Genomic DNA, 72,089 nt, shown 5'->3' on the forward strand with positions numbered 1-72,089 from the left:
TCAATTGAAAAAAAAAATGCCTCTTGCCTCTTAGTTATTAGAGGCAATTTGTCATTTGTGTATTTTTACAAATACTTATAAAATAATATTAATAATTACAATTTCAAATACCAAAGCATCATTTAATGCTAAATGTTTATATCTAATTACAAAATCAATTAACTAAATTGTGCATGGCAATGACAAATATTGTCAAATCATTTACTTCCTTCTGTTATGCTAATATTAAAGAAAAAGCAGTACATTGAAATCGCTGGAATCTATGTTGAAATGTATATTTGTAAGACAAAAATTCTATTTATTCTATGAGTCTTTGAAGAACTAAAATGAAAAACATTTTTAATTGTGATCAATTTTAAGCAGGGACTACAGAAACTATCAAAACTTGCCAAATATTTTGAAAATAGCACATTTGCCGAAACTGGTTTGGCTCAGTGGATAGAGCGTCGGCCTGCGGACTGAAAGGATCCCAGGTTCGATTCGGGTCAAGGGCATGTACCTTGGTTGCAGGTACATCCCCAGTAGGGGTTGTGCAAGAGGCAGCTGATCGATGTTTCTCTCTCATCGATGTTTCTAACTCTCTATCCCTCTCTCTTCCTCTGTAAAAAATCAATAAAATATATTAAAAAAAAAAGAAAATAGCACATTTACACAAAACAGAATAGAAATTGTCAGTCACCCAGCCTCCACTTGTCAGCAACTAGCTTACAACTTCCCTGGCTGCTCGAGTCTACAGAGTGAGGCTGGGGTATTAATGCCTTGCTATTTGGCTCAATATAAGACGTTCTGATGGGTAAGGCTAACGATAGCACTACTCTATGGTATATTTGAATATTGCTAAGAGAATAGATCTTACAAGTTCTCATTACAAGAAAAATATAACTATGTGAGGCGATGGTTGTTAACTAAACTTATAGTAGTGATCATTTCAAAATATGTACGTATATCAGATTATCACATAATACAGTGAAACGAATACAATGTTTTATGTCAATTACATATAAAAAAATTTTTAATGCTCATCTCACACTTATCTGCAGTGGTGGCTAAGGTTTGTCAGGTTGCAGTTTGAAATCTTCTACTGCAGTGATTACGAGTTTCCTATGTGTTGTAGGGTGTTTATTCCTCTTGATTGCTTGGCAGTCCTCTACTCCAGCAGTTTTCAACCTTTTTCATCTCATGGCAGACATAAATGAATTACTAAAATTCTGTGGCACACTCAAAAATATATTATATTTTTTGCTGATCTGACAAAAAATTGACATAATTTTGATTCATTCACACTGAAACAGCTATTGTTTTGTTGGCTATTGTCATTTTTAAATTTGACAATCTTAGGGAAAAGAGGTCAGGACCCCTAATTAAATAGTGAGGTATTGCATTTTTAAAAAATTCTTGCAGCACACGTGTATGCCTGATGTGGCATACCAGTTGAAAATCCCTGCTTTCAGCCCTGGCTGGTGTGGCTCAGTTGGTTGGAGTGTCCTCCTGTCACAGGTTTGATTCCTGGTCAGGGGACATACCTAGGTTGTGGGTTCAATCCCTAGTTGGGGCATGTATGGGAGGCAACTGATCAATGTATCTATCTCTCTCACATCAATGTTTTGTTTCTCTCTCTTTCCCTTTTGCCCTCTCTGGAACCAATAAAATAAAAATTTTAAAATGTATTAAAAACCAAATAAAATTTTAAAAAAATCACTGATCAATTCTATGAATAAACCAGAGTTTGGTTAACTGTTCATTTGTTGGTGGACATGTGAATGGTACCTAATTTTTAGCTATTACAAATAAAGCTTCTACGAATATTTGTGTACAAGTCTTTTTTTAAATTTTAAATTCTTTATTATTTAAAGTATTACACATAGTACTACATATTGTGTACAAGTCTTTAGACATATGCTTTCAAGTTGCAGCAAATTTGAAAATTTTTCAAATATCTGCTTATAAGGAAATACTATGTTCACTTTCAAGATTGGTAGCATTTAAAAATTGCAAGTTTTGATGAGGATGTGTAGGGGATGAAGAGTACTATTTCACACGAATGGAATGGAACTATGGGTTGGTAGAAATCTTTTTGAGGGCAATTTGATAGTAGCTATCAAAATAAAAATATATGCTTATTCTTTGTTCAAGAAATTCTCCATAATTTTCTCTAATATTAGAAAAATTACTTACTCTGAATGTGCCTATTTCTCATCTGTGGAAAGCAGACAATAACATGTAGCATGTACCTCATAGGTTTAATATGTAATTCATAGAAGCATTAAATAAATTAGTTCATGAAAAATGCTTGCATACCAAAATTTTTTCATTATTTTTACTATTTCCTATAGGAATCAATTCTTCAGAAATACTTTGTCAAATATGTAGAAAGTTATTTTAAGGGTGTTCACTACAACAATATTGTTATAATAAAACATTGGAGACAATCTCAATGACCTCTGATAAGGGATTAGTAAATAAATTGTGGTATATCTGTAGGAGGCAATATAAGGAAAGGATAGATGTGTGTACTGGGGAAGATATAGCCTCATTCTAAATTCTGCCTCAGTCTGTAGGAGTTGTGGAAATTGGTCATTTATTAATCTCTCTCTGTCCAGTTTCTTCAACTATAAAAATAATGACAACAATACCCACCTATGAGAGTCTTTGTGCGAGATCAAGGAGATATCACATGTAAGTTTCTTAGAAGAGAATCAAGGCATAGTGAGCATCCCATAAATCATAGCATTACTTCCGAGTATTTTGTACCCTGTATAGGTAAAGTTCCAGGCAGGTCTGAATGTGCTGCTGCAGAAGGACACTCTAAGAGAAAGGTTTTATTTCCCCCTGTAGGGACTGTATAGTGGAGACAAGTAAAAGATCCACTTACATATGCTTAGGCTTGGGTGTAAATGTTCAAATATTTGTCAATTATTACTTTACAAGTGCCCCGGTGCATGAAATTCATGCACGGGGGTGGGGGTTGTCCCTCAGCCTGGCCTGTACCCTCTCCAATCTGGGACCCTTTGGGGGATGTCTGACTGCCGTTTTAGGACTGATCCCTAAACCAGTAGTCGGACATCCCTCTCACAATCCAGGACTGCTGGCTCCTAAACACTCACCTGCCTGCCTGCCTGATTGCCCCTAACCACTCTGCCTGCCTGCCTGGTCACCCCTAACTGCTCCCGTGCCAGCCTGATTGACGCCTAACTGCTCCCCTGCCAGCCTGATCACCCCCAACTGCCCTCCCCTGCTGGCCTGGTCACCCCCAACTGCCCTCCCCTGCTGGCCTGGTCACCCCCAACTGCCCTCCCCTGCTGGCCTGATCTTGCCTCCAACTGTCCTCCCCTACTGGTCTGGTTGCCTCCAACTGCCCTCTCCTGCTGGCCTGTTCGCCCACAACTGCCCTCCCTTGCCAGCCATCTTGTGGTGGCCATCTTGTGATGAAATGAGGGTGGCCATCTTGTGATGGTGTTGCGTGTGACACCACCTAGGCTTTTATTATATAGGATACTCTAATTATAGAAAGAGATCATAGTTAAGCATATTTCAAGGGTCAAATTCAACTTGCTTAATTTTGATTATAAATGAAAATTTTAATATATAAGACTGATCGACTCAACAGTAAATAGTAAATATCAAAATTAAAAAGAAACACTTCTCAATCTTAGAGTAATTTATTTGAATTTATATATGCAGAGAATAACACAGTTAATGTTTTTGGGTTTTTATTTGGAAGACTACTGTGACAGACAATATTGAGTGATTACCATCTTATATTACTTGACATTGAAATGACTTCACATGAGAAAAAAAATAGTTATGCTAATACATGCACTTTATTTTCTGTTATACTAAATCTCTTTAGGAGCAAGAACCCCTTCATATTCAGGTTATCTAAAAAATATTCAAATAATTTTGTGAAATAAACTCCGTCTTACTCAGATTAAAAAAGAAGCTGATTTTCATGTTGAATGGAAGCACTAGGAACAGCAGATGTGTATGCAAAGGTAAATAAAAACACTGGATGCTTCTCAGTTAGGGGTGAGAGTCTGCCTTTCACGCTAATTTATGTACGGTATAACAAGTAACCACTAAATGTAGTAGCTGGAGGAAATTTGGCTGGAATTGTTCCTTTTACAAGTCGCAGCCACACTTCCTGCCCATAATTTAATTCCAACAAGGCATCCCCAGTCAAAACCCTATCACAATGTATTTCACTGTTAGTATTTTCAGATTCAAATGTAAGCTTGTCTCTCCCATCAACCACCAAAAATCCAGAGAGATGAGCACTAAATGACTCAATGGTATACTTAAAAACATATACCCCTAGATACGGAATTCTGAATTTTCCAGTTCTTGGAGTATATGAAGATCCGTAATTGACCTCCAAATTATTAAACAGAATAGGACCAGGTGTAGTCATTCCATATGTATGAGATGCAAAAAATGCCACCATCGGTGCGTATCTGTAAGAACCTTTGGAAAAATCTGTAAAAGGAAATAAATGGAAAGAGTTAATTTTTATGTTTTTACCTTGTTTTGCCTTTCCTCATATCTTTATCATTTGTCTCAGTTACACAAGGATTAGCAGAAGTAAAAGGTCATTCATTGTATTTAACAAGGGCAGGTGTGTCTGGATGCCTGCCTCTTCTCTTGGCTGAGTTACCAGAAAGCAGTTTCTCTGAGCCTCAGTTTCCCCGTTTAGATCAGGACAGAACTAGAACGATAATAACATTCTACCTCCCTCATAAAAATGCCTCAAAGATTAATTTGCATATTGCTTTGATCTCTCCAGGGATAAAGGAATTCAAAGCACTCTATGATTACTATGGTATGCCGGAATGTTTTAAGGCCCCTTGAAGGCACTGAAGCTGACATGATGCAGAAACAATTTTTCCAGCACCTTGTCAAACAGTTTCTAGAGGCTAAACGAAAACCAAATGAAGTCATTTCACTATAGAGAAGTAGACAAAAGGAATTTTCTATGTAATTAATGCCAAATGTACTAACAAAGGCTGAGATTTAAAAATAGACTAAAAAAAATGTACTCTTCACTATGCAGCATATTAAAAGCCTGCTTTGAAGTGTTTTTTTTTTTTTTGCTCTCATTAAAGAGAATGCATTTTCAATGTAAAAAGAAATCAGAAATGGCACACTCTTCAAGTAAATTTATAGCAACCAATAATTACAAAGGTAAATGGACAGAAAAGGCACCTTATTCTACTCAATACATTTGAGCATGTGCTATCAGTCCTTACCTAATCCAAAGGCCCTATTAGCTCGACCTTCATGGAAGATATGCTGTAGTGATAAGCACTTATGACGTTTCATTTAAATGGCCATGTCTGATAGGAATCAAAGGTGTACTGTTTAACAACTTGTTTAAGGAGATTTTCTTTTAGGATGCACAAGGGGAGGGGGGGGGGGAAGTTGCCTCTATTATGCCAATATCGAAAATTTCAACAAGTGGACATCAATAGGAATTTATCTGACAAAAAGAGACATTTCCACTTGTAAATCATGTGCAGTATTCAGTAAGTTCCCGAAGTAAAAGGAATGAATCCGCAAATGAGGCCAGATTAAGCAGGCTCAAGTGTCCCTTCGTAAACATTTCTAAAAGTGTTTTTGCGCGAGACACTGACTGAACCCAGCGGGGCGGGCACTGCCCTACCCGGAGCTAACGCGTTTTCCTCCAGCAGCTTCACGGTGCAGTTGCGACCAGCGAACGGGTGCCGGCAGGCGCAGACGAAGCTCGTCCTCCCGTCTATGCACGTGCCCCCGTTCTGGCATGGGGACCCACTGCACGCTGCTTCTGCGACTGGAAAAGAGTCCACATAAAAGAGGGTAACTGTAACCTACTTCCTGTTGGCTTCAAGTCATAATTTGCAGCAGAATCAGAAAAAAAGACATTGATGACAAAGAAATAAGAAAAATGGGTTCCCAGGTCCAGCCGCCACCAGTACAGTCACGGGACTTCATGCAAATCCCTTAACTCTTCGAGGAGCTCTCTTTCCTGCTTCTTGGAAGTGGGAGTAATTCTGTGATCCACTGAATTTACTGGTGTGGAAATACGAATATTTGGTCAGCTGTAGAACAGTATGGAATATCTGGTCACAGAATCACGTGTGTTTGGAATTGGTACATGATAAAGGTAACATTTCAAGTCATTGGAGAAGCAAAATGTCTGCTCAATACATTGTGTGCAGATATTTGGATATCCATAAAAACATGAATTCCACATGTACAAAAATACTACGTGTTAAAAAGAAAACCTCATATAAAGGCATTACTGTTAAATAGAAGAAATATCTATGTAGAGATTTAAAATTTTGGAAAACTCTTTCAAAGCCAAACAAAACAAAAACCAGAAGCTATACAGGAAAAAAATCTTTTAAGTTTGACCACAGAAGTATTAAAATTCATTTGCAATAAAAGCCACCATTATCAAAATTCAAAGATAAGTGACAGATTAAGAGAAAACAAAATAACAGACACAACAATCTAATGACTAATAGCCATAACATATGAAAAGTTCTGACCAATAAAAAAAAAAATGTAACCCCTTACAAAAAGGGAAAAAAATGGGCAAATGATATGAACAAATCACTGAACAAAAACATGAAAGCTCACGAAAAATTCTAAAAGCTATTCAACCTTACTATTAATGAAGGAATGATACCACCACCACCATTTTTATAACAGGTGGCAATATTTAAAAAGATAGAAAACATTCCATCGTGGTGAAATGAGAGAAATTGAGCATTTTTACAGAATGCTGGCTAGAGCTTAAATTGTTAGAACCTTTGAACAGGACAATTGGGGCCATATGTAGTAGAATTTAAAAGGTTAATTTGCTTTGAATCAGAAATTTCTTCTGGTAAAATATATACTCTAGACACACTTCTATACTTATACAAAGATAATGGCTCAAGAATGTTCTTTATGCCATCATTTACATTAGTGAACAATTGTAATACACCTAGATGACCAGTGATGTGGGACTTGTTAAATGTATTACAATATATTTTCACTAAGAAATATTAGACAGCAGTTAAAGAATGAGGCACAGTGGCTGCACCAGTCTGCATTCCCACCAGCAGTGCACGAGGGTTCCTTTTTCTCCGCATCCTCGCCAACACTTGTCGTTTGTTGATTTGGTGATGATAGCCATTCTGACAGGTGTGAGATGGTACCGCATTGTTGTTTTGATTTGCATCTCTCGGATAATTAGTGACGTTGAGCATGTTTTCATGTGTCTCAGCTTCCTCAAAAAACTGAAAATGGAACTCCCATTTGACCCAGTAATCCCACTCCTGGGAATATATCCGAAGAAACTAGAAACACCAATCAGAAAGGATATATGCACCCCTATGTTCATAGCAGCACAATTCACCATAGCTAAGATTTGGAAACAGCCTAGGTGCCCGTCAGCAGATGACTGGATCAGAAAACTGTGGTACATCTACACAATGGAATACTATGCTGCCATAAAAAAGAAGGAATTCTCATCATTTGCAGCAACCTGGATGGAATTGGAGAACATTATGTTAAGTGAAATAAGTCAGTCAATGAAAGAAAAATATCACATGATCTCACTCATTTATGGGTAATAAAGAACATTATAAACTTGAACAAAAAGATAGATACAGAGACAGTAAAGCATCAAACAGACTGTCAAATTACAGGGGGAAAGTTAGGGAGAGGTGGGGGAGATAAGAGATCAATCAAAGGACTTGTATGCATGCATATAAGCATAACCAATGGATGCAAAACTCTGGGGGGTCAGGGCATATATGGGAGTGGGGTGGGGGGTGGCAATGGTAAAATATGTACACATATAATACCTTAATAAAAAAATTGGAAAAAAAAAATAAAAATAAAAAAATAAATTTGCCTGAAAACTTGAAAAAAAAAAAAAAAAAGAATGAGGCAGATTCCTCAACACATTTGATTTACTGAAGACCATCAGTTCACTCTTAGAGTTTCACTTATTTAGAAAGCCTCGAATTCTGAATATGGTTATAAATATAATACATAATTATGTAAATGCAGAGAAAACGTGGGAAGAACACATATTACTGGCCACAGTTATCACTAGGGCACCACCTTGTGGCAATAGTGTAAACACTTTACAACCTACTCATTTCAACAATTTTTAAATTTAGGGTTATTTGTCTTGTTTAACATTTTTCTCAAGAAGTGTGATCTATAAATACTTTATATATAGATTCTGCTTCATATTTAAATAATTAAATTTCACATAAAATGTGGCTTGCATGATTAGAAGTTTTGGCAAAGAAAATATATATTACTTATGCAATTAGAAATTGATTTAAATTATTTTGGTATATTCTCTGAAATACCCTGTAAACTATTTTCCCAACAAAGATACATATAAAAAATATTACATGTGTAATGTGTTTTAACAAATGTTTTAAACCAGCCTACATTTCTGCAACCATGTGAATAGGTTATTAAACCCTTCCATTTGCTGTTAGTTATCATTCTAAAACCAAGCCCATTATTTGCTGGCTTTAAAAATCTTTAATGACTCTCCATTACCTAGAGAAATGTGAATTCTTTATGTCAAAGCACTGGCTTTGTCTGTTTTCACATTCTCTAAATCTAGCACAGTGATCAACTCACAGGATAGTATTCAATTAATGTATTTCACTGGAAATGAATCAACTGTGAGGTGGAGTTGATGGAATACTGAATTATTTATGTGACCTGATTAGCTCTGTAATTCTTATTTTCCCAAATGGGAAAATGCCACTGTCACCTGTAGACTTGACCCTGCCCATGAATCAGAGATCAATTACAGAAACCAAGAAATCTGCATTGCTATGAATTCTACTGTGATTCTCCAGGACCAGGGCCATTGCCTTTTCTTTAATGTTCAGGATGCACATTTCATTTTTCTTGCCCTTGTGTTCCATTACCCCTAAAAACAGGATCTTGCTTTGTTCTCCTTCCTTGAGTCATTTCAGAGGGTGCCATTTTGCCATTTATTTCAATTCCTTTGTAGGGTCGTACATCTAGAGTAAAAATCCACTTGATCCAATTGGGACCTGCACTTTCTCCTATTGCCGTGGTAGCTCAAACTTGCTGAGACCACACCTGGTTTGCCTTCTAGGATATCTGTCACTGTGTCTATAGATTATCTGCTGGGGTACCTCACCCACTGGTCTGCACCCTTCTGCTGCTTGTGTTTTAAGTTGCTTTTCTTGCCTTCCTTGATGTTTTAGGTACCTCTAGTCTCTGAGTCCAATATGATCCACATTACAACGCATAAAAGTATTCCTATGCTTCCCAGAACTGAACATACTGTGAATTGAGTCTAAATCAGAGCAAGCTATAGTAACAATTATCATAAAGAAATGACCTTACACTTCTGTTAATGTTCCATAAGAATTAAATGTTCATTATCTATTTTTGTACTTGAATCACATTGTATCATAACACAATGTCTATGTTCTGATGTCACAGATAGTCTTTCAAAAATTCCATATTTATTTAATTCATTTTAACAAGAATTCACAATTATTATTGATAATTAAATGTATCTTATTACATTTGACTCATCCTCTCTAGTCTTTGTTTTAATTCTATATGCAATGTTTTAACCACCCCTCCCAGCTTTTTTATATTTCCCAAAGTTATGTTTTATGTGTTCATCCAAGTCATCAATACAAATACTTTATGAATCAGTGTCAAGTGCACAGCTTTATAACACACAACTAAAGATTGGTTGGCACTGATTTGTCAATTGAAACTATTTGTACTTTGTTATACAAGCTACAAATCTACTTTTGTGAATCACCTGACTTTCATTTTTCTACTTGATTTCTAAGATACTTAAAAATGGTTAGGTACCTTTATAAATTTCTGTGCATATCTGTGCTCAACAGGCAGTTTGTCCTTGAGTTAACAACAAAAATAAGTCTTAAATACAGCATCATTTTCTTTTTGACAACTTCCCTATCCCAGTCAAAAGGCTTAATTATATATAATTCTCTTATCGTCTGACCTCGGCAATTTGGTTATTAAATTTGCCACACTATAGTGGAATTGCTCCCATGTCCTTCTTACTTCCAACTCGAGTGCAAGCATTTGTGAGGTCAGGGCTCAGGTCTTTTATTTCTTAAACTTTGTGTCCCTACTGAATAGCACAGCGCCTGACATACAAAAGTGTTAAATGTCTTCCTGAAGTTGAATAAACAAAGTAATGAAAGATTAACTAGATAATCACATCAGTCTTATCCAATACTTTATCCATTCTTCACAGTTTCTCAAAAATTACAGGTTTTTTTTAAAATCACCAATTGATATTTATTGTGCAATTTCAATAGTTATTTGTGGAATCTTGGTTTAGAATGAGTTTTCATAGCCATTTCAACTGCCTAGTTTAAGCAAAAAGTAACAATTTATTTAGCTATCTATAAAGTTCATGATGTTTCTTCAAACATCGAAACACTAAAAGTGTTGATGATTTATATTATAATTTTACAAGTATTCTAAAATTACACATATTTTATATGTTATGCATTTTATAAAATAATCAAAATTATTAGATTATCTGGAGGAAAATGATTGAAACAAAGGTCTTTCAATATACCTATGATAGGTATAAAACTAGAAACTAAAGGCAAAATAATGATAAAGGATTTCTCAGTCGCCAGGATTGTGTGAACTTTAAGAGGAGACATGAGTTAGTGTTTTTGACACTACCTGGGTTTTTGTAGCTTACAGGAGGCATGATGTCACTGGCATGGTTTTCTAGAAACCTGACTCATTTCAAGCACACTTTCCACAACTTCTCCACCTCGGGCTTCAACCCTCTTCAACTCTTCCCAGTCCATTTATTTTTCGTAATGCAGATCAGTGCAACTTGTAGAACAGTTCTGCCAACTCAACATTCTACTATCTTGTGCAAGTAGTGTAACTAATCCTTCAAAATGTATTCCCCTGATCTGAACATGACTAAAATTACATTGCCATTGTCTTGGAATGTTTCATAAGTCTCCATTTGTTCTGGCTTTTGCTTTCTGAACCCTGATATGTGCTCAAATTATACTTTTCTATTAATCCTACTTCCATATTTCATAAATGTTCATGTTAAATTTGAAATGATTGGAGAGCTCCCTACATTTTCAAATCACTCTGCCTTTGCTAACATTTGCCATTCTTATTATAATTACTTGCTTAATGTATGAGCTCCATTGAAAAGAGAGACCGTGTTGAATTTACCACTCTATCCACTCAGTATTACTCAGTACTCATTCAGAATTTCCTCATTAGGTTTCTGGTAAATAAAATGAAGGGGCACATTGTATTGATATCTTCTAGTTCAATCTTATTTTTATTTATATTGTACACAATATTAGAGGCCCAATGCACGAAGATTCATGCAAGAATGGGCCTTCCTTCCCCTGGCTGCCAGCACTGCCTTCGCTCTGGCTGGAGCCGCCTTTCCGCCTTCCCACACTGCCCAGGGGCCTGGAGCGGCTGGAGCGGCTGGGGTGGTGTATCCCGCCCCTCCTCCAGCAGCTTGGTGCCTGCTTATGCAAATTAACCCAACATATTTGTTGGGTTAATTTGCAAACTCACTCCTGATTGGTTCATGGGTGTCACAAAGGTACGGCCAATGTGCATCTTACTCTTTTATTAGTGTAGATGTCATATATAACATTTTTATATATTATTTTACTACTTTTATTTTATTATTTATTTTAATTAACACTTAATTTATATTTTATTGCTTAGTTCCACTTTAGCATCAAGATCATAATTCTTTAAAAATATTTTTATTGATTTTAGAGAGGAAGGGAGAGGGTGAGGGAGAGAGAGATAGATACATGAATGATGAGAGTGAATCATTGATTGGCTGCCTATTGCATGCCCTCCCCCACCAGAGATTGAGCCCACAACCTGGGCATGTGACCTTGACCAGAATCGAACCCATGACCCTTCAGTCCACAGACCGATGGCTATCCACTGAGTCAAACCGGCTAGGGCAAGATCATAATTTTTATTTCTTCAATTAAACAATAATTTTGCAGAAGGCAGATAACTGATCCCTACTTAGAGCAGAGCAGCGTTTCCAACAGATTAGTGAGGGAGGCTATCATTATTTATTACAAATAAATATGTTGCCAGGCAGGACTTGAACTTAGGTTTCCTGGTTCCAAAATCAGTGCTCTTTAGTCATCCCAACTGCCTTTATGCAGAGTCACAGAAATTAGAAATGGTTTCAAAGTCATATAAAACAGTTAAATATTCACTAGGCTCTTATTTTTCTCTCTCAAACTGCTTATATTCACAGCAATTATAATTTTAAAAGTTACATTTGGTATATGACCAAATCTTTTATCGAATGTAATCTTTCTTAGAAGAGAAGGGATTATTGTGAATAAAAGAGGTTTATTAAGGAGTGCCAAATACATTTGATATATCTTGGGGGAAATGGTTAAAATAAAAAGTCAATGGTCTCCCAGCAGGAGCCTGGTATCCTCAGCAATGACGCTGCTGACTTTATATTACAGCAGGATTCAGCTCCTCTTGGAAGGCAAGCAGCCAAACTCTCTGCAGGGACAGGTCTGCCAATTGCTATACAAACTAATCTTCAAAGATGAATTAAAACCCTCTTGATGTCTATTGGAATATTGTTTAGAAAAAAATCAAATATTTAGAGAACCAACCAGGAACAGCTTATCATCATTGGCCTAGGAAGATCATAATTAGCATATCTGAATGTAGGAATGGCTCAAATGGAAGTGGTAGGGATGAATACTTTAAATTTTGCCCTTCTGTGAATAATTGGTGGTGACTTGCAATGACAACTGCCTAATGATCAAACCATAGAAAAATCAAACTGAGAAGTAACACCTTTATTTCTGCCTGGTCAATGCAGAAACAAGGGGCCATATTTGGATCCTCTAGAGAAGAAATTCCCTGGGAATATCAACTCTCACTGTATGGAATATTCAGATATGGTCTGACTCTTTTTTTTTTTTTAATATATATTTTATTGATTTTTTACAGAGAGGAAGGGAGAGGGATAGAGAGCTAGAAACATAGATGAGAGAGAAACATCAACCAGCTGCCTCCTGCGCAACCAATGTACGTGCCCTTGACCGGAATCGAACCTGGAACCTTTCAGTTCGCAGACCGACGCTCTATCCACTGAGCCAAACCGGTTTTGGCCTGACTCTTGAACACATATGATGTGATGCGTCCAACAGAAGCAAAAGGAAGAGAAAGGCAGGTGAATATATTCCACAATCTCTTTGAGTACAGAGGTTGAGGACTGAGCCCTGAGTCCAACAGAACAGGAGTCAGGCTCAATCACTTATTAGCTGCATGACCTGAGATAACTTTAATTCATGCATTGGAGGGTTAGTTTACTCATCTTCAAATAAAAATAATGATAGTTAGCTCATAGGTATTATTAAATGAAGTAATGTGTAGAGTATAATTTATACAGTGCCTGGGATGTATTAAGTACTAAATAGTATAAAATATTATGTTATTATACTATTATTAGGCTTCAAAATAAATTAGGTATTAAAATTAAGTTTAAATATGTTTTATCTTTAAAAAAAAGTTTATATGATTTTTCTTCCTACAAATTGCACACAATCTACAAATGATAGTGGCTATACTATGAATAATATTATCATGAAATTTGTAAGATGATAATTATCTTGTGGTATTAGATATGTAGGGAATCAATGTGGTTGCATGGTATTTATAATATAACTAGAGGCCCGGTACACAAAATTCATGCATGGGGGGGGGGGGTCCCTCAGCCCAGCCTGCACCCTCTCCAATCTGGGACCACTCGAGGGAGGTCCAACTGCCTGTTTGGGTGATCCCAGTAGGATTGGGCCTAAACGGGCATTCGGACATCCCTCTCACAATACAGGACTGCTGGCTCCCAAATGCTTGCCTGCCTGCCTTCCTGATTGCCCCTAACCACTTCTGCCTGCCAGCCTGATCACCCCCTAACCACTCCCCTGCCAGCCTGATTGCCCCTAACTGCCCTCCCTTGCAGGCCTGGTCCCCCCCCCCCCAACTGCTCTCCCCTACAGGCCTGGTCCCCCCAAACTCCCCCCAACTGCCCTTCCCTGCAGGCCTGGTCACCCCAACTTCCCTCCCCTACAGGCCTGGTCACCCCTAACTGCCCTCCCCTGCAGGCCTGGTCCCCCACCAACTGCTCTCCCCTGCTGGCCTGATCCCTCCCAACAGCCCTCCCCTGTTGGCCATCTTGTGGTGGCCATCTTGTGTCCACATGGGGTCAGCCATCTTTGACCACATGGGGGCAGCCATCTTGTGTGTTAGAGTGACAGTTTGCATATTACTCTTATTAGATAGGATAGAGGCCTGGTGCACAGGTGGGGGCCAGCTGGTTTGCCCTGAAGGGTGTCCTGGATCAGTGTGGGGGTTCCCTTGGGGCATGGGCAGCCTGGGTGAGGGGCCTGTGGTGGTTTGCAGGCCGGTCACACCCCCCAGTGACCCAAGCAGAGGCCCTGGTATCTGGGATTTATTTATCTTCTATAATTGAAACTTTGTAGTCTTCAGCAGAGGCCAGGGCAGGCCAGGAACTTGGCTTCCTCCATCACCAGGGAAACCCAAGCCTCCTGCTTGCTCTGTGTCTGCCACCATTTTTGTTGGGATTTATTTATCTTCTATAATTGGAACTTTGTAGCCTTCAGTGGAGGCCTGGGCCAGCCAGGGTGTGCAGGAAGCTTGGCTTCCTCTATCGCCGGGGAAACCCAAGCCTCCTGCTTGCTCCATGGCCACAGCCACCTTGGTTGGGTTAATTTGCATACTTACTCCTGATTGGCTGATGGGCGTAGCTTGTGGGTGTAGCAGAGGTATGGTCAATTTGCATATTATTCTTTTATTAGATAGGATAGCAAAAGTCAAAGAAAATACAGCCAAATTTATCCAGAGTATCAGTGTTCCACCCTGGTATTAAATAGGGTATCAAAGGAAGTAGTTGGTTTTGCAATTTATTTATTATTGTAGAAGAACTTAGCCTGAGTTCACTGGTTTAATCACTGTGAATAGACTTTACCTGCTCAGCTGCCTAATGAATGCCACCAGGGTTGTAGCCCATAGAAACATGGCTGGCTTAATGAGCATGAATATCTATGAACCCACTTAAAATTATGTTGCTGATCCTACATAAAGTGAATAGCTATCCAAAACATTGAAGTAGGTCAACATATCTTTATTGCCCTAACATTGTTTTTTGTTATCTTTACTGAAATAAAAATAAAGAACTGTTAATTAATTATAAGCCAAGATCAGGAAGTAATTTTATCAGGGCATCATTGCAACAAAGAATCAGAGCTAGGCTAATTATTAGCCCATTAAGCCCCAAAATTATAAGCTCCTAAGATGTATTCTTTACACTATAAAAGTCTACAGGTTCTTATGCTCTATTAAACTTTTTAACTCCATTAATTTTGAATTAATATTCAAAATTTTATACATACTGCATAGATCCAGGTATTTTTTAGTTTAGGGGGGGAAATGACGCAGTTTGACTGGTATATGATTGCATATCCTATAGAGCTTAAATGAAACTCATTTGCAGTAATCACAGGAAGAGCAAGGATTAAAGTAGTATAGAAAAAGAACAACTCATTACTTTTCCTAAAAGCATTATTATAGAACACCTGAATATTGAAGCACTACCTTTCTCCTAGAAGCATATGCATCTAAATCATTTGTTCTGATTCCACTGCACAAGGTTAGTTCTCCTGGGTCAGATTAATTTAAAGGGAACATAAATAAATACAATAATTTAAATAGTCAAGAGACAATTCAACTTTGTATATTTTGTGATTTTAAGTATTATTATAAAAGCTTTCAGAGATTAAATGAGTCATGTTAGGATAAAGATCACCCTTTGTAATTAAAAGGCAACAAAATTTACCCAACTGAGTATATAATTTAACAACAGATATACACGGTGGAGGCAAAAGTTGTTCATATGGGAAATAATACAATAATAAATAGTAATACAAGAATGAATTCTGCATTTTCGCATACTCACAACTATAAGCCTACTTTTGCCCCACCCTGTTTATGAGGGGAACACTGCCATTTTTTTAGTAGGAATCAGTAGCTCTACTTTTCACTGTGGAAAGATTATTTAATATTACTCACATGCCAAACATATTCCTAAAACACTTCTTTCATCAGCAAGACTATTAGTTTATAGGCATTGCACTGAATTTCTCTTTCTTACCAAAATTATGCCCCCTCTTCAGTGTTTATAAACATCTGTTAATGGTACTGCTACTCTCTCATTTCCCAAGTTCAAAACCTTAAAATATTCTAGATCTCTCCTTCCCCAAGTGCCCAGCATTCAAGCTGTGAACAGTTCACACATTTTTGCAATGATGCAGTCTGCAACATATTTCTACCGATAAGCTCAATAAAACATCTTCTGCACTCTCATCACTTGAAAGGAAGAAACACAGTTTCTTCGGAGAGATGAACTGACTTAAGGATCTATAGAAACTTACAGAAACAACGAGGACCAGAATCATAATTGGTTGAGCCTCAGAACATTAATGTTTCTACTGTGCCTCTTCTGTTTCTGTTGATTTTACTTTCACAACATTCCTCACCACTGTTCAACTACCTCTTCCTTTGATCTGTCTCTTATTGCTCTTGCCAGTAATGTGCTAGCTGGTATTTCTAACTTCCTGTTTTGCAGTCAGGCTACACACTACTACTGCTAGCTTCATGCTTCTGAGACCGTTCTTATCGCACCCAAGCCTCTGCGCCACATTTTCAAAGACCACTTTGTACAAAATTATGTCTAAATGCCTTGTGAGTGCTATGATCTGAGTGTCCCCCCCCCAAAAAAAAATTTAATATGTTGAAATCTTAAACCTCGAAGTTGATATTTGGAGCTGAGGCCTTTGGAGATGCTCATGTATCCATGCCTCTGTTAGGTCATTAGGGTGAAGCCCTCATGAATGGGATTAAATTTTTGTTTTTGTTTTGTTTTAATAGCCCTTTTTACTATTTACTATTGTTGCTTATTTTTATTTATTTACTTATTTTTAATAAGGACACTATTATATATGTCCCATTTCCCCCTCTTTGTAAACCTCTACCCAGCTCCTGCCCCTTATTCCCTCTGGCCATCACTATACTATTGTCTGTGTCTATGGGTTTTGCATATATGTTCTTTGATTAATCCCTTCTTTCTTCTTTCATCCAGTCCTCCCACCCTCCTCCCCTCTGGCAGCTGTCAGTCTGCTTCATGTATCCGTGCCTCTGTTTCTATTTTGCTCATCAGTTTGTTCTGTTCATTAGATTCCACATGTAAGTGAGATTATATGGCATTTGTCTTTCTCTGACTGGCTTATTTCACTTAGCGTAATAATCTCCTACTACAGGTCCATCCATGCTGTTGCAAAAGGGAAGATTTCCTTCTTTTTTAATGCTGTGTAGTATTCCATTGTATAAATGTACCACAGCTTTTACCCCACTCCTCTACTGATGGGCACTTGGGCTGTTTCCAGATCTTGGCTATTGTAAATAATGCTGCTATGAACACAGGGGTGCATATTCTTTTGAATTGGTGTTTTTGGATTAGAGTTCTTATAAAAGAGACCCCACAGACATCCCTCATTGCTTTTACCATGTAAGAACACAGTGAGAAGTCACGAGCTTTGAACCAAAAAGAAGGCCCTCTCTAGAATGCAACCAGGCTGGCATTTTGGTCTTGGACTTCATAGGCTCCAAAACTGTCAGAAATAAATATATTTTGTTTATAAACCACTCAGTCTATGGTATTTTCTCATGGCAGCCTGAATAAAATAAAGATACTTACTGGGACATTCATGGCTTTCTGTGATCTACAGAAATGGAATTCCTGCTTACTTATACATTCATTCATTCATTCATTCAATCAATCAACAAAATTCCTATTGTATAACAGACATTTTGCCAGGTAATGCCAAAATGAATAAGACATATTCTTATCTTACTCATCAAGGAGCATATACTGTGAGCACTTATTTTGAAATGATGCCTAATTTACATAGGATAGGATCGGATTCAAATAATACTTCAATGATCTTAGAATTACATAATTATTTACCCAAGTTCTAGCAACTTCCTTTTTTTTAATTCTTTTGCAACCACCTTTTCTATCTTATGGTGTTGCTAAACCATACAGATCTACTAAGTAACATTTGAATAGAAAGAGAGATTGAAAGTGATTTTTCAATGATAACTTACCAGGAGATAGAACGTTGTCTGTGTTTCTTTGGGTGCGGCCGATCAGGACAGTGCTAACATTCACTGCTGGTTTCTTAAGCGCATTGTTTTTTTTCAGCAATGATTTTACTTGCTTCTGAGACTTGAAAACATTTGCAAGACTACTAGACAATGATTGGTTTATATGCCAAGTTAAATTTGATAGAGCAATTTGAATTTTTATTTCAATTATTGACTCTACAAATTCTGTAAGACCTTTCTGAAGAAGTTGAATATCTGGTAGGGAATCATTTATCCAGTGAGGTATGGTAGCATTCAGTTTTGATATACGTGTAGAAGCATTATGACACATTGTTAAAGCTTCATAGAGAGTTTTGTTAAGTAAAGAGAAGTTAATTGAAAGATGAATGGATTTTGCTTCCAGTGCCTTAAATCTAGAATTTAGTACCTGCAGTTGAAGTGCCTGGTCTCTCTCATTTGTGGCCACATTGCCTTTTTTTTGTAAAACATAATAAGGTATGAGCAACTTGGTTACTTTAGACTCAATGTCTTGCAACCGAGTTTCAAAATTTATGGAAATCTTTGTGGCTGAGAGTACTTTTTCCTCCAAATGATTCATATTTTCCTGGTATTTTATCAGTTGGGAAGTGGTTTTATTGACCATTTGATAAATCTTTTGGAAGTTGAACTGACTTAATTTTTCATCTTTAGGAATATCTGCAAGGGCCTTGGCAACTTGCAAAACAAAGTTATATCTCTCATTGTCATTGACCAAAATCTGAATAGAATCATTCAAATGTTGGAATTGAGGAATGAATGCCAAAATAGTTTCTATATTTTGGCTACATTTATCATGGAACTTGGGATTGCACTTTATTGTACTCATGGTCTCTTTTAACATATAGTTATCTTGAATGAAATCAATGGCATTATTTATAATAGTCATTGTCTTATTTAGGCCATCTTCCATTTCTAAGGCATGTTCATTGATACGTCTGTCTAAGGTATCACTACGACTCTGTACTTCATTTCTGAGTAAGTTGTGTCGTTTTGTAAGTTCTTTGATTAGAATATTTAAACTATTGACAGCACTAATCAGATTTTCCACTTTCTTCCGTGTAGCTTTTGCTTCTTTTGGTTGTTCAAATGTTAGTGTCTCTCCAAGTGATGGTCCCTGCTCAAGCAATGGCTGAAGGATCTGCATATCAAAAGTCAAATCATTTAGCTGCTCATTCATTTTATCCATTTTATTGTCCATGGGAAAGATTACCTCAGCCAATGTTTGGTTTAAAACTTGTAAATTCTCTTCTGCATCCTTAATTTGAAATTTAAAATCATTTCTGCACTTGGATAACACGTCTTCCCATTCACTCTTGACAAATTTTTTCTCCATTTCCAAAGTGATGGTGAGATTGTTAATCTTGCTGTCTTGGGTGTGCAAATCATCAAACATTTGCAGCATCATCAAACCTTGCTTCTTTATATTCTCATGTAGAGTGGACAGGTACTCAGTGGCATTATTGCTAACTGATTCTGCAGCTGGAACATTCTTCTCATGTGATACGTGTTCCATTGACAGAAGATGTTCGTGTACTTCCTTCATTTTAGAAAGGGTCTTATTGAAGGATTCATAATACAGAATGTTCCTTGAGTGTTCCTGTTCTAGAGCACCTTCTAAATGAGTCTGCCTTGCTTCTAGTTCTTTAATAGGCTTCTCATATGTAAAAGTAATTTCTTGCCTCATATTCACAATGTGATTTTTCAGATCTAGTATATCAGTCAAAGTGGGTCTATTTTCCTGCATTAGAACAGACTTTTGCTGGACTTCTATTGAAACCATGGATTCATTAACTTGTTGAATTATGTGTTTGGTGTCTACAAGGTCCTTTGAGAGTTTTGATACAGTCTTGAAGAGCTGTGCTATAGTCTCTTCCATGTCATTTTGGAAAATTTTAAATTGTTCTTTAACTATATCCTTTACCAGATCGTTAATGCTTTTAGATTTTAGACCTAGAGAAAAAAAGCAACAAACAATAATAAATGATACATGATTTTAACAATGTAAACTTTAGATATCTCTAAAAAAGATAAAAAGTTTGAGGCCAAACACTAATAACATGTAGTAATAAAAATACCTCTTGACTACACTTATGTAATTTTAAAAATGTCTATAGTTTATAGATGGTGATCAATTCCTTAATTCCTAAGTTTGAAGGGAGAAATCAATTGTGGTGTAGAACACACCAGAACCATGAATCTAAGTTCCTCTGGACAAAACACATGAGGGAACTACTAGTGTTTTCAGTTAACAGACTCTTGTATGCAATGATGCTAGGTCTAGTTTTAATCTTGTATGAAAATAAATGACTTGGGGCTTTCTGCCTTAGTAAATAATACCTAATCTTAGGTCATGATTATTACTAGGTTTCTAGTAATTAATCTTCAGAGTCTGTGTTTTGAGCTTATAAAAACTAATAAATAGACTACAGAGAAATAATTTTATGAGATTCTTAAATGAGGAACAATATGAAATAATAGCTACAACATTCAACAATAGTTTATAATAACAATAAAATAATAATGAGAGGTTTGGAGCTCACTAAGGCAAATGAAAATAGGAATTCAAGATATACCTTAATTATTATACTATGACACTAATTTTCAACAAAAAGAGAAGAGGTCACTTCCCACTAATGAAGCACATAATAATATATCCTGTATTAGAAAGCATGGGCTGATCATAAACCAAGAATTGTAAACAGTTCTAAAAATAGCATTAAAAAAAGGAAGGAAAGAAAAAGGGCCCTGCACACTATTCAGAATTGTTTAGAATATAAAGTGAATATTTTAAAATTTAAAAATTCACAACAAAATGAAACAAAAACTTTGTTATAAAAACAAAAAATGAGGAAAAACAAAACATATTTTTAAGGCATATTTATAATACATATGAAGCACTTAAAATGGAAGGTATGTCCATTCCAAAACATAAGCAATGATGACAATGTAAAATACAGGTAACACAATACAAAGAATTTTAAACAACAAGTTTGAACAATGGTATATTAAGAAATGAGTAATAGCTACTATGAAGCCTATACAAGAAAGATGATTATAGGGCTAAAATGTAGAGTCTCTACATGTATATATTTTGTTAGCAAGTTTCTAAAAGTATTTATGATGCATGAAAGACTTACAGAAAAAAAATATTATGAAAGAGCAATTATACTAAATAGAATGATGGATTGCTTGAGCACCTTGATATTATTTAATCTGGTTCTAATACAAAGCTGTAAATGTTGTTTACATGGATAAATATTTTCCTGGAAATCCTAGACCCTAAAGATCAATGAGCAATATTGATATTTAGGTTCTAGAATTTCCAAAACACATACAAAAGTTATTGTAAGTTTCTAAACCTACTGAACACTGAAATAAATTTAAAAGGCAAAAAAAAAAATATGTGAAAATCAATTTGTATGTAACAGAAAAACACACATATGAAGTATGGAAGTAATCAATTACACATAGCAGCAAAGTACTAAGGAAAGGCTAAATTAATTAGAAAATATTACATAACCACAATTAAGAGAAATTATATTGAAATAGTCCTAGCTTTTGTATTTAATAACATAAATAATTACACCAGAAAAGTTTCAAAGTATTTTTATTGTCCAAATTTTACACATTTTACCAGTCACCAATTTATAAAATAAATCTTCATTGAGTACATCCTATAAGCTACACAGAAAATAAAATTTGAAAAATTAAATTTCTGATATTAAAAATGTTAGCTTTCCTGTGTGTAGGTGCTTCTCAATAGCAGTTATTTTCATTGAACTTTCTATAGGATTATTTAGTTATTTCCTGTTTGTTAAAATTGTCTTTAGCCCTGGCTGGGTGGCTCAGTTGGTTGGAGCTTTGTCCCATGCATCAAAAGGTGGTGGGTTCAATTCCCAGTCAGGTCACAAACCTATATTCTGGGTTGGATCACTGGTTGAGGTGTGTATGGGAGGCAACCAATCAAAGTTTCTCTCTCACATCAATGTTTCTCTTTCTCTGCCTTCCTCTCTGTCTAAAATCAATAAAACATTTTAAAAATTGTCTTTAATTCTCATGACAACAACTTGATGAAATACAATAATATATAAGGTTAGAAATAAGACTTTCCTGAAAATTATAATCTTATAATTTTGGCTTTAAAATGTTTTTTCAAGAAATGTTTTTCAAGATTGCACAAATAAAACTTAAGTGTGCTTGAATTAATGAATGAATTATGGACAATAAAAACAGGTGTTTAATTTTAGGAAGTGAAAAACAACATGATCTGAAAGTCCAAATAAGAATAATAGTCAGTAAAAACATTGTAAATAGGTAAAGTTCAGTGTAGAATCTTGATCAAAGTAAGTTTTAAAAAAGTAAACTATGGCCAAAACCAGTTTGGCTCAGTGGATAGAGCGTCGGACTGCGGATTGAAGGGTCCCAGGTTCGATTCCGGTCAAGGGCATGTACCTTGGTTGTGGGCACATCTGTGCAGGAGGCAGCTGATCGATGTTTCTCTCACATCGATGTTTCTGACTCTCTATCTCTCTCCCTTCCTCTCTGTAAAAAAATCAATAAAATATATTTTTAAAAAAAGTAAACAATGGAAATGAAAATTTAGAAGGTCCTGTAGCTGTTACTTATTGAAAAAAATGTATTGCAGTGACAGAAAAGAAGTCAGATTATTAGCTCAAAAACTTGTTTTAAGATCAGAAGCTTTTCAGGTATTCTATATAAAAAACCCTAATATGCAAATCGACCGAATGGCAGAATGACCGGTCACTATGATGCGCGATGACCACCAGGGGGCAGACACTCAACACAGGAGCTGTCCCCTAGTGGTCAGTGCGCTGTCACAGAGGGAGTGCCACTCAGCCAGAAGCTGGACTTACGGCTGGCGAGTGCAACAGCGGTGGCGGGAGCCTCTCTCATCTCCGTGGCAGCACTAAGAACCAACTCCTTGGAGGATGTCTGACTGCCACCTTAGGCCTGCTCCCCAGCAGTCAGACTTCCCCTAAGGGATCCCAGACTGCAAGAGGGAGCAGGCCGGGCTAAGGGACCCCCTCCCTTAGTACATGAATGTCATGCACTGGGCCTCTAGTATTTCTTTAATTTCTTACCAAAGAAATATCTATACAAGAATCTGATTTTGCAAAAATACATAAAAGCGCTTTATGTTAACATCTGAGTAGGCACATCATTTTAACCCTATTTGATTCTGTTTCATATGATTCATGTGCTTCTACTTTCTAAAAAAGATGATATTGTACTTGGTGACTTGACGGATATAGTTAATATTGGACACCTTGACATGTTCTTCCCATGGTTGTGAATGTATGCCCTATTCATAACGTTCAAATACCTCTTAAGGAGTTGGGGCATTTGATTTTGAACATTTTCTATGGCTGTTAGCAGTTAAGCAGTGTTTCTCACCAGAGAACTGGAGTAAACAAGAGAAGAGGTTGTGGTTTTGCTAGGCAAGCACAGTACCTGAGAGAGTGAGTTTAGTTTTTGTTGCCTGTAGCAACATTCATTAACTATAAGCCTTTGATTTTCATAAATGATTGTGCTTAGTTCACAGTTAATGCCTCTCAATGAGGAGGGAATTGTGTTGTTGTTATTTTTGTTGTTATGAGTATATGTTTCCTGTGTCGCTGCCCGAATTTTTGTTAGTAGCTTTACAAGAAGCAGGTGACAAGCTTAATTCTCTCAGGTTATGATAACCATATTTTGCTAAACAAATTGTATTATGGTGTGATAGTCAATTATATACGGTTTCTATTTGACTTTTTGTTCCTGCTATTACTTTGGGGAAAATGTATTCCTCGAAGTAATAGCAGGAGACATGCCAGAAATGTAGAACAGGGTCTTTCTTTCAGTGACTTACTAGCATAAATTATTTACTGGCAGATGATATGGCATTAGAAACTTCCACTTTCTAAAAAAGATCTTTTACCTGAAAACCACCGGTGAAAATTAGGGAAAAAAAAACAACAATGTGCAAGTGATAGAAATGGACTTGTACAGTGAGTATTCTTTTATATGAACAAAATGAAAGGGACCAATAATCCTGAAACTTGGAAACAAATAATAAATCCAGTGAATTGAGATGTGCCTAGTAACCAAAATACTTTCCTAGAATATCCATGCCCTACCAGGGGCCTACCTGAAAACCCTTTGGCTAATTAACTCCTCCTGATCCATCATTTTATTAGTTGAGATGGATGCTCTTCATAGAAGCCTTCCCAGGTCTCCTTCTACTGGATTTGTTGAAACTATCAATCAGACCCATTGTACCACGTGCTTAACACTACCATAGCAATTACTTGCTATTGATAAATCTCTGTGGAAGGCAGAATAATCCTGCCCTGTCCAAGATGTCCACACCCTAATTCACTGAACCTGCAAATATGTTTTCTTACGTGGCAAAGGGCCTTACCAGATGTGATTAAGGTTAAGAACCTGCAGATGAGATTAGTCTGTGTTATCCAGGTGAGCCCAATGCAATCATATGGGTCCTTAAAAGAGGCAGAGAAAGGCAGAAGAGTGGGTCTGAGAGATGTCAGGAGGATTCAGCAGTTGTTTTGAGATTTCAAAGATGGAAAAAAGACATGAGGCAAGAAATGCAGGGGACTCTATAAGCTGGGAACAAGCCTCAGTTTATAGCCACCAAGACAATGAGACCTCAGTCTTACAACTGCAAGAAAATGAATTCTGACAACTTGAATGAGCAGGAAATAGATTATCCTATAGAACCTCCAGGGAGGAACACAGCCTGCTATTTTAAAAGCACAAAATTCAGACAAAGCTGATTCACATTTGTAAAAAAATTATTCCTCTGACCTGAGATGTTTTAGGATATAATTTATTGATTATACTCCAGAAGCTAGATAATTTCTGGGATAATAATGCACTTCAGATTTATCCTCAATACCTTCAGCAATATTATCGAGACAACCATGTATCTAGCTACGTTGTTAATCATTCCTTAACCTCATCTTTATCCTGAACTAAAAATCAGAAAGAAAATAAATATGACTCATAGTTAAATTTCTTTTAACTATAAAGAAATACCAGTTAGGCCATAACTAAGCACATATCAATAAATCAGATGAAACATTCAAAGATTTGACTACATGGTGAAAAATATTTAGATATTCCAAATTATTTCAGAAATTAAGTGACTTAAAAACAGCTTATTAAAAATATGTATTAGACTAATAGACCACCCAATCTAAAGCAAAGATACCAAAGTGATATGAGAAAAGATAAATGAGTGATTTGCCTTTTGTCTTAACTGAAAGAATAATTTATTTTGTTTTACTTTTACCTTTTAGAAAAGATTGGAATTCCCTGCCTTTATCTTCATTGATTTTCTCTTCTAGGGAGGAGAACGTGCTCCTTACGTCAGTCACAGCCAGAGAAATGTTGTCAATCTTCCTCTGCAGAAGGGTCAGTTTCATTGCCTGCTGGTTCAGCTGGTCCGTCATTTTTTGTGTCACTGCTATATAGAGAAGAGAGAACATTGGAAACATTAAAAAATACATATTTAAAACCTTTCCAATTTTATGATAGGTCTAAAGATAATTCAAACAAATCATGTTTGCACTGTATATTTAAAAGGTATAGGCTACCTGCATTTAGCAAATGGCAAGCTGTATTTTACACTATTTAGGGGTAAAATTTGTCGAAGTATTATATCAGCTTAGATTTCTAAAATCTTTTCACTATGCTCAGAATTTTTAGTCTTTTTTTTTTTTTTTAACAAAGAGTTTTTGCTACAGTCTCAATAGATGAAGTAACTTGGTTAAGGTTACAGAGATAATGCCTCATCTTCTACTTTCAAATCCAAGGCTCCAGCATGAAATATGTGTAGCTGTATACATATATGTATGTAGATGCATTTATATTCTGAGAAGGATTCTCTACTGAGGTATTTTTTAATGAGAGATAGATTTTAGCTTAAATCACTTTATATAGCAGTGCTACTTTTCATGCCTTTCAAAGGCACTTCAATAATTCAAGAAGGATTTTATGATATTTTATGAAGATACTGAATTCCAATGCCTTAAAAAATTAGAGTACAGTTTCTAAGATGTATTCACCTGCATTCTTAAAGAGATCACCTTAATCTGAGTGCCCGATTTTGTATGACTACGCCAGATACAGCGAAGAGATGTTTTTATCAGTAATCAACCTATGTTTCTAACAGATAAAGTTGAGCCTAAAATAAATGGTCAAGTATTTATGATTAGGAAGATGAGAAAACATGTAATAGGACAACTTTGGATTAACAGGAGATTCTTGTTAGCTCTTAGTCACAATACTTTTCCCTAGTCAGTGATCAACACCCCTTCTTGATCTCTATCCCCAATGGAAGGAGGCCTTCTTAGCTCCCTCAAAGGAATCAAGCCATTCCCTCCATGTCAAGATTCTTCCATGATTGCACTCTTTGGAGGACAAAAGTTTGACTTTATTTTGGAAACATGTGGCAGCATTTTTGTTCTCCTTCTGTGTTTGCACACGGAGTAATTATACGTGGTCCCTTCAGGCAGGGAACCTGCACGTCCGCTAAAGATTCGCCCAACATACAGCACCAATAGAAAAGGGTTCCGAGGTATGTTAACGTGTCATCAACAGACATTTGACAGCCAAGTGATGTCTCGTTTGGAAGTTGTCCTAAATAGCATTGACAATAATTGGGTTAGGGATGATAGTTATTACAATCTGTGACCTGGATCCTGCTGCTGCTGTTGCCGCTGCTGCTCGGCTGTTTCTCCTCCAATAGCTGCGTGACTCTCAGCCTGGTTGGTGTGTATCAACTGCTGCTGTTCCTGGGCTAGACGGAAGCAGAAAAGGAGAGGAGAGAGAGTTAAACATTGGGGCCGCCTCATTTCCTTTTTCCAGTCCCGAGCAATAATGTGGCTGACATTCATTTTCCTGTCTACTGAAGCATGCCCGGACGATTGCAGAGTAAGCTGCTCCGCCCCCATCCACAGGGCAGGGTGCGACCTCGCTGATCTTGGAAGTGCAGGGCCCTAATTGTGCTCTGAAAAAGCATTCCAGTCTCCTTTCAGACGAACGTGGTTGGTAGTCTGGAGAAGCTGTAAGCTGGCAGGCATAAACTGCCTACATAATTGAGGAGACTTTAAAATCAGCTGTGCTAAAAGCCACAGCAGTTTTATAATTTTCTGCCACAGGCTGCATGTTCAACAATGCGATTTCCAACTGGTGTCTACTTGGAAATAAGGGAGAGCTACGATTCCTTACTGAAAGAATATCTGCTTCAAGTAGCAGGCCACTTAACTGCGTTTCCCCAGATTTTTAAGAAATACATAGGCTCAGAACATAAGAACTGCAAGTAAAAGTAAACTATTACAGAACACGTCTCAAGGGTGTCAACCTGCAAAATCAGTACAATTTCAGAAAATTGAAAGTCTTATAACATAAATCTCTCTGTTAAAAAATCACTTATATTTCCCATAAAGCAAATAATATTTTGAATGACAATATAAATTTTTTCATTGGGGAAAACAATTTAAAGGAAGACATTAAAATATTGACCATGTTAAGTAATGCCTGTCTGTAATTTTGAGACTTCTAATGAACTGATTTATTCATTGAAGTCTGCATATCAGACACGAGAAAACAAGTGTTTGGTGTCTGTACTTCTTCCCATGTGGAATTATGTACTAATGAAACCACCTCTGACACATGGTAATTATGCTCTCTAGGCCTACAACAATAATACTAAAGCATCTTCACTCCATAGAAAGTATAATATATTTGGTGTTAATTTTAACTAGTCTCTTATGTTAGATGGAATTTTGCATTGTTTTTTTCTCTTCAGAGCATTGAGCATTTCTCTTCTTGCACTGTAAATCAATGAATTTCCATTCATGTCCAAGGTTTATGTTTTTATTCTGTCCACCCCCTCACCCTGCTGTGTTATAGAAAGTCCTATATAATCGTTGATATATTTGGTTGAAGAAGGCAATCTACAGCTTGGGGAAAAGTGGACTTACTTGAGGGCTGTGGTATGTGGTGGAAAGTATTAATTTTCACCCAGCTGGAGTGGCTCAGTTGGTTGAGTGTTGTCCTGTGCATGGAAAGGTTGCTGGTTCAATTCCTGGTCAGGCAGGGCACCTACCTGGGTTGTGGGTTCTATCCCCTGTCGGGGCATGTACAGAAGGCAACCGATTGATGCTTCTCTCTCACACAGAAGTTTCTCTCTCTCTCTCTCTCTCTCTCTCTCTCTCTCTCTCTCAGCATGTCTTGTAGAACACATGATGAATGGAATTCCTATTGTAACAACATCTGAGAAATATTCCCAGAGCTAACAGCTTGCTGGTCCATGTTGTGCACCTTCAGTGTTTTAGCAGAATCAGCAAGCTGTTTGATTCTTACCTTAGTTTACTTATTAGTACATAATATTTTCCATAAATATTATTCAAGAATTTATAATAAATTATTAATATTTGTTAGTCTGGAACATCTTTTAATATACAAAATAACAACTGGATTGGTTATTAAGTGTTTGAATATGGCCCCTGACCCCTCCCACCCTATCCTCATAATCAAGAGGCAGATTGGTTTAGGTGTTAGTGACCCTTACTGAAGTGGAGTGACCTCAACAAAATCACAAGAATTTTACATAGGGTTTATTTCTACAGCCTCAAAATACTTTGCTAAAGCTTTATTACAAATAGTCAGGTATTGTTTTATATTGCATTGCTTTCTAATGAAATCAGGTCTCTTTATCTCACTCTTTACAAAGTATTGCATGTTGTCCTCTGATTGTGGAGATTACAACACTGCATATCATGTAGTTTCCTTCTGCATTAGAGGACTGGCAAAGCAGGGAATCACACACACACACACACACACACACACACACACACAAGACCATGTGAGCATTTTAAGTCTTCTAGAGTCATAGTTGAGTGGGGACAGTTTGTCCTCATAATTCTCTCTATGCCATGCAGTCCAGACAAGATCCTGAATATGCAAGACGTGGAAACAAACCTGGGTATAAGGTCAAGTGTCAAGAATAGAAAGGAGGTAAAAAAAGAGTTAAAGTCTAATTTTCTATTGACCTTAGGGTCAAAAGAATTTCAAATAATTTTACTTCATGTGATCTGGAAAAATGCTATTGCATTGCAAACAAGACAATAGAATGTGACAAACTGGAGTGAATCAGCAGATTAGAAATAACAGCTAAAAAGATTAGAAAAAATAAATCAATGACAAGTAACTTTCTTTAGAAAGAAATTGAAAGGGATAAAGAATAATATATAGAAGTATCAAGTGGAAGTCTTTAGTTTTTCTTGAACACTGATCTTTGGTGATTTACTCCATAATGTGGAAACATAATATACATGAAATAAGAAAAATTTTCTCCATAATTTTGTGAAATTTTAAAAAGATGAATTTAAAAGAAAATGTAATTGGAAAAATACTTTAAATATTGCATGACTAAAAAAACTAGTGTGATTGTGTGTGTGCACTAAATTTTCCATTTACTCTTAGCTATAGTGATTTTTAAATTTATTGTGATAGGAGGAAATAGCTGAGAAAATTGTACCGTATTTTCCGGCGTATAAGATGACTTTTTAACCCAGGAAAATCTTCTATACTCCCAGTTGTCTTATATGCCGGAAAATACGATACTCCTCAGGTAAAAAACAACAACAAACAATTAGTAAGCACCACACAAAGATCTTTGGATACAATTGTCATATGAACCTCTTTTCTCTGGAATTCATCGGATGGGGTCCCTGCCAACGCTGTTAAAAACTTTAAATGCCTGTTTAACAAATTCAATCCTTTACGTTATCTTTTTCTAGCTCTGTTTGTTGACTGGAGTTCAATACTTGCATTCATCCCAACTTATTGCATGGGATTTAGCTGGTGGAGATGTGCTGATAGAATCTCTGGCAGTGGAGTCAGTTACTGTCCTGTGATAAAGTTCCCATTTGATCGATGCACTTTATTTTTTTCATTTAGCAATCTTTCTGTCTTCCCATATGTATTCTCGACCACAAGAACTGCCACAGATTCTAGGTTTTCCAGGCAATCTATCTTATCTTGCACTTAAGCACAGACCTTTGTTTTGTCCCATAGGGCATCGATTTTTGTCTTTTTTTCTTGATCTTTTCTAAGAGATAGAAACTGAGACAAAAAAAGCATTTATTTATGCACTTTAGATTTTTTAAAAATTCAATATATTTTTTAAAAGGTTTCCTTTTTTTTTCCCTCTTCTCCCAATACAATTACTCTTTTTTTCCTTGCACTGTAAACTCTGACCTTGGTGGATTAATGACTTAGAGAAGCGAGCAAGGTCAGCAAGTGTCAAGAACAACAGCTTCCTTATTAGATCAATTTTATTTTCTTTCTTTTTAAAATTACACAAGTGTTATTTGTGGATGTTTTTCCCCAGGCCTTTGAGACATATGGAGGAAATTATGCCAACTTAGTAATGAGAAAGCTTGTTCTCTCTTCCTTAGGAACCTTCCTGTGTGGCTTGACAAGACCAGTGTCCAGCTGATCCTGCAATATGAAGTGAATGCTTGCATGGTAGAGTTCAGTGCATATATAAAGATTTACTGAGATTTAGTAGTTAAATTGATTAAGGCAGTTTGGAGGAACAAAGACTTTTTTGACAAAGTGCATCATAATTTTATTGAGCAATATGTTTGTAGGAGGCAATCTTCTTCCTCAAAGAGGAAAGTATTAGTCACTACTTGCAAGAATTAGATATGCAAAAATATAAGCATATGAGGTTTTTTCTGTTTTAAATATTATAACTCATTTCATATTAATTGAAGTGATATCCTACCTAATAATAGATAAGTATGCAAATTCACCGTACCTTCGCTATGCCCATGATTGGCCAGGAGGCACGGGGGGGCGGGACTCGGGGTGGCCGGGGTAGCTGATTGGGCCGGCAGGACGCTGAGCTGCGTTGCCAGCAGTGGCACGAGCTCAGCATCTGCGCCATGGCTGTGCTGCAGCACAGAAGGGGCCTCTGGGGCAGCGAGCTGACGTCCCACCACGCGGACCATCAAAAGTGGGGGAGCTGAGTACCTGTCTGCTCAGGCAGCAGGAGGCTTCTGAAAGGCCTGGTGCACCAGCAATTGAAAGGAAAGTGTGGGAGCTGGGTGCCTGTCCACTCAGGCACCAGCGAACAGGGACCCATCTCCCCGCGATCAAAAGCAAAAGCGTGGGAGCTGCGTGCCTGTCCACTCAGGCACCAGGCCTTTCAGAAGCCTCCGGCACCTGGTGCACCAGCGGACAGTCACCCAGCTCCCCGTGATCGAAAGGGAAAGTGTGTAGGGGACCCTACACGTGCATGATTCCATCATGCACTGGGCCTCTAATTTTAAAATAATCTTGTTGGAGAAGCCCCATTTAAAAAATGTTAATTACAATAGCTCTTACATAATTTATTGAATTATTTCACAGCATTTGTGAAATAAAACATTTTCATATATTCATAACATGTGGTAGGGATCAGTTTATTCCAATAACTGCATGACATATTTTAGAATATCTGTGATAGATTTTACCTATCCTATATAATAATAGATAAATATGCAAATTGACCATACCTCCGACACACCCACAAGCCACGCCCACAAGCCACGCCCACCATCCAATCAGAGCGAGCATGCAAATTAACCCAAACCAAGATGGCTACAGCCATAGAGAGCAAGGTTTCCTAGGTAATAGAGGAAGCCAAGCTTTCTGCCAGCCGTTGCAGGCCTAAGCCTCCACTCAAGCTACAAAGTTTCAATTATAGAAGGTAAACAAATTCAAACAAATGGCGACAGAATGGAGCTTGAGAGAGCAGGCCAGGGTTGCCGCCGGCAACAGGGGAAGCAAAGCTTTCCACACACCCTGGCTGGGCTCACCCACTTAAGGCAACAAAGTTTCAATTATAACCCCAACACAAATGGCTTCGGGCCTTGGAGGGAGCCCCAGGCTTAGCTCTGCTCCAGGCTACAAAGTTTCAATTGTAGAAGGAAAATAAATTCCAGATACCAGGGCCTCTGCTTGCATTGCCAGGGGGCGTGGCCGGCCTGCAAACCACCACAGGCCCCTCGCTCAGGCCGCCCCATGCCCCAAGGGAACCCCACCCTGATCAGGGACACCCTTCAGGGCAAACCAGCTGGCCCCCACCCCTGTACCAGGCCACTATCCTATCTAATGAAAGAGTACTATGCAGATTGATCATCACTGCAACACACAATATAGCTGCCCCCATGTGGTCAAAGATCCTGCCCCCATGTGGACACAGAATTGCCACCACAGCAGCAGGAGAGGGCAGTTAGGAGGCACCTGGCCTGCAAGGGAGGGCAGTTGAGAGGGACCAAGCCTGCAAGGGAGGGCAGTTGGAGGTGATCAACCCTGCAGGAGAGGGCAGTTAGGGGTGACCAGGCCGGCAGAGGAGGGAAGTTGGGGGCAAACAGGCTGGCAGCAGAGTGGTTATGGGGTGATCAGGCTGGCAGGCAGAAGCGGTTAGGGGCAATCAGGAAGGCAGGCAGGCAAGCAGTTGGGAGCCAGCAGTCCTGGATTGTGAGAGGGATGTCCGACTGCCTGTTTAGGCCCGATCCCACTGGGCAGTCGGACATCCCTTGAGGGGTCCCAGATTGGAGAGGGTACAGGCTGGGCTGAAGGACAATCCCCCTCCGTGCACGAATTTCGTGCACCGGGCCTCTAGTATATATATAAAAGCCTAAGCAACTGTTACGACCAGACAGGACGACTGGCCAGTAGCTATGATGCACACTGACCACCAGGGGGAAGATGCTCAGTGCAGAGCTGCCCCCTGGTGGTCAGTGTGCTCCCACAGCCAACCTCCCACAGCCAATCTCCCATGGCTGACGAACCTCTCACACTCCCTCTCCCCAGCCAGCTGGCCCTGATCAGCCCTGATCAGCCTCATCAGGACTGGATGAGATGGCCACAATCAGCCCCGATAGCCGGCCAGGCCGAAGGACCCCACCCATGCACGAATTTGTGCACAGGGCCTCTAGTATAAGCATAATTTTATCAAAAAGCTAATATGCAAAGTGTCTCCTCAGGAGTTCAACTGGGAGACCCAGAGTTCAATCGCTTGCTATGACATTGCGCTGACCACCGGAGGAAGCACAGAACATGGCAGGCGACCAGTGGTAGTGGCGGCGGAGCACTGAGGGAGTGAGGGAAGGAGGAGGCGGGGATGCGGGAGGTGGGGAACATGATCAGCCCCGATCCCGGCCAGGCCTAGGGACCTTACCCATACACTAATTTCGTGCACCAGGCTGCTAGTAATTTTATAAAAGACCTTTTTCCCCTTTTTACCTTTTTCCTGTGTAGAGGATCTGACTAAAGCTGACTGGATTATTTTTAACAGATTTGCAATGAAGTTTTTCTTTTCTCCTCTCTAATCTAACATTATTTGAACTTAAGTTTCTGTTCTTTGTGTCATTAGAGAAAGCCACAATGTCCTTATTCCACTTCAGAACATTTTAGAGACATCTACTGGAAAAGTACATTATTGCAAATTTTATAAAACTGGTTTAAAAAGTATGTTGTTAATGACATCTCAAAAACACATCTCAGGTATCATATTATAAAATTAGGTCCCTTTCTGACAAACTATTTGACCCTCAAAAAGGTATAACAAATGTAAAATATATTAAAACTATTTCATTGCCATTGGATTTGTTGCTCCTTTTTAAAACAAAGTTCTATTCACTTAGACTTTTAAAAAAAATTGGTTTTCTCTTGAAAGTATGATTAATATTTTTAATAAGCTAATCTAGAATTTGTTACCAGAATTTTGACATCTGAGTTACTTCAAAAAGAGCATGTGTGGAGTTCAGTAATATTATAAACAGCATGTTGCAGGGTAAGACACAGTAAGAGTTGCTCCCTTATTTTGAATCCTGACATTCCTTCCTAACAGATGGATCTATAGGGATAGAGGGGAAAAGAAAAAGAGGGGAGGAGGAGAAGTAAAAGAGTATAGTTGCTAGCAGCTCTAATTTATTCCTGACCAATTAATCTCTTTTATATCATTTAAGAGATCTTCCTCCTAGGATATAAACTTAAAGTTTTTATTTTTGTTTTATAAAATTTATTTTGCTTGTGAGGAGGAAACTTGTTGGGGAAGCAGGGATTTGTATAATGTATGCAGTATTTCACACATTTTCTCTGAATATTGTTTCTAAAATAATCTCCTGATGTGAAGGACTAGCACTGAAGTAATTATCATGGTAGTTACACAACCAAGTTATTCCAAACACTTCAGGGCTCTGAAGAGGTTTAAAGAATGAATCAGTCACACTGGTTATTCTTGCCATATTGGGGCAGCTTGTCATATAGACAGCATGGAGAGTGTTGTCAAAGGAAACGTGACAATTGTTTCTCCCATATAAGAATACAAGACTGTTGGCACATATATAAAGTGTGATAAAAAGGGAAGGGGGGACTTGACATGTAATTGGGTAGGAATCAGAAGGGAGGCAAAAACACACCCCAGGATAGATGAGATAATAAAGAATGGTTGAAGGGACAAGGGGACACAGTAGTTCTTGATACTACCAGTGCATCAATTGCACTAATAAAAAATTCAATAGCTTGTACTGCAATAAAACTGAAGAGTAGGATGGTCAGAATATTGTAGGGAGCAACCGTAGGTTCTTTTAGAATTGCAGTGATATTAGAATTAATTGTATGACAATCTCACATAAGGGGCCTATCAGCCATCAGAAAATTATTCCTATTCTAGATTTCAATAGAAAGAAGACCTCTCCACAGCAGCTTATCAGCAGCAGATACCTGAATTGTAAGTAATTCTAATTATAGTATTGTGACAGAAGGTCACAGTCAAAATGGTTCTGGGATATTTTGGTTAATGGGGATTCAAGGCAACAATTTATAAATCTAGTATTAAAGAAATCTATAAGCTGCTTCCATTTAGAACACAAGGTGTCATTAAACATTTAAAACTAAACTATTTGAATTTAATTTAAATATTTTATATAATACTTTGAGAAAAGGGGAATAACAGTGCATAGTAGATATTCAAAATTGTCTAGTCTTATTTCTTGTGTGTACATTTATAATGACAAAATTCTATGTGTTTTTTTTCCTCTTGGGTGTATTATTAATCTATATAAGTTAACCCTTGCAAAAACATGGACTTGAACTGTGTAGGCCCACTCATAAGTGGATTTTTTTCAATAAATATACAGCCGGCCCTCCATATCTCAGGGTTTTGCATCAGCAGATTCAACCAACCCAGCTGGAAAACAGTTTTTTTATGGGGGATTTTTCAGTGTTGTTACGGAGGGCTGAGCCATGTCCCGAAGAGTGGAGCCCAGTCATCAGTGGTTTGGAATTCACAGATGCTGAGGGCCCACAGTATACATTGCAATACTTCATTTTATAAAAGGGAGTTGAGCATCTGTGGATTTGGGTATCTCTGTGTGAGTCCTGTGACCAATCCTCCATGGAACTCAAAAGTTACATGTGGATTTTTTACTGTACAAGGTGCTAGCACCCCTAACTCCTGCATTGTTCAAAGGTCAGCTATAGTAGGCATAGAAAAACAAAGCCTAAAGCAACAGCAGTCCTTATCAGCTTAGGGGAACAGACTTTGCTTCCTGCCATATATCTACATCCAGCCCCTCTGTACAATGGGATGTGTAATGACATTCTAAATTTCCAGGAATGTATACTGTGAACAAACACTTGAATCTTTAAGAAATAATAATGGAATTAATATTCCTAACAAATCCTTCTTTATATAAGAGAAATACAAAAATAATCTTAGACTTCAGAAATATAATTCTAAATACTGCCCAGAACTTTCAGCCATCTGCCAAATCTACCTAATAAAAGAGTAACATGCTAACTGGCAGTACCTTCACGACGCCCACCAGCCAATTAGGAGTAAGTATGCAAATTAACCCAACAAAGATGGTGGGTTAATTTGCATAAGTAGGCGCTGAGTGGCCAGGGTGGGGCGGGATGCTTGAGTCATTGCCATGGTGATGACGCAGGTGTTCTGAACAACCCTAGCAACTCTTGGCCTCTGGGCAGCGTGGGAAGGCAGAAAGGTGGCTCCAGGTGGGAGCGAAGGCAGTGCCCACAGCCAGGGGAAGGAAGGCCTATTCTTGCATGAATCTTCGTGCATCGGGCCTCTAGTATAGACTATAAACAAATACGTTTTACCACTGTGAGCACATCTATGCACTCATGAAGTCCAAAGTCCTTTGAAAGCAGTATCATGCTTCATGCTTGGATTTTTTAAAGAATATCCTAAATTATCTTGTTTCCAACTATTTTGGTGCAGATACTTTGTTTAAAAGTTTATTTTACCTGATTATAAATGAAATACATATACATGTTATACTCTGAAAATGTATTAAATTTTTTTAACATCTCTGAAAGTCAGTCTAGACCCAGAACAAATAGCATTACAATGAAATTTCTCTTTAGATTCTCATTGAATTGGGCTAGAAAAACCATATGTAAGTAATATCTCTAACTAAACTGCAGGCGTCCTATAGCTTCTGTATAACAATTTTCTTTTTTTTTTAATATGAATCATAATGGTTTTTCCACACTTACATTAATTTTTAATCACAGTCTCCTACATGGCTGATTGAATTCCCCACCACTGCTAATGGGTTTTCTTGTAATATTCATTCATTTAAAATATGTATGCTGATACCATATCTTCTTTTTCAAAGGAAACCTGTTTAAAGCCATAAGCAAAATAATAGTCGCATGGATGTTAGGCCACAGCAGGCTACCATGTGTTTGATCAGCCTTGCTACCAGAAAACCCTTATAATCTCAGTTGAAAAAAATGGCTCCATTAAGATTTTTAAAAAGCAGAATAATTCATGCCGTATTTGTATATATTCTTTAAAACTGATTTTCATTTATAAAGACAATATTATTTAAAATAAATAAACTGGAAAAATAGAGGGTAGTGTTTTTCTTTTATTTTACATAGGGTCATGTCTAATGATAATTTTTTTAAGAATTGGGATTTCTGGTATTTTAATAAGGCATGTTTTTACAGCATATAGCTAAGAAAAAAAGCAAGATATTTAATGAGATCTCCATTCACCCATTATGTAAACCCAACATAAAAGTGAGGGGAGAATTTAAAAGACAGATTATGAGATTTTAGGGTACTATAATAGCTACAAGTTAGGGGGCACTGAAAAGGTAAGTTCTTATCGTTTGGTGAGATGTTAATCCACTGATTCAAAAGGGAAAATGCAACTCTTTTCTTCACTAGAATCAGTTGCTTATTCTTCAGAAGTTTATGCTTCTAATTGTTACTACAAAACTAACATTAGATGATACCTTTTAGCTGACATTTTGCTCCACTGAATCCAGGACAGCACTTCCATTCCAATGAGGTAACAATTTTATGTTGCATCCTGTAGACAGGATTTGATATCCTCTGAGATCTAGAGAGGAGAGCAATTGCAGGAAATGGGTTATTTGCCTCACGTTAAATTATCAGTTGGAATAATTAATGTAAAGCATTTGGGATGATTTCTGAAATATAATAAGCATTCAGTAAGCATTATCTGTTGTTATTATTATCATTACTATTATTAGTATATTTATCATTAATGTCAAACTTAGATTTCTTTAAACACATTAAAAATGTATTAAAGGTCATACTATTTGATATTTTAAATTTATGCCTATCATTACATTTCTAAAGATACTATAGCTTTTCCTTTTATAATGTGTTTCACTAAACCAATGTTAAAAGTTATTTTAATTCCAAATTTTAAATAGTTTATAAGGGCAATTTAGTTTTATTTCAATTCTCATTATTCCTTATATTGTTATAGTTAAAAGGATCCTTTTTACTCCTGATCAATAGCAAACAACTTACAACAAATTGGATATTAGTAATCTAATTGAAATTATGATAACCACTATGATTTTCAGCCTGAAATTTATCATTTCTCACATTTTTAAATCACACTATATATTATTTTGTTCATATAGTATTTCTCTCTGCGAGGGGGTGGGGAGAGAGGAAAAGATCTAACATGATAAAATATTTCTGAGAAGGAAACATGAAAGGGAATTCTCGAAACTATAACATTTCTAGAATCAATATAAATAGTGAATAATACACAATTGTAGGCTCAATGTATGTAAATGCAAGTCATAAAAAAAATTTGGCCATATTATTTTTATCCCCATGACTTCAATATTTAGTTAATATTTATCAAATGGGTCTATGAAATGGACCTTATTATTTTATTTAATTCTCATATAAGTTCTATAAGGAAAGTATTATTTTCCCAATTTGCTAATGAAGAAGCTGAGGAACAGAGAGATGAAATAATTTGCTCAAATTCCCATATCTAAAAGTAATCAAACTAGGGTTTTCACCCATGCTGTGTGGGTTAGCCTCCCTGGTATGATCTAGTGTTTGTCATATACAACTCGTTGGAAAGACTGTAGTCACTTTCATAAATAAACCCTTTATTATGTGGAGGAAATAACAGACTGGGCTTTGCTTTGGGAGACATAGATTTTAGTTTCTGCTGCAACAATGGTAATTCAAAATGTGTAAGGTTATTCCTCAATTTTTAGATGACTTCTAAGACTCCTTTTATCTCCAAAAGCAGGCTAATCATTTATTTCTGCTTATTTCAGTAAATTATATTCAGTAAATAACTTTGTCCAGTGAAATATCATCTCCAGTCCAGAAGCTAAAGCTAAATAGGAAGTAAGGCAGGTGGGAAAAGGACTCCTTTGAGTTTATAAGGATGAACTCAAGCAGTTAGCTGCATTACTGTCAGAGTCAATGTTCCCTGCTTTGGCAAACTGGATTTCTGCTGAATGCTGCTCAGATGGAATGAACAAGAAAGTGACAGACATTGCATTGGTACAGAAATAGTGAATAAATGGAGAGATCCATTCAAAGGTAGAGAAAGGTAAGAGATGAAAATAAAGATACATATTTCTGGTTCATTTAAAGAGATTTAAAAAGCTCACCTTGAACTCAGAAGGGCAGTATGATACATGTTTCTGTGGTAATATTTTCATTACTAAAGAATTAACCAGGCATTCTTTGTATCTCATGTCGACAAGGAAAGTGTCACAAAGGGAGTAGATGCTGAAAGCAGAACTGCAGCTCAGCTCTCCCAAATCCCTAAGATGTGCTTAGCTCTCTGGACCATGAACTGTAGCTATTCCTCAGGGACTGAGAAACACCTTGATTTTATGTATTCTTATTGCACACTGTTCCAGATTGCCGATGTGTCAGATTCATTGCCTGAGTTATTCGTATAACAATTTGCATAACATTAGCCATCATGACCTGAATAACAATGTTAGTTTTTATTGCACATTCTTCTGAAATATCCCCAGCTAAGCTACTTGTGACTGTATGAATTCAGGAAATTTATCAGTTACTCAGCCCCAGATATTAGAACAATTACATGTGTTTTTTAAAAAAATGAAAACTAAATAACATGTGTCATTAAAATAGACACAAAAAGAAAAGCCCCACAGAGCTGCTTTACTATGCGTAATTGCAATTGGTGGCCTGCCACATTGTGGGCTTCTCTCTAACCTATAATGAAAGGGAAATCCTACATTATAATAGAGAAACATGCAAATTGACCGCACCTCCGCTATGCCCATGATTGGGCCTGCGAGAGGCTGGGGGCGGGACTCCGGGTGGCCTATCTGGCCCTTGAGAAAACCAAGATGGCGGCGCCAAATCCTCTTAGTTCCGGGGCCCTGGGGAGCGATCGCGACGGGGGGCGTGGCCGGCACGGCCAGCAGCCTCCGGGGGGCCCTGGGGAGCGATCGCGACGGGGGGGGCGTGGCCGGCACGGCCAGCAGCCTCCCGGGGGCCCTGGGGAGCGATCGCGACGGGGGGGGCGTGGCCGGCACGGCCAGCAGCCTCCCGGGGGTCCTGGGGAGCGATCGCGACCCCGGGGGGCATGCCTGAGCACGGCCAGCAGCCTCCCAGGGGTCCTGGGGAGCGATCGTGACCTGGGGGGGCGTGGCCGGGCACGGCCAGCAGCCTCCCGGGGGCCCTGGGGAGCGATCGCGACGGGGGGGCGTGGCCGGCACGGCCAGCAGCCTCCGGGGGTCCTGGGGAGCGATCGCGACGGGGGGCGTGGCCGGCACGGCCAGCAGCCTCCGGGGGTCCTGGGGAGCGATCGCGACGGGGGGCGTGGCCGGCACGGCCAGCAGCCTCCCGGGGGGTCCCCGGCGGATCGCGACCCGGGGGGGCGTGGCCGGGCCCGGCCCGCAGCCTCCCGGGGGGCCTGGGGAGCGATCGCGCCCCGGGGGGGCGTGGCCGGGCACGGCCAGCAGCCTCCCCGGGGTCCTGGGGAGCGATCGCGCCCCGGGGGGGGCGTGGCTTGGCACGGCCAGCAGCCTCCCAGGGGTCCTGGGGAGCGATCGTGCCCCGGGGGGGCGTGGCCGGGCACGGCCAGCAGCCTCCCGGGGGCCCTGGGGAGCGATCGCAACCGGGGGTGGCGTGGCCGGCAGGGCTAGCAGCCTCTCGGAGGTCCTGGGGAGTGATCGTGACCCGGGGGGGCGTGGCCGAGCACGGCCAGCAGCCTCCCGGGGGTCCTGGGGAGCGATCGCGACGGGGGGGGGGGGGGGGGGGGCGTGGCCGGCACGGCCAGCAGCCTCCGGGGGTCCTGGGGAGCGATCGCGACGGGGGCGTGGCCGGGCACGGCCAGCAGCCTCCCGGAGGTCCTGGGGAGCGATCGCGCCCCGGGGGGGCGTGGCTTGGCACGGCCAGCAGCCTCCCAGGGGTCCTGGGGAGCGATCGTGCCCCGGGGGGGCGTGGCCGGGCACGGCCAGCAGCCTCCCGGGGGCCCTGGGGAGCGATCGCAACCGGGGGTGGCGTGGCCGGCAGGGCTAGCAGCCTCTCGGAGGTCCTGGGGAGTGATCGTGACCCGGGGGGGCGTGGCCGAGCACGGCCAGCAGCCTCCCGGGGGCCCTGGGGAGCGATCGCGACGGGGGGGGGGGGGGCGTGGCCGGCACGGCCAGCAGCCTCCGGGGGTCCTGGGGAGCGATCGCGACGGGGGCGTGGCCGGGCACGGCCAGCAGCCTCCCGGAGGTCCTGGGGAGCGATCGCGCCCCGGGGGGGCGTGGCTTGGCACGGCCAGCAGCCTCCCGGGGGCCCTGGGGAGCGATCGCAACCGGGGGTGGCGTGGCCGGCAGGGCTAGCAGCCTCTCGGAGGTCCTGGGGAGTGATCGTGACCCGGGGGGGCGTGGCCGAGCACGGCCAGCAGCCTCCCGGGGGCCCTGGGGAGCGATCGCGACGGGGGGGGGGGGTGGGGGGGGGGGGGTGGGGGGGGGCGTGGCCGGCACGGCCAGCAGCCTCCGGGGGTCCTGGGGAGCGATCGCGACGGGGGCGTGGCCGGGCACGGCCAGCAGCCTCCCGGAGGTCCTGGGGAGTGATCGCGACGGGGGGCGTGGCCGGGCACGGCCAGCAGCCTCCCGGGGGTCCTGGGGAGCGATCGCGATGGGGGGGGGCGTGGCCGGCACGGCCAGCAGCCTCCCGGGGGTCCTGGGGAGCGATCGCGACGGGGGGCGTGGCCGGGCACAGCCAGAAGCCTCCTGGGGGTCCGGGGCCTGATCAGGGACCCGGGGGCGTGCCCGGGCCCAGCCAGCTGCTCCAGGGCCCGGGTTCCTGGGCGATTGCCACCCTGGCCTAAATGGCTGGTGCTGAGAGGGATCAATGGGGCCAGTGGAAGGAGCAGGTGGTAGTTGACCACCGAGGCCATCTGCAGCAGCCGGATGCAGAGCTGGGGTCCACGTTCTCCAGGTTGGCCTCCGTGGGGCCCGTGTCGCACCCATAGTAGCCGAGTGGGCATGCTGGCATAGTAGCCCCAGCATGAGGCCAGCTTCCCAAGCCAGGCTGCGGAGGGAGGGAGGGCCGCTGGGCTGGGAGCACTCCCCCACCCCAGTGGACAGGGCACAGAGAGCGAGCAGCAGAGAGCTACTAGCGGTGGTGGGTGTGGTGGCCTGGCTTCCAAGGGGCTGGCTTTAGCTGCTGTGGCCTGCGCTGAGGTGGCTGGTGGTGGGGGCAACTGCGTGGGCGCATCCGAGGCTGGGGCACTGGGAGACGTGGGACTGCAGCCCAGAAAGCGAGGCTCTGGAGGACCTGGTCACCGACCCCCGGCATTGAAGCCGCCTCCTACAAGATGTATCCTAGCCTAGGTGTGTGGGAAGCAGGTTCAGGAACCTCTCCCTTTGCGGCGCCAGAGCCCAGGCCTGCCAGCACCCCAGAGGAGACCCCTGCCAGGATCGGGGGCTTGACCAGTCTCTAAACCAGGACGGCCATTAGCCCAGGCCTGCCAGCACCCCAGAGGAGACCCCCACCAGGATCAGGGGCGTGACCAGCCTCTAAACCGCCCGCAGCCCTAGCCCAGGCCTGCCAGCACCCCAGAGGAGACCCCTACCAGGATTGGGGTCATGGCCAGCCTTCAAACTGTGGCGGCCCCTAGCCCAAGGAGGCCTCCTGGCCGAGGACGCCTGAGTCTGTTCTTGACCTAGGGCCGGGCTCTCCCCACAAGGGACTCAGAAGCCACCAGAGTCTAACTGCCAGTCTCTGGGAGTGCATCCACTGTCCACCAAAAAGTAGGGCCATCAAACCATTCAGTCTCAGTGCAGGCACAGGTCCGTGGCTGACGGGGTGGAGGCCAGACCAAAACAAAACAGCAGAAACACCCTGCCCACCTGGGCGGGTACTGCTGTAGTCCACGTGGCCTGGGCAGTGTAGAAAGCGCTACCTTCTCCCAGGTCCTGTGCTGGCACCGCCGCCTCGCTCACCCTCAAGCCCCCCTGAGTCCTGACAGCAAAGTGTGGGGGGCATTCTGCAGGAGTTGTGCCGTTCTGGGTGCTTTTGCCCAAAGACACACTTTGGGATGAATTCAGAGCCACATCTCATTTCCCATGAGACTGGAAGAACCATGTAAAAGGATTTTGACAAAAGCTTTCCACATCTCTGTTTATTCTTTTGAATCCATAAAACGACCTTAAAAAAAGCATCCGGGCCACCTAAGAAAGAATGCACTTTCTGGCCAGAACACGCAGGATTCTTTTGCCCAACAGGTTAAAGGGAGCAGAGCTGGCACAGTGGGAATGGCCCTGGTGCCCTATGAGGAGACCGGGGGAATGGGGTTGTCGAAATTCCATAAGCCTCTTGCCACCTTCTCTTTTGCAAACCACACCATCCAGATCCACCAGGACTGGAGGCAACTGGGAATCACAGCCGTGATTTGGGACATGGTGAGCAAATCTTGAGGGGCCTCTGAAAACATCTGCAACTGATTATAAGACTGGTCTTTATTTAAAAAGAAATAAAAGAACAGCTTTGTTGAGATATAACCCATATACTGTACATGTCACCTAAAGTGTACAATGAACTGGTTTTTTAAAGTAAATTCAGAGTGGTACAACCATCACCATGCTCAATTTTTAAATATCTTCATGACCCATCCCCTCCAAAAAAAACTTCTACCCATTGGAATCACTTTCCTGATCATCTTCCCCAAAATAGATTGCACTTTAAAGGTGGGTAAAGGAAAGTTGAGGGAAGTTAAAACACTGCACAAAGGATATTGTAAGATGACAAAGCCCAAAGTGAAGATCATGTGTTTTCTTTAAAAAATATATATTTTTAAAATTTCAGAAAGGGAGAGGGAGAGAGAGAGATAGAAACATCAATGATAAGAATCACTGATCAACCGAAACCGGTTTGGCTCAGTGGATAGAGCGTCGGTCTGCGGACTGGAAGGTCCCAGGTTCGATTCCGGTTAAGGGCATGTACATTGGTTGCTGGCACATATCCCGGTGGGGGGTGTGCAGGAAGCAGCTGGTCGATGTTTCTCTCTCATCGATGTTTCTAGCTCTCTATCCCTCTCCCTTCCTCTCTGTGAAAAATCAATAAAATATATTAAAAAAAAAAAAAAAGAATCACTGATCAGCTGCCGCTCACAGGCCCCCTACTGGGGATTGAGCCCGAAACCCAGTGCCCCTGATCAGAATCAAACCTGGACTCTTCAGTCCACAGGCCGATGCTCTCTCCATTAAGCCAAACTGACCAGGGCCATGTGTTTTCTTCAAGTTCTGCGTGGTTGTAATGGTCCCCAAATCTATACTAATAAAAGGGTAATATGCTAATTAGAGTGGTTGTCTTCCGGACATCTTTCCAGACAAAGCTGCAGTGGCTACAAAGGCCAAGGCTCAGGCAGCCATAACCAGCTGCAGTGGCAGCAGCATTGGGGTTATGGGGGTGGTGCCTCCAGAGGGAGGCCAGACGGGGGGCCAAGGCACAGGCAGTTTGGGGTGATCAGGCTGATAGGGGAGGGCAAGGTAGGGGCAATCAGGCTGGCAGGAGATCAAGGTAGGGGCAAGCAGGCAGGCAGACAGTGGGGTTAGGGACAATCAGGCAGGCAGGCAGATGAGTGGTTAGGAGCCAGCGGTTCCGGATTGTGAGAGGGATGTCCTACTGCTGGAAGTTGGACATCCCCTGAGGGGTCCCAGATTGAAGAGGGTGCAGATTGGGCTGAGGGGCACCCCCCCACCCCCCCAGTGCACGAATTTCGTGCACCGGGCCTCTAGTTATCAATAAACCTTTAAAGCTGTGTGTGAATTTCATAAGGAAATAAAGGCTAGGATTGTTGATAAGGTTACAGAATGAAGGTAATAGTAGTAAAAGTAGAAACAAGCATGAGAGTTAACATTTATTGAAGACTAGAGGCCCAGTGCACAAAATTCATGCACGGAGGGGGGGGTCCTCAGCCTGCCTGCACCCTCTCCAATCTGGGACCCCTTGGAGGATGTCTGACTGGCAGTCAGACATCCCGCTCGCAATCCAGGATGACTGGATCCTAAACCCTCACTTGCCTGCCTGCCTGATCACCCCTAACCCCTCTGCCTTCCTGCCTGATCACCCCTAACCCCTCTAACTGCCAGCCTGATCACCCCTACCTTGCCCCCCCTGCTGGCCTGATCGCCCCTACCTTGGCCCCTGCCTGCCAGATCTCCCCTAACCTCTCTGTCTGCCTGCCTGATAGCCCCTAACTGCCTCTGCCTGCCTGCCTGATCGCCCCCAACTGCCCTCCTCTGCCAGCCTGATCTTGCCCCCAACTGCCCTCCCCTGCAGGCCTGATATCACCCCCAACTGCCCTCCCCTGCCAGACTGATTGCCCCTAACTGCCTCTGCCTCGGCCCCCACCACCATGGCTTTGTCCGGAAGGAAGACGGACATCTGGAAGATGGCTGGTTGACCCAGTCTAATTAGCATATTATCCTTTTATTAGTATAGATAGATTATACAGGAAAGGATGCTTAAATGGTGGGGGCGGGGGGAACCTTTTTCAGCAGGAGGAGATGCTCTTTGCAGACAAAAATACATAATCCCTGTATCTGGAATGATAGCCAGCCATATGCACTATACTGCCAAACCAGTCATTAAAAAATTGAATCACTTTCTTACACCTTACACCAAACCGCTGTTGCCCTTAAAACCCCTCCTCAGCCCCCACCTTAGGTTTTGCCTTTGCACTTCACCCACATTTGGCTCTGATTGGTCGGTTTCTATGCCAGTCAGCATCAAAAGCCCTGCCTCCTAGGCAGCCATTGGCTCCTCGCAATTCACCCAGATTTGGTTCTGATTGGTCAGTTTCTATGCCAGTCAGCATCTCCGGGCCTATCTCTGGGCCTGATCATAGAGGCGGGGCTGATCAGCAGCCACCCCAGGCTGCTGGCAAGTGGGCTGAACTGCTGACCTCTGGGAGAGATAGATAGGCTTGGCTGCTGGAGAGGACTGGAGAGAGAAGCAGGGTCTAATCGCCCTGCTTCTCTCTCTGGGCCTCGCCAACAGCCATTGCCACTGCTGATCAGCCCTGCCTCTCTCTCTCTCCCAGAGGTCAGCAGTTCAGTCTGCTTGCCTGCTACGTGCAAAGCCTGGTGTTCGGTCCAGGCTGCTGGCGAGTGGGCTGAACTGCTGACCTCTTGGAGAGAGAGAGAGGTGGGGCTGATCAGCAGTGGCAATGGCTGTTGGCGAGGCCCGGAGAGAGAAGCAGGGTGATTAGACCCTGCTTCTCTCTCCAGGCCTTGCCAGCAACGAAGCCTATCTATCTCTCCCAGAGGTCAACAGTTCAGCCCGCTTGCCAGCAGCCGCTGCCGCTGCTGATCAGCCCTGCCTCTCTCTCTCCCCGAGAGGTCAGCAGTTCAGCCTGCTCACCTGCTGTGTGCGCAGCCTGGCGTTTGGTCGAGCCTCCGGTCATTGTGGATGTTACAACCCTGGTTCTTTATATACTATATAGATACTAGTATAAGTATATCCCTGCATTATCTCACATACTATACTAGTAAAAACACACCCATATAGGCAAGTATTAGCAGTATCTGCATTTCACTTATCCATGATCATACATATACTAGTAATTTAATGTGATTATACATATGATGATTAACTTTCTCCATATATTCCAGGCCATACACAATTTTGATGCAAGCAATTACTATTTTCAAGAACCATTACATACCTCTGGGGACAGAACCCACTGCTCCAGCCACAAGGCCCTTTCCCACTTGGAATGTGAGTGACTTGGTTGTCCAGTATCACTGTGGGAGATAATCTGGTGTGTACATAAGCACACCAATTCCTAAGGAAGAGATCATTTTTGTTAGGAAAAAATCATTGTCAAAGAATTCCTTTTATCAAAATTATTTTCATAGAACTATATCTATTTCTGTGCTAGTACAGAAGATCAGATAACTTAAAATATTGATGTCTAGCTTTAAAATATCTGGAGAGGATAGAAAACGCATTTGTTACTGCATTGCTGTACTCATGGAAAGTAAAGGAACACTGTAAGATCAAAGTAAATTAAGAGTAAATCAGAAGTAAATCCAAAACCTGTGTTGTTTGGCTGTAAGCTAAGTCAAAATCCAAGATTGCTCTTATGGCAAGTACCAATATTAAGACCAAGATTGGAGATTCAGACCTAAATTCATTACCTCTATATCGTAATGTGTAGTAAGACAGAAGTAAAGAAATAAATGGTGTAAGGATCAAAAAGAGGAAAAAAAATAACTCTTTTTGCAGATGATATGACTATGAATAAAGAAAAAATGAAATAGTCTAGATGCAAATGATTACAATTAATAAAAGAGTTCAGCAATGTGGGTAAGATCAACATAAACATTGTTATAATTAATGAAAAGTTTAGCCACATCTTTAAGATCAGTTACAGGTCAATGTACCAATAACAAAATTTTAAAAAATACTGTTTATAGTAGCAAAAATAATAACATTACCGTGTTACATCCAACAAAAATTGTGAGATTTAATATACAAATATTGTAAGCTTTATTGAAAAGCCTGAAAAAAATCCAGTACCTTATGTTCACTGACTGGAAGAGCCAATGTAAAGATATCAATTCTCATCAATTTACTCTATAGAATCAATTCATTTTTAAGCAAACCTTAGTTCGATACAAGTAAATAAGCTTATTATATAATTTCTTATGAAATAAACTAAAACATAAATTCCAGAAATTTCTGACTGTGGCCACAACAAAAGCACCAGATTTACCTTCCCTTGGTAAAAACTATAATGCTGGACAAGGTATATCTATATATATAAAAGCCTAAGCGACCGGCCAACCAGCCAACCATACAACTGGTAACTATGACACACACTGAAACCAGAGGGCAGATGCTCAATGCACAGGCATGGAAACATGGAACAGACTGATGAATCTCAGAGGGAAGGGGTAGGAGGGAGGGCGGGAAGAGATTAACCAAAGATCTTATATGCATACTAGAGGCCCGTGGTGGGGTCCCTCAGCCTGGCCTGTGGAGATCAGGCCGAAACCGGCAGTCCGACATCCCCGGAGGGGTCCCATATTGCGAGAGGGCACAGGCAGGGCCTCTAGTATAACAATATTTTTCAGGTGTTGGACAAAGACAACACAGTGATAGGATTCTTGAGAGAAAGGGACACACATGCATGATTTGAACTCCATATTCAATCTAATTTCCTGCCTGGGAACAGTTTTCAAATTGCAACTTTGGGTAAACACTAAAAGAAAGATAATACAGGGTGAAGAAAGCAGAGCTCTGAGTGTGGGGCTGCTGAGGTGGTTAGAATATGTGGGAAAAGTTGAATGAAACAAGGGGACAGGTCATTTTAAAGGTCAACCTTGGGGTCCTCTTGCATCTTGGGCTGAATACCAAGCTGTGCTTGAAAAGAGTAGGAAAAGAGGGAGCAGCCTCATTCCTGGTTGCAATACCAGTTATTTTATCATAAAAATATCCTATAGCAAACTAGAGAAAGTCCTCAATAATTACAGGTTGAATGAATCATTGGATATATCTGTTTTTTCTTCTCCTTTTCCATTTCGAGTATTTTTCCATTGTAAATATGTGTCTTGTTACATTTAATTTATATTTTTCCCTCTCATCTAAGACTTTGGTTTGTTCCCCCCCCCCCCGCCCTCCTGGAGAGCAGAGCTGATTTACAAAACGTAGTACTGAAGGAAATGTTATATGACTGTGAAATCAAACCACTACAAGTGCAAATCAGTATGAGATGAGATGTATGTCTCTAAATCAGTATTAAAAAATCTATTCCGCTTAAAAATAAAAATAATGAAAAGAATGCAGAAATCAACCTGAATGTTAAAGAGGGAACCCAATTTTCCAGGGTAAAGCAACTAAAGTTAGTAATCATCTGCTTTGGAATATTTAGGCTTCTTAGGACCAAATGGGCTTCTACAAATAAAGCTGACTCAGTCATTCACCTTTCTAAGACAGATACATTAAGCACCATCTATCTTATTGTGCAAGGTTGCTTTGAATGAAAAGTTTAAAAATTCAGTTCTATGAAGACATAAAAAGACACTGGCACATTTTGTTAAAGTATGGCAGTACTTTCAAAAATAATGTGAAACAAAGAACTGGCAAAAGCAAGATATAAAAAGGAGAAAGATTTAAAATTAAGAGAAACACATAAAGGCATATTTTAAAAACTTAGATTCCTCATGCAAATCCACTGTTTATCTTAATTACAGCAAACGATGAACTTCAACAGATGCACAGTTGTATGTCATAAGAACATTAGCTGAATGACTACTGAGACTGGAATATGAGGCAGGAAAAATACAAGTACCACTAATTGTACATATTCTGGGTTTTGAAAATGATAGATAGATGATAGATGATAGATGATAGATAGATAGATAGATAGATAGATAGATAGATAGATAGATCATTTATGAGAATAAATAACAGGGTCACCAGCTATTAAAATTCAAAGTAATAAAACAATCTCAAGACTACTAGTAAAATAGCTGAGTAGGCAAAAAGCATAGCAGCAGATTGCTCATGGCCCGGCAATCTCTGGTCTGGTGTAAAATGGAAGAATTATCCATAGAACCCCTGGTGTGACTTGTAATTAGGTTTATGCTATGATGTTAAAAATGGAAATACAATTTTAAAATCAAATTATCAAAAAATATGTTTAAAAATAGAAAATTAAGCATGGTAAAGTAGTGACAGACAGAATAAGATAAATGTAATGATCCTAGACAAGCATTTTGCTTAAATCTAGAAATCCTTTGTCCTTTTCCAATCGGATTATGTGCATGGAGAGCAGGTACTTTGAAGTGGTTAGCTTCCCATGGGGTCGTAACCCTCCAAGCAGCAGACTGTATCTGGGATTCTCTTTATGGGTAATAACACCATTGCTTTTGTGCAGCAACATGTACTGAAAAAAAGCTTGTATTGATTCTTTGATTTTTCCAAGTTAATAGGTAAAAGGTCTTTTTTTTTCCCCCTAGGGAAAAGCAGACATCTTTGGTTATTTACGAACATGAGCCTACTTTGCAGAAATACAAAATAGGGGGCAGAAAAAGGAGTCAAATCTGACTTATCCAATGTGAAGTCCTGTGGATAATGAACTAAGAGAAGCATTATAAATACACAATCTACTATATTTTTGATTGACACATTTTAGAAACCCCAAAATATCTTACATGTATAAGTAACCACTTTAAAATTATTCAGTACAATCTTTTTCACAAATTCGTTTTATTTTTACCTAATTTTCTTTTTCTGTTTCTTTCCCCCAAACTGTGAATTCAACATATTCAGGGACACTGCAAGCTGCTTCTATTCCAGGAGGTGGCAGGCTTTCCCAGTATCAGACCACGAAGCCTGGGGAAAGGCTGGCTAAGAGGCTGTGATGCTTAATCCTATACATAATCCTGTTGTTTCTAAAAATTGACTCTTTTACCAGTTTCCCTTAAATAACACATTTTAAAATAGTATTTTCATATTAAAAAACAGGTGTGGAAATACAAAAAAAAAAAATCTCATTTAATTACCTGCACTAAATACTTGTTAAATTCTAGCACGTTTACTTATATATTCAGTAGCAATTTACTGAGTAGAAATGTCAAGGGAATAAAATAAAAGGAAACAATGAGAAAAATTAAGATACAGCTTATACTCTGTTAGTATTAGTTTTCACTGTTGATAATACAGTGTAGCATTTATTATTCAAGGAAATAAAAAATAATATTTAATATAATGGTATGGTGTATGGTTCTCTTTTTACAGCATGTGAGAATAATTCCCTTTGGATGCTAATAGGCTTGACAATAATTTCACAAACTACACATGCTATAAATTGAATATTGTGTCCCTCCTCATATGTTGAAATTCATAAGTGCCCAATATGATAGACTTAGAAGTGGGAGTTTGGGAGATGATTAGGTCATGAGGCCACTCCTTCATGACGGGATCGATCCCCTTATAAAAGAGGCCCTAGAGATACCCCTCACTCTTCCACCATAGAGGTTACAATGAAAAGTTTGGAACCTGGAAAAGGCTCTCACCCAACAATGCTGGCAACCTGACCTCAGACTTGCAGCTTCCGGAACCGTGAGAAATAAATGTCTGTTGTTTGTAAGCCACTCAGTGTGTTATTTTGTTACAGCAGCCTGAATGGACTAAGACAACAGATAAATTTTATTGATCAGACTAGAGGCCCAGTGCACAAAATTCATGCATGGGTGGGTGGGGGGGGGGGAGGTGTATCCCTCAGCCCAGCCTGCACCTTCTCCAAACTGGGACCCCTCAAGGGATGTCCGACTACCTGTTTAGGCCCGATTCCACCGGGATTGGGCCTAAACAGGCAGTCGAACATCCCTCTCACAATCCAGGACTCCCGACTCCCAACCCCTCTCCTGCCTGCCAGCCTGATCACCCCCTAACCACTCCCCTGCCAGCCTGATTGACACCTAACTGCTCCCCTGCTGGCCCGATGGCCCCTAACTGCCCTCCCTTGCTGGCCTGATTGCCCCCAACTACCCTCCCCTGCTGGCCTGGTCCCCCCCAACTGACCTCCCCTGCAGGCCTGGTCTTCCCCAACTGACCTCCCCTGCAGGCCTTGTCCCTCCCAACTGCCCTCCCCTGCAGGCCTGGTCCCTCCCAACTGCCTTCCCCTGCAGGCCTGGTCCCTCCCAACTGCCCTCCCCTGCAGGCCTGGTTCCTCCCAACTGTCTTCTCCTGCTGGCCATCTTGTGGAGGCCATCTTGTGTCCACATGGGGGTGGCCATCTTGTGTGTTGGAGTTATGATCAATTTGCATATTACCTCTTTATTATATAGGCTTTTTCATATCTACATGTAGTCTAATAAAAGACTTGTAGAACTTATAATTTTACATATTATACTAGAAGTCATAATTCATTTAACTTAAGCCACTTGTACATACAGCAAAATATGTAGCTTGTATTAAAAAGAATAAATAAATGAAATTCTAAAAGAACCCAAGTTATTAAACTCAGCAAATAAAATATTTATGTTGTTTCATATTCAACTTTTATTTTCCTTCTGGCCCTTTCATTAACTTTTTACCATATTTACAACCATTCTGTATATAAAATAAAACAACCAATAAAAAAGTGGAAAACTCTCTGGGCTAGCCCTGGTTTTTGCCCCCTCTCTCTTGTCCTATTTATTAAAAAAAAAAAAGAAAGAAAGAAAGAAGAAAAAAAAATATACACAATAAAACCTTCACAATTGAGTGTGCATATTTCTATATTTCCCAAATTCATATCTCTAGTGGACATCTCTTCTAAACTCCAAGTACATTCACAATCCATAGAATTCTGTTGAGTTCTTTCTAAGTGCCTGGCACTGAAGTAAGCAGTGAATAGATAGTAAATAAGAAAGGCAAGGTTCCTATTTTTATGGGATGTATGTTCTACTGTTAAAAGACATAAAATATACAACTGTTTACATACATAGACCCAATAATTTTAAATAGCGCTATGAAAAAAATAAGGGTGATAAAATAAGGATGGCAACTTTACACTGAGTAGTCAGCAAGGTCTCTGATGTGGGACATTAAAGTTGCAGTTTCGTGAGGAAAAGAAGTCCTTCATTCTAAATACTGAAAGAAGAGCATTCTAGCAAGAGTGAACAGAAAGTTTCCTCGAGATGCATGTTAATTTGACATGCTCAGCAACCAGAAAGAAGGCCAGCGTGGCTGGAGGAAGTGGAGTGGAGTGACCATGGATCCTAATGGAAGATCTATATATGTTAAAGCCTAAGTGACTGTTACGACCGAACAACTGCAACGACCGGTTGACCAGTCGCTATGATGTGCACTGACCACCAGGAGGCAGACGCTCAATACAGAAGCTGCCCCCTGGTGGTCAATGGACTCCTACAGCCAACCTCCCACAACCAGCCCCATTGGCCCTTGGTGCTAAACCTGCTTCTGGGTGGGGGTTTTGTACATAGCAGAGCAGCTCCCTCACTGAGATCTATTGAAAGTCAGCCCTCGACACAAGGGTTTGTCTCACTCCAATCCTCTCCCTTCCCCGGGGGCTGCCGGCCGTGGTGTCGGTGCAGTGGCGAGGAAAGGAGGAGAGGGGGAGGCAGGGAACTGCGTCGTGGTAGAGCGCCAACAGTGGCATCGGTGTCTGGCATCCATTCTTCTGCGCCCAGCCTGGCGACCATTGCCTCCTCTCCTGTCCCTGCCTGGGCCTTCATGCCTGGGCTGGGACGGGGAACTGGGGGTGGGTGGTGGTGGACGCAGCCCTTTCCCAGGGGGGCTAAGGGCTGGCTCCCTCCTTGGGGCCGGTGGCCAACCTCCTGTGGTCCCTCCCCAACCATGTATGAATTCTTGCTCCAGGCCTCTAGTGAGATCATAAAGATAGGCAGGCTCATGTCAAGTAAGACACAATAGATGAAGTCATATGTCCAATGAAATCTAATCTAATAATAGACAAATATGCAAATTGACCATACCTCCGACGCACCCACAAGCCACGCCCACAAGCCACGCCCACCATCCAATCAGAGTGAGTATGCAAATTAACCCAAACCAAGATGGCTACAGCACAGAGAGCAAGGTTTCCTAGGTAACAGAGGAGGCCAAGCTTTCCGCCTGCCATTTTCAGGCCTAAGCCTCCATTCAAGCTACAAAGTTTCAATTATAGAAGGTAAACAAATTCAAACAAATGGCGGCAGAATGGAGCTTGAGAGAGCAGGCCAGGGTTGCCGCCGGCAACAGGGGAAGCAAAGCTTTCCACACACCCTGGCCGGGCTCAACCGCTTAAGGCAACAAAGTTTCAATTATAATCCCAACACAATGGCTGCGGCCTCGGAGGGAGCCCCAGGCTTGGCTTGGCTCCGCTCCAGGCTACAAAGTTTCAATTGTAGAAGGAAAATAAATTCCAGATACCAGGGCCTCCGCTTGGGTTACCAGGGGGCGTGGCCGGCCTGCAAACCACCACAGGCCCCTCGCTCAGGACGCCCCACACCCCAAGGGAAACCCCACCTGATCTGGGACGCCCTTCAGGGCAAACCAGCTGGCCCCCACCCCTGTACCAGGCCTCTATCCTATCTAATAAAAGAGTAATATACAGATTGATCATCACTGCAACACACAATATAGCTGCCCCCATGTGGTCAAAGATCCTGCCCCCATGTGGACACAAGATGGCCACTACAAGATGGCCAGCAGGAGAGGGCAGTTGGGAGGAACCCAGCCTGCAAGGGAGGGCAGTTGTGAGGGATCAGCCCTGCAAGGGAGGGCAGTTGAGAGGGACCAGGCCTGCAAGAAAGGGCAGTTGGAGGTGATCAACCCTCCAGGAGAGGGCAGTTAGGAGTGACCAGGCCGGCAGAGGAGGGAAGTTGGGGGCAAACAGGCTGGCAGGGGAGCTGTTAGGCATCAATCAGGCTGGCAGCGGAGTGGTTAGGGGGTGATCAGGCTGGCAGGCAGAAGCAGTTAGGGCCAATCAGGAAGGCAGGCAGGCAAGCGGTTGGGAGCCAGCAGTCCTGGATTGTGAGAGGGATGTCCGACTGCCCGTTTAGGGCAGTCGGACATACCTCAAGGGGTCTCATATTGGAGAGGGTACAGGCTGGGCTGAGGGAGAACCCCCCTTCGTGCACGAATTTCGTGCACCGGGCCTCTAGTACATTAATAAAATGATTTAAAAGTTTAAACACCTTAAATTTAAACAATGTCATATGTCAAATCTATTCAATAAAAAGTGTTTTAAAATCTCTTACTTGTGTGGAACATGGATTACAGAACACAAGAGTGGAAATATGGACAAGTTAAATAATAGAGACTAGGAATAGGATGGTGTAGTGAAGGTGGAGAAAAGCTGAGGAATCGGGAATATATTGGAGGAGGTACTAAGAAGATTATCCTTTTCCTTGTTAAAGGCTAGAGGGAAAGAAAAGGTCAAGAATATATCCAAGGGTCCAGCTGGCATGGCTCAGTGGTGAAGCATTGGCCTATGAATCAGGAAGTCATGGTTCAATTCCCAGTTAGGGTACATGCCTGGGTTGTGGACTTAATCCCCAGTGTGAGTGGGGTGTTCAGGAAGCAGCCGATCAATGATTCTCATCATTGATGATTCTATCTCTCTCTCCTTCTCTCTTCCTCTCTGAAGTCAATAAAAATATATTAAAAACATATATCCAAGGTTTCTAATTATGACACTAGCCATCACTGAGAGATCGTGAAGATTTAAATTCAAGTATGTGCGTGCAGGGGCTGTAGCTGTGGGAGATGTTAAGTAAGCAGGTGATGTGTCCCAGTGCCTCATTTCACCTATTATCCTCTCAGGGAAGGCTTGCTTACCTCCCTTGTAGGCCATGCACCCTCCTATATATTCTCATAAGCTTCATTCAGAATGCTTTTCACCGTTTCAATGCAACATCAGCATTTGTGATACAGTTTTTCCTCCTCATACCCTTCCCACTGGTCTGTAGAATCCATGAGAGCAGGACAACGGGAGTTTTTGTTCATTCTTTTACACTCAGCACAAGCACCATGCTGTGGACAGATCATGTCCCCAGCAAATACTTACTCAGCGCATAAACGCATTAATCCTAATTTCTCCTTTTTATCCTGCCTATTTCAAAGTGCTTGGTCACTGACAAACATCCACTCTACTAGACAGGAAACCACACACAGCTCTGATGTAGCCAGGAGTGACTAACTGCAGTGCTAAGATGAGAGAGCGTGAACAATGAGACAAAATATGCCAGGGAAAAAAAATCCTATAGACATACATATTCCTTTTGTTTAGAATCACTATAACATTCCAAAAGCAGGAGGAAAAAATATGTTATTTTTTTAAATCCCAAATTATCTGAAATTGGTTAGCCCAAATCAACCAGGTTTTATTTGTACTTCTTCCACAACATCTGTATCTCACATATGAAGAAACTGAGGTTCAGGGAGATCAACTGACTCGCTCAAAGTTTTGAATCTAGATAGTATGGGAGCCAGGATTCCAACCTAGGACTACTTGGTTTGATCTTGATAACTGTATGCGTTCCACAGCACCAGGCTGTTTCAATCTTTAAATCCGTTCACATCCCAACTACATTGCCTTTTTTTTCACCCCCTTTCATGTTGTGGGTGTAATTCTGAGCACAACCAACATACCCTTGAGTTGAATGAACTGAAGGAACCGTCACTGTGGTGTTACATTCTTTGTTAGTAACTATCCCAAGTAAAAATACCTCTGTAAGTGACTTTGACAACTTCAATTAAAAGAGAATTGTAGCATTTTGTTCGCTCATCTTTCCTCCATTAGATAAGGCAACACTTAATTGCATGGCCCTCACTGAAATATGGTTCACTTTCACCTCAAATATAAAATTATTGTCTGGGAGTGAGAGAGTTGAACGGTTAGCTTGCAATCTTACAGACCTTACAGTTAGGGGGCGAAAGAAGAAAAGAATGTTCCTTACTTCCCTCTCGTTGTCTCAAAGCTCGACTTTTGGTGGTTGGTGCTCTGGCTTTCCCTGGCGTCGCCTCTGCCGAGATGCGTTTGCCGTGGGGACCGATGGCCCACGCCGCCCGCCGAGTTCAGAGAAGTCACTGGACTCGACCTGCTGGCAAAGCTCTGAAGAAATTTCAGCGTGGAGCTGGAGAGGGCCACGGACTCGGCTCCGGGACCGAACCCGACGCCCGATCTGGCCAGAGGGGCAAGAGTCTGCAACTTCAGCTCCCGCTCCTCCGTCTCCGCTGTGGACGTGAGGGCTGGGCGGCCCGCGCCCGCAGGAGCAGCGCCGGTCTCCCAGGGAAGCGAGGCTGGTGGCAGGAGCCCTTCTGCTGAGGTTCTGGTCCCGGTGACCGTCTCCGCTGGCGGGATCTGAGTGGTGGGCAGCGGTCGGTGACCTGGTAGTTCATGGAGAGGAAGCGAAGCAGAGGCCCTCTCCTGGGAGTGTGCATCCCCAGACGTAGTCCAAGTCTGCGTGGTGTCCTTCAGCCCCAAGCCCCCGCTCCACACACTGGAAAGCAGGACAAGCAGCCTCGCTCCCTGCATCTCCGTGGTTGGAAGCCAGAAAGCTCATGTGAAACTGGGGAGTGAGTCCTTCTAGCCTCTTCGACGGCTGCTTCCACGCTGGCTCCGCTAGGACCGAGCTTTGCCAGCGGGAGATGTGCAGAAGGAAACAGGTTTCTGTGTGTTGAAGCGGGCTCAGGAAGCCTGATTTCCTGTTTCTGGAGGTTCGGGGTGATCTGTGACCTCTGGTCGGACGGGTCTATGGGAGCGAGAAGGGTTTCTGACGAGGCTGAGGGCAAATGGGAAAACACAGGCAATGGTTACCAGGAAAACCCGGGAGAAAAAAAATATGAAGTCACTTTGCTTCCCTTAGGCACACCTCTGCTTCACATGTTGCTCATTTTGAAGAGGAACTTCATGCTGACACTGGGGAGCATGGAGCTTGTTTGGAGGGACTGAACGAAAGAGGTTGCCGTTTTGTTCTCCTACACAAGGACATGGGGAAAAAAATGTGTCACCCTTCTTTTCCACTGTGCCCCATCCGAAGAGCCACCTTTTATTCAAGTGCTTATACACATGCACGCATAGAAACAAAAACTCCTTTGTGGTGTCTGCCCTTTCACACATCACAGGCTGAATAAATGAAAAAAAAAATTAAACCCATTTTTATAAATACACTTCAGCTGTAGCATTATGTGAAGTTAATCTGAATTATAAGTAATAAAAAAGCATAAACAATTGAATTATACAGGTATGTAAGGAGTTCACTTTAAATTTTGCTCTCAGAACATTTACCAGAACTAATTAATGAAATGAATAATCAGAATTTTACTTACTCTATTTTCTAATTCTGATCTTCTAGTGGTTGGGGGTAATTAGTATTTTACCGCTAAGGAATATATGAAGAAAAAGTGAAGTCACATGAGAATACAATAAAATGGGATCATATATAATGCTTTTGTACTTTTTCTGTGGTACAAAAGTATACTAACTGTAAGAAATAGAGAACTAAATTGATCAAATGCTTTTCTATGATTATTTTTCTAGTAGATATGCTTTATGGGATTTGTGATCTCACCACTCTATCAAATCTCTGCTTCTCAGACTTCAATTAAGCTCTCTCATCCATAAAAAGTTCCACAGGAGACTGATTATATAAATAACAAATTCATTCATTCATTCATTCATTCATTCAATAATTACTCAAACCTTAAGTTGGCTTCATCAAGGCACTTTCTTAGGTACTGAGATTATAAAGAAAATAGCAATATTCTTGGCTTTTATTTGTTTATGTTCTATTATGTGTTATCTGAAAACTAGATCCATATGTAATTAATATTCCTGTCAACCTCTGTGCCAAGCATTAGGCCCTTGCTAAATATTTAGTCATGTAATGTTTTCTTTCAGAATTGGAAAATGTGAAACCTAGTAACCTGTTTGGTTATGTATTATTATAGACATACTTTTGTTCCTAATCCTGGATACAGGTCACCAGGATTAGCAACAAGGCCTTATTTTTTCAAAGAATTACTAACTACTTGGTCTTAGTACTTTTTCTCCTCCTTAGTCTTCACCATTCATTTCTATGAGTACATTTTTAACATATTAGAGAGTATGTAATATAAGGTTATTTAAAGTAAAACACATTAATCAGCAGCACCTCCAATTGAATTTGATAGGGAATACAAAATATCTAATTCTCAGACATACCACGGAAAAATCCCACAAACCAAAAATGTCCAGCACAGACAATCCAGGCAGTAATTAGTTACTAAAAAACAGCAAAGAAACTCCACAATTTTCAAAGCACAAACACGGTTTTCAGTCCTAAGAAAAGACATTATAGCTTCTTTATCTAAAAATGTTATGGGCAACTAACTGCCTTTAGCTTTGAGCAGAATAGTAATTGGGAAAAACCCAAGTAAATTATTCCTACTTAATAGCATACAATTTTAAATCCATTTCCATAGTTAAATAGACTATTCTGAAAGTGTAAGAAGCAACTGGAATAATGGTGCACATATGTTTTGTAGAAAAAAAAAATCTTGATCCTGCTCAGGACAAATGAACTTTGGTGGTAAAGGGTCACTCATTGGATTTACAATTGATAACAAATAAATAGCTCTCAATGGTAATAAAAACTGAACTGATATATGCATAAACCATGGACACAGACAACGGGGTGGTGAAGACCTGGGGAGGGGGGCAGGGCAGGCTAGAAGGGGTCAATGGGGGAGAAGGGGGACATTATGTATTACTTTCAACAATAAAGATTAAAAAAAAAAACAACGGAACTGAGCTAAGTAATTATTTTGCCTCTTGTAAGGTATTGACCAATAATGACTTTTAGTTACCCTTAATCCAGCTTACAAGGACCTTGTGATCAAAAGGTCCCAGATCTCACTCAGCTTTCTTAGCTGTAACTCCCCAGAGAATCCCCAGCTCATTTGATGGTTTTAGATGTATTGGTTATCCCTTAATTGAAGACACAAACTATTAGTACTTCAGATACTGTCAGAGGCCTAATCTTAAATTCTGTTTTCTGAAACTCATTAATGCTCATCAAATAACAATTAATAAAAACCATATTCCTGGGATTACAGCCTGAAGAATGAATACTCAATCCATTCTTCTAGCTACTTTAAATACCACCCTTGAATTGAGTTTTGTATACTTCCACCCTATCATTCTGCTGTACACCCATTGCCCACTAGATAGTTTATATCCAATTATGTTTAACCTATTGCCGTTTATTCATCTCTAGTAATTTTATAAAAAAGAAATGATGAAACATTATATTATATGCTATCAGAAGGTTTTTGTCATTTTTCATTGTATCATAAACATAGGATGGAATATATATTGCAAAATGAGTTATAAGTGATGAGATAAAAGTTTTCTTTTCTTCCCTTATAATACATATGAATTAATTTTCTAATCACAAGAAAAAACAAAAATGTTTATTAAGCATAAACTGAGCCTGGTCCCTTTGATAAGGAAGATTCTTTGGCTAGGAGACCTTATCCACCGGAGCAGAGTGGGGAGGGGAACTTGTGGTTAAGGCCATCTGAGGCTCTCTTATTTCACATGTCAAGGCAGTACATAATATTGCATCTTAATTTTAGTCCTTATACCACACAAAGGTTAGAAAGCTCTATTGTAGAGGATAAAGAACTCTCTGGAGCATTGCATTGCTCAGATCTCAAATTTAATTAAAAGGTAAATCCTGATCATATTCTCAAAGTATTTAAAGACTGTGGTGAGTTAAAACTAATTAAGGCTGCAATAACTTGAGTTTCAATTAGACCTAGCTCAACTACAAATTGGGGCGGTTCTGCTCCTGCAGTGGAGGCCTGACAGGAAAAGGGGTATTCCCCTCTCTGAGGTAAATATTATTTACTAAAGTTCTTTTACTCATAATGCCTCTCATATAATAAAAAAATTATGAGGTAAATGAATAATTTTTTTCTTTGTTAATCCTCACCCAACGATATTTTTCCACTGACTTTTAGGGAGAGTGGAAGGGACTGGGAGAGAAACAGAGAGAGAAACATTGATGTGAGAGAGACACGTCCATTGATTGCCTCCTTCACTTGCCCCACTGGGACCGGGGATAGAGCCTGCAACTGAAGTATGTGCCCTTGACCAGGAATCAAACCCCTGACCCTTCAGTCCAAGGGCCAACGCTCTATCCAGCCAAAACAAATAAAATTTTTAAAATTTTAACCCATAGTCAAGAAGACATCAATTGAAAATATCCAGAAAAGGCCCCAATATTAGAAGTATCAGAAAGGCAATTTAAAATAAGTATAATAGAATGGGGTGGAGAATGTGAGCTACATGTCTTGAATGCAAAGGGAATTTCAGTAGAGATGAAAACTATAATAAAATATCAAATAGAACTACTAGAAATAAAACAATATCAGAAATAAAAATATATTTGTTAAGCTTAATAGCACATAAGTAATTATTTAAGAAAACACTATCAGTTAATACTAATTCAGGTCAAAAAGCGATTATCCAAATTGAAACAGAGAAGATAAATATATAAACAAAAAGAAAAGTGTCTGAGATTTGTCGGACACTTTCATATGGTTTAATATACATATAATTGGAGTAAACTAAGGAAAAAAAATAAAGGAGAAAAGAAAGAGATTAGGACAAATAATAAAATTTAAAGATAATAGGTAAAATTTCCCCCAAATTGATGGAACAATAAATTCTGAAAACTCCAAGAATAAAATTATACTTGGGTATATTGTAAGTTAAATCTTAAAACACAAAGAATAAAAAGAAATATTGAAACCACCCAAAAAAAGAATCCATATAACATAAAGGGTACAACAATTTTGACTGACTCTCCATTAAATACAATAAATAAAATAAAATAGTACAATGATATGTTTGAAATATTCAAAAAATAACCTATTAATTTATAATGCTATATATAGTAAAAATATCCTTCAAAATAAAGGGAAAATAAAGACATCTTAAGGGGAAAAACCTGAATTTGTTTCCAGAAAACTCACATGCTCCATATATTTGACAATTTAAATAAACTTGATATATTCTTTTTTTAAAAACCAACTAAAACTGACAGAAAAAGAACATAAAACCCCATTCATAATAAAACTTTCTAACAAAGAAAGCTCCTGACCCAAGTGACTTTACTAGTAAATTTTATAAGGCATTTAAGGAAGAAATATCACAAGTCTTCATGAACTCTTTTCAAAAATAGAAGATATAATATATCCTGACTAAATTTTTGAGGCCAGAAAAATACTAATAAAAAATATTACAAAACCAAATACTTTCACAAAAACAAAACTGCAGACTAATATCCATCATTGACATGACAACTAAATAACAGCCCTATGTAAAAGGCTACTATATCATGATCACATGGGATTATTTCAAAAATTCAAGGTTGGTATCCATTCAGAAATCAAGCTATGTAATCCTAATATATAAAAACCCTGGGTCATAATGACCAGTAATGACCGAGGCTCCACCAACCAGAAGTCAACTAGATTGCCATGGCAACCCAACACCTTCCGCTGCAGGCGGGTGCCCCAGCACTGACTGCTCAGCAGGTTGCAAATCAGGGCCAGGGAGAGGCCTGAAGAGAGAAGCAGGGACTGATCTGTTGCCTCTGAGGCAGCTTTTGATCAGCACTTGCCTCTCTCTTTCTCTCCCAGTCTGGCCAGCAGCTGCGCCTCCATTTCTCTCTAGGCCTCCACAGAGGCTGCTGATCAGCTCTGCCTTTCTTATCAGGCCCCATTGATAGGCCCAGAGATGCTGACTGGCATAGGAACCAACCAATCAGAACCAAATGTGGGTGCTGTGGGGAGCCAATGGCTGCCTAGGAGGCAGAGCTTCTGACTCTGACTGGCATAGAAACCAACCAATCAGAACCAAATTGGCCAGCAGAGGAGGGCAGTTGGGGGCGAGATCAGGCCAGAAGGGGAGGGCAGTTGGGGGCAACCAGGTTGGCAGGGGAGGGCATTTGGGGGGGACCAGGCCTGCAGGGGAGGGCAGTTGGAGGGGACCAGGCCTGCAGGGGAGAGCAGTTGGGGGTGACCAGGCCTGCAGGGGAGGGCAGTTAGGGGTGACCAGGCTGGCAGGGGAGGGCAGTTAGGGGTGATCAGGCTGGCAGGGGAGGGCAGTTAGGAGCAATCGGGCTGGCAGGGGAGCAGTTAGGGGCAATTGGGTTGGCAGGGGAGTGGTTAAGCATCGATCAGGCTGGCACGGCAGTGGTTAGGGGGTGATCAGGCTGGCAGGCAGAAGTGGTTAGAGGCAATCAGGCCGGCAGGCAGGTGAGCGGTTGGGAGCCAGCAGTCCTGGATTGTGAGAGGGATGTCTGACTGCCCATTTCCTGGTGGGATCGGGCCTAAACAGGCAGTCAGACATTCCTCAAGGGGTCCCAGATTGGAAAGGATGCAGGCTGGACTCATCCCCGCCCCGTGTATGAATTTTGTGCACTGGGCCTCTAGTTAAGTAAATGAACAGCAAGTCCCCTTTTGAAGGACTATAAATTTGCAAAAAGATAGAAATGACAAAAACCTAATAATAAATCATTGAACAGCAATTCGAAATTTGTTGGTTTGTTTGTTTGTTTGTTTTACCATAGCAAAGCCACTTAAGGTAGAAAAACAAAGAGCCAATAATATCCCCCATCTTCTAGAAACTAAATTAAAAAAGTGTGGTCATTCACCAAAATACAAAGTAATCTTTCTGAGAAGGTTACTTTTCTTAAGCAGCAGGAAATTGGTTAATATAATACCCTAATTTAAATAAATAGATTAAATTTAGAGATATCCTGGATATTAACAAATCATCATTAGTAATAAATTTAGGAAATGACCAGATGTTGTAAGCAAGTGTTATAATCAAAACAAAAAATAGCTCACAAAGCACATTATATCCATCTGGAGTGTTCTCAGTAATTGTGATGTATAACTTATACTCAACGCCTTCATTAGTTTTATTATTACTCTTCAGTTCTCAAAAGCTAAATTATACGTTGAAAGGTAGCCCTATAGAAATGGAGTCAGTATACAATTTGCAACAATATAAACTGAGTAAAAATATGAGTTGTAACAACAGTGCTGATTAGAATAAGACATCTTACATTCATCATGGGCAACTTTGACAAACACAAAACATCTGTAATTGAGATTCCTGTCTTGGCACTTCATTAAACAAAGGCATGGAATTCATTCATACACATGTTAACATTCACAAAAATGAGAATACTTGCTTTTCAGTTAGAAGAAACAATTTTAGCAACATAGTACAGTCAACATTCTCAAATTGTGAAGATTTCATGTCATGTCTAGAAAACAGGCACATTCCCGGTGAAGTCCTATAATACCTTAGAATAAGCAGTTCCTAAATTTAAAAATGTGTTTGCTTCTAATTTAAAAAATGAAATTTTAGTTTTGAAGTATGTATTTGGCAGATTGGAGTTTTAACTTAACTAGATACTAGCATCCATTCAGATAAAGTTAAGAAATTGCCTCCATTGGCAGTTACAGTTTGTTGCTTATTTTACTGTATGCAAATCTATGTATCACTGGTTAAATTAAAGAAACAGTAAAGGAAATTATCCACTCAAAGCATTGCTATGACGATAGGCAGAGGAATTCTCGGGTTTGCATTTCTTCAGAGCAGCCACACATGCCTTTCCTTCAGTTTACCAGTGCTTCTGCTCCCAAATCCCAATAGATAATGCTCTCTCTCCTTAGTACATCTACCCTTCTCCAATAAATAGCAGTTTTTCACATATTCTTATGGGCCCCCTTCCCTCCTAACCCTTTATTTCTTTGGAAACTAGTCAGCACAGTGTAGAAATAAGGCAGCATAGCAAATAGTACAGGTTGGAACCTTGAACCTGAGATCTTTGTTCTCATTCCTCTTCTGTCATGTACTACTGGTCTGACCTTGGACATATCCCTTGATCTCACCAAGCTTTAGTTATCTCTTCTGTATTCTTCTTCTGATGATGATTATATGAGTTGGTGCATATGAGACTGTCATATTGTAAAACAGTATATTGGTAAAAGCTGAGATATTATTATGTCAAGAAGCCAGAGCTATAATTTATCTGTCTTATGTTTATCGTTGGCTTTATATTTTCTCTCCTCTTGGCAAAAGCCTGGACCCACCTATCTTTGAATTTCTTTTTAGTATAAAACAGAATTATTTTTATGCTAAGCATTAGAAAGCCTTTTTGTGTGTTTCTCACCTATTATTAAAAAATTTTGTTGACAGATTATCAATTTAATGAGTTCTCCTTTCTTATACCAATAGAAGGATAGAATAAAACAGATTTGCCTTGTCTTAATAATTATAATTGATAGCTCATTGTGCATTAATTTTGTGCTAAGCATGTGTTAACTGGCATATAAAACTGTATTATTTTATGTAATTTCTCTAACAACTCATAATATTGTGACTCATAATCCCCATTTTACCAAGAAATCTAGGGACTACCCAAAGTATGGCAACGGAAAAGTGATCAAACTGCCTGCCATTTGAACCCAGATCTGCTACCTCTGGGACGTAAAATAAACCCTGGTCAACCTGATCTCATGTTTTAATTTATATGTTTAGTTTTTGTTGACACATGAAGATAATTTCTGTTATATTATAAAACTGACAAACACATACATAGCAAATGCATTGACTAGTTTCAAATGAAAAGAAGTCCTATTTGCAAATGCATCAATTATCCCCCCTTCCCCCCACCATGGTTTCTATACCCAGAGCAATCAGAATTTCTGTAAAATTGAAGCAGCAACATACTACATCCAAAAGGTTAACAGTTTCACAGTATGATACAGTAGTGACTTAGCCTATCAAGTAAAGGAAAAGCTGAATAATTGACTGTTCCATAAGCAGTAATAACATTATAACAGTTTTCAACATAAATGCTTTTCTTCAGGCTATTTTCATATATACTGTTAAATTCTTCCAAATTTTCTGTACACATTTTTCTAATGGATTATGCCAAGTGCCATGCATTTTAAAGGAAAATTAATGCTTTAAAAAATGCATTGTATGTTCCACCAAGTACTAACACTGCTAGTACTCAAAATAGAGCTGTAGTCTCATTAGAAGCAACAATAACAAACTTCTATTAAAGAAGTACTTCAAGCAGAATGTTAATTTAAAAATATTCATAACTCTTACCTTAATATTCTTTGTCCATAGATATAAACTAGATGATAACATGTGGAAACCTCTGTGGGCCTCTCTTTAAACTGTCTCCAAACATCCACTTATTTTCAGAACTGGAGAAACAGGAGCTTAAGAGGGGCATGGGGGGAGGACCTTTTATTCTCTGCCATTATTCTCTCTGTGAATGCCTAGCAACAAAATCCCAGACCAAGAAACTAAGATGCCCGAGGGCGCTGACCCTCAGTGCCTTGTGTCCTTTTAGTGTTGCACGTGATCCTAGAGCTCTTACTAAAAAGTGTTATCCAATCTGAAGGTTTCGTTGCCTCTGTGATTAGTGTTCTGAATAATGTGAGGCTAAGAGTTTTCTCAAAAACCTTATGGCATTACATTTTGTTCATTAATAATATTTAAGCTAGTATTGAAAAAAGACATAGTACACATCTTATATATAAGATTTTGCCTTAATCCTACCCTATTTAAGAACAAGGGAGAAAAAAGGAGCAAGCTAGGATAATCTGCTCTAGCTTTTAGATTAACACCATTCTTCAGCATTGGGTTGCTTTCCTGAGAGCATTTCATAGTCAGCCACACCTCACTGATAAAATCTACTCTAAATCTTGGCTGAGGCATTCTACAGTTTCTTATACAGCTCCTACAAGTGGATGCAAAATGAATTCTGGGGATTCTGCAGAACTTTTCTGGAGCATGGAGACATGTTAGTCAGCTCACTGCCTTTACACAGAGCTTCTGCCTCTGGTTCAGCATGTGCCACATTTCTCCTGTTGAGTAAGTAGATCTTCCTCGGCAGCCCTTTGCTCTGTTGACTTTTTAATACCCAGGCCAACTCTTGCGCTTGATCGGTGGTCAATAAATAATATGTGGTATTGCTTCTGTAGTGGAAGCTTGGACATAAATTTGAGTTCTTCCCCACAAATATTTTGTTCCCTGAGAACTTCTTCTCTCTCTGGACAGCTGAGACTGCCCAAGGAAGTACACTGCTCATTTTTAAAAAGCCGTCTCCAGATGTTATCACATTCAGATCTCTGTCTGAAACCCTTTTGAAAGTTTAGAGGCATATGGGTGGAAGAGTTCTTGTATCTAAATTTCAGTGAGTTTTCAATGTTCTGTTTTTGAGAGACAATAAAAAAATTATTTAAGAAAAAAAACCCCTCAAACACAGGAAAGAAATGTACTTGCATCTTTCATTGCTCTTCCTCCTTCCTCCTGAACGGAATATCTGGAGCTCTGACAATCACCTTGAATCATGACAATAACTTAGAATCGAAATCTGTGCAGAACAAAGCACTAGTATGGATTAGCATGGGTCCTGGACATTATGATATATTGCACCAATGCTGGCTGCCCTGACCATGTCCAGGCTTCTTGAATAAGAGAAAGAACTAAACTTCTATCCATCACAAACCACAGTTAGTGGGAATTTCCAGTGATTGTCATTCAACTCAAATGCTGACTAACATAGTAACTGACACAGAATGTCAAACATTGTACACTATCTTTGAAAATAATTTTGAAAGTTGAATCAATCAATAAACAATTATAGAAAAGTTAACAATTTTTAGGCAAGTTTTTACTATGAGTATGACTTAAGAGATAATGGAAGAACAGAGAAAGGCAAAGATATTTCAACAATAGGACTACTTCTTGAATGGCATCTTAACAATTTATATTTGAAGGCAGGAAAAAAGTAATTGCAAATGTTATGCTTTGGTTTAAATGACCTTGAACAGGACTAAAAAATATGTATCCTCCTTCTAATGTTTCGATTTTCCTCATTGTTTTTTATCTTTATCATAAATATAATTTTATGCCTTCTTAGATATATTTTATATGGTCTAAAAAATAGTATGTTAAAGTGATTCAAATTCAAAAAGAATAAATCATGCTAAAAAGTTGACATTCCTCTCTGCATTTGGTGAGAATCAATTGGTTCTTGTGTGCTAATGAAATATAACTCAAATTTAACTTTTCATCTGACAATGTAAGAAAAGTAAAATTTGGTACTTTAAAAGTGGTTTTATTTATATTAGAAATTTCATCATGATAAAATACATCATTATTCAAGGGAAGAAAGAACAGTCCAGGTTGTTAACTCTGGAGTCAGTAAAATCTGGATTCAAATCCTGATTCTATAGTTTATTTTCTGTATTATTTTAGGAAAATTCTTTAGGCAGCTAGATCTCAGTTTCTTTTTATCTTAAATAGAAATGCACATAGTAGTGCTTTTTTTACATATCACAGCCTAAAATAAATTAACTAGGACCTTTCAGTTTTTCCTAATTCTTGACATCATGCTATTTATCCTATATAATAAAAGGCTAATATGCAAATCAACCAAAAGGCAGAATGACCGGCCGCTATGAGGCTCACTGACCACCAGCGGGCAGATGCTCAATGCAGAAAATGCCCCCTGATGGTCAGTGCGCTCCCACAGGGGAGTGCTGCTCAGCCAGAAGCTGGGCTCACGGCTGGCGAGCACAGCGGCATGGCGGGAGCCTCTCCGGCCTCCGCGGCAGCACATGTCCGACTGTCAGCTTAAGCCATCAGTTGGATATCCCCCGAGGGCTCCTGGACTGTGATAGGGCACAGGCCAGGCTGAGGGACCCCCCTGAGTGCCCGAATTTTGTGCACCAGGCCTCTAGTTTTTAAAATAATACAGTTGGCATAACCCATCTTTATAACTTCATTTATGTCCTGAGGAGCTCAAACTCTCCTCTCCAGTAAGCCTACTCTACCCAGTATCATCCCATCTTTCACAGATACTTCTGCTCCTACATGACTCCAAAGCACACAAAGACATGAAAGATATATTTTTTATTGTTGTTGTTTATTAATTTGAAATATCTCTCACTCTTAAAAAATTGAGATAGAATTTATGTGTTAGAAAATTTATCCCTTTAAAGTCTACAATTCAGTGATTTTTAGTATATTCACAAGATTATATAACTATCACCACTATCCAATTCCAGAATATTTTCATCATTCCAAAAAGAAACCCCATATCTATTATCAGTAAGTTACTATTCTCCCCTCCCTTGAACCTGTAGCAACCACTAGTCTACCTTCTGTCACTATGTATTGGTGATTTCTGAAAATTTCCCTAAATGGAATCACACAATATGTGGTCTTTTGTAACAGGCTTCTTTCACTTAGCATAATGATTTCCAGGTTCATTTTCATTGTAGCATTCACTAGCACTTCATTCTTTTTTATGGCTGAATAATATTTGATTGGATGTGTATATCACGTTTTGTTTATTCATTCATCAGTTGATAGACAATTGGTTGTTTCATCATTTTGCTATAATTCATAATGCTACTAAGAGCACTTGTGTGTAAGTTTTTGTGTAGACATATGTCGCAATTTACTTGGGAGTTGAATTGCTAGGTCATAAAGTAACTCTACATTTACCTTTTTGAGGAATTCTCACACTTTTTCAAAATGGTTACACTATTTTACATTCCTGCCAGCAAAGCACAATGGTTCCGTTTTCTTCACATCCTCGCCAATACCTTTTATTGTATGCCTTTATGACTTTAGTCATTCTAGTGGGTGAGGAGCTTCATTGTTGTTGTTTTTTTTACCTGCTCTTAAATTTAGAACAGAACAGGAGTCAAGGAAAATATTTTTAATTGAATTGTTACTACATTACTCCAAAATTTTCTCTCTTCTGGGAATTTTCTTTCCCATCTTACTTGCCTTTCCAGATTCTAGGAATTCTCCTCATTTCCTGTTTTTATAAAAGATAACTAATGATTATAGTTCACCATTATATTTTCTGCCCTAATCTTTATGGCACATATTGTCTACACTGCATATTTATTTACTATTTTGCTTTATTATCTCCTAATATATACTTCTTGTCTTTCCAACTCTACCTGTATGTTGTTTGATCTATAGAACCATGTCTTACACTCATAAGCAACCCCCATAGAATTTAGCATGTTCCTGAATATGTATACTAGGGCCTAAGTAAAAGCCTTTGGACATTGCTTTATATTACTTTACATTGCATTATTAATTTGGGAATATCACATTTCCTTGATCTTCTCTTGGCTTTTTTCTTTCTTTCTACCTTATTTTCTAAACATTGTAAGCATTACTTTTAGTATTTAAAATTATTCACGTTTTTTATTCTATAGCCTCTTAGTATGTGAAAACAAAAGGTTTTTAATAAGATAAAGTGAAATATTTCAGGTAAATTGTTGAGCACTTTAAAATTGTCTATTCTAAACCCAATCTTACCTAATAATAGAGAAACATGTAAATTGACTGTACCTCCGCTACGCCCACAGCTAATCAGAGTGAGTATGCAAATTAACCCAACAAAGATGGCAGTTAATTTGCATACATACCTGGGTCCTGGGAACCTCCTTGGCACCCAGGTCACTCCCAGCCGGCCATTGGGCGGAGGCTTTAGGCTTGGGAAGGGGCTGAGCCTGTGATCAGAGGGGTAAGTGGGGAACCCCTTCCCAAGCCTAAAGCCTGGGGCAGAGGCTTTAGGCTTGGGAAGGGGCTGAGCCTGGAACCAGAGGAAAAGGGAAAAAATCAATGGAAATATATCCTCAGTGAGGATAAAAAGAAAAATAAAGAAAGAAATGTCATATCCTATTAAAGGCACATCTTGAAAATGCCTAAAGAAAGTTGTCATTTTTTTCATGGTGAAGGGACTGGAGTCCGTGTTGATGAAAATACTTTGGCGGCTGGGGTGACTGGCAGTGGCTGCAGCAGCAGGGTGATGGGGCTGGCGCTTTCCCCTGATCAGCCCAGTCACCTCCCACAAAGGGAGGCCAGACTGTGGCTTAGGGCATCCCCTGAGGGCTCCCAATAGGTGAGAGGGGGCAGGCTGGGCTGAGGGACCCCTTCCCAGTGCACGAATTTCATGCACCGGGCCCCTAGTCTATAATAATAAAAGGGTAATATGCTAATTAGACCAGATGTCCTTCTGGACGACCTTCCAGATGAAGCCAGGGCTGCGAGGAAAACCCTGGTCCTGGGTGCGAGAGAGAAGCCGGTGCTGGCAGCCGGGTAAAGAAAGGCCTACTCTCGAATCTCTAGTTTTTAATAACCTTGGTAGTTTACTACTAAACATCTGCCATTTGCTTTGTGTTCCAGTGAGCCACTGGGTAATTATAGCTAAAACAAATAACATAAAATTTTTAAAGTTGGCAAAGTCACATTTTTAATTGATTTGTGTGTCAATGTGAATATGGTAGAAAAATAAAAAATTTTCCCTAAACTCCATGTTTTCAAGTATAACCCCATTTCTAAGCTCTTCTTTACAGAAAACCAGTGGACTATATACTTCCCTTGACCACTTCCTCAACCCCTAGGATCTCCATACCCCATACCTTTAAGTAAGATTTTCATTGCTTCTTATTCCACTTGAATCAATTATTCTCAAGATCTCCTGGCCTAGATCCATAGTTACTGGTACCTCTTTCTTGCCAAATACTAATGATCAAATTCTCAGGCCTCATCTTATTCCAGTTATCAGTAGCATTTGACATATCGATGACCCTGCCTTTGTAGAAATACTTTCTTTACTCAGAACGTGGATAGCAGGGTTTCCCTGCATTTTTACCTCATCTCATTGGCCATTCCTTCTATTCACCTGAACCTATAAAGTTAGAATGTCCCATAACTTAGCATGTGGCGCTCTTGCATTCCCTATCTCCTTTTAGTACCCAGAGGGTCATCTCGTATTTGAAGATTTTTAAATGCCATTATGTATATATGACTCCAGAATTTATATTGCTAACTCAATATTCTATCTTGTTCTTCTAGAGCCATAGGTGTCTAATGTGTAAGTTCAAAACTGAGTTTATTATTTCCTATCACCATATTAAAACAAACAAGCCACAAACAAAAACCACCTCTCCTCTAGCTGTCTCACCCATGTAAACTACCACAATTCAACCAATTGCTTTCTCTCACAATGCACATCCACTGCACAAACAAATGGGACACCTCTGTTTATAAGATATATCTGGAGTCTAACCTATTTCTATGACCTCCATTTTTTCCAAATTAGTTTAATCCACTATCTTCTGTCTCCAGACTCTTGTGATTTTCACCTATGCGTTGGTTGCTCTACAATCAGCAGTGCACAGCAGTCAGAGTAAATTTTTGAAATGTAAGTCATATTGTAAAGCTGCTTCTTAAAACTACCCAATGACTTCTCATTACACTCACTATAAAATCCAATTCTTTTTAATAATCTTTAAGGTTCCCCAATGACTCTCTG

At 40.3% G+C, this 72,089-nt stretch overlaps 1 protein-coding gene across 1 annotated transcript; it reads right to left on the reverse strand.

Annotated features, from left to right (window-relative positions):
- Positions 1-3,797: 3,797 nt before the first annotated feature.
- On the reverse strand, positions 3,798-57,248 carry MMRN1 (multimerin 1). The gene is made up of 8 exons (XM_028148240.2): positions 56,607-57,248; positions 46,856-46,975; positions 37,656-37,762; positions 27,017-27,121; positions 25,613-25,786; positions 18,262-20,250; positions 5,657-5,803; positions 3,798-4,473 (listed from the first exon to the last, which is right to left on the reverse strand). Exons 1-8 carry the CDS (start codon positions 57,182-57,184, stop codon positions 4,052-4,054), a joined length of 3,642 nt encoding a protein of 1,213 aa, XP_028004041.2. The 5' UTR covers positions 57,185-57,248; the 3' UTR covers positions 3,798-4,051.
- Between the last annotated feature and the right edge of the window lie 14,841 nt (positions 57,249-72,089).

Source organism: Eptesicus fuscus, chromosome 2 (genome assembly GCF_027574615.1).
Source record: "Eptesicus fuscus isolate TK198812 chromosome 2, DD_ASM_mEF_20220401, whole genome shotgun sequence".
Lineage (NCBI taxonomy): Eukaryota > Metazoa > Chordata > Mammalia > Chiroptera > Vespertilionidae > Eptesicus > Eptesicus fuscus.

Bases quoted from the DNA above. Each gene is read 5' to 3' on its own strand.
- MMRN1 (XM_028148240.2), bottom strand. From the start codon at position 57,184: ATGCAGGGAGCGAGGCTGCTTGTCCTGCTTTCCAGTGTGTGGAGCGGG. The intron at 27,122-37,655 runs GTATCATCTAAT...GCTTCCGTCTAG, and splicing joins AGCAAAATGTCAGCTAAAAG to CCCAGGAACAGCAGCAGTTG. The intron at 4,474-5,656 runs GTAGGGCAGTGC...TTCCTTTTACAG, and splicing joins GGAAAACGCGTTAGCTCCGG to ATTTTTCCAAAGGTTCTTAC.